Genomic DNA, 60,948 nt, shown 5'->3' with positions numbered 1-60,948 from the left:
AAAAAGTCCACTCAGGGGTACTAAATGAAAATTTATGAGCCAAGGTCTTTGAGGAGGAAGGTAGAGAGAGGCAGTGCTTTTGTTTAGAAGTGAAATCGGTGGCTTCAGGCCTGACCTTTGGCTCCTCCTGACCCCAGTACTAATGAAGGGGAAAGGGCTTGGTCGTATAAACATGTCACAGCATGAGGTTCACTGGGGTGAGATCTGATTACAGCCCAGCAGAGCCATACCACAAGTAGCTGTTCCCATTATGTGATGTTGCACTGATGCAGGATTCCCCAGTCCCTGCCCTGAGCATTACCTTGTGTGGGTCAGAAACTCCTCCACTGCAAGCTGGAGGGTAAGGCTGGGATGTATCTGCTAAGGATTTCAGTCCTGGGGATCTCAGGTGTGAGGAGTGAGAGCTCTGCAGCTCTGGAGGTACACTACTTAGGGGCTTCTTGCTTAGCCCATGAATGGCAGCAAAGAACAAAAAAAGATTGAATTCGATTTTAATGTGAGGTTTAAAAGCACAGTTTTGCAATGGCATTGCTGAAGTCCCGGTGTAGAGGAGCAATGAGCTTAGTGTGAATGAAACTATAAAATGGAAGTGGAACTCAATATATGGAAAACAGATCTGAGGCAAATGCCTAACCCTCTACTCAATGATGTGCTTGGGTGCTGTCCTTAGGAACAGGCATGTCTTTGCTTACCTTCCTCTCTGCACTGCATACTAACGCTGTTCTTCCTCTGTGCCTCCTTCACGACTCAGGCTTGTGCCTGGCTGTGGCAGATGTGTGGCCAGCTCTATGAATGGGCTCTCCAGCTCTAGTGAGAAGGCTCTTACCTGTGGTGCTCTCTGCTCAGTGTTTTGGGTCCATCACCCTACCAGGACTTGCTGGGAGAGCCCCATGCAACCTCTGCTGAGAGCAGGGAAGCATAGAAAGGAACTCAGCCAGCTCCTCATGCCAACTGAGAAAGCAAAGGCTGTCAGAAGATGAGCATCCAAGGTCCAAAATGGGCCATGCAGATGCTAAATCTGTGTCCTGGTGTGAGATCCAGGCGGGCTGGGGGGACCGTGACTTGTGTGTCCCCATCTCCCATGGCGTGCTGCAAGCCACTGCCTCGCACATCTTCAAAGCTGAGCCAGTTGGGTTGTCGCCCAGTTCCTGCTGAGTTTCCACCAGATCACTAATTTGGGAAAGAAAGCTGCAGTCTGGCAGGCTGCTATTGAAAGAGGTTTCTGAAATAGGGGATGTTAGGAAATATCCTCATGTATCTTGCGGCCATGTGCTAAGAGAGAATGGTTTTTAAAATAACTACCCGGACAACTGAAAAGACGTGATGAACTGCAAATGACCCGCAGAGCCCATTGTTTGTACTAGCTGGTGAAAAAGCCAGGCTGAATGAGGCAGGGCTGTCAGGCCATGGCTGAAAACAATGCTGCTTGAAGAGGTGGTGAGCAAAGAGGGGGGGAGGAGGCCTTTTCACCCCATGACCTGCAGCCAAGCTGGGCGACAAGTTGAAAAGCAAAGCAAAGCCACCAAGTCCCCAGCCTCAAACTGCCCTCGTGTGAGAGCAAGTTTGCACCGGCTCACCACGCCTTCGAACTCTGAGTGGGCACACCAGCATCGCAGAGACTCAACTGGGAGCACATGCTTTGGCCCCATTCATCATCCAGGCTGAAGTCTGGGTGAGGGAGGCGAACCCTTTGGTAAGTGTCGGCCGTAGGAAATATGACTTATCTGAAAGAAATGAATCATGTTTCAGCAAATGCTTCCTGCAGAAATATTTTTTTTCTCACAAGCTTCGTTTTGGGTTTTGGCAGATCTGGAGCTGCTGGCGTTAGCAAAAGCTGTCCCTCCCCCACGCCATTCCCTGGGCTTGAATAGGAATTACGGACTAAAGGCAGAGGGTACGTGGAGGGCTAAATCCATCACCACTTTTTCTCTGTGCCAGCAGCAGGATATGCAGCTTAAAGGCAAATAAACCAAAGATCCCCAGGTAAAGCCAAGGGGAGTTCTTTGCTTGGCTGTGCTGGGCACTCAGCTTGCAAATCAGCCTTTATGGCCTTGTAAAAATTCCTATCAGGTGCCGATGTTTGTAGGAAATCAGCCTCCAGTTCCCCTACTATCCCCAAAGCATTTTGGTAGGGGTGGCAAGGCGAATCTCCCGGTCTCATTACATAAAGGTGTGGTTTGCTTAAAAACAACAACAAAAAAGGAAGCTATTAAAGACAAAGCTCTAGATTTACTTGCAAAGAAATTGTTAGCGCTTCCTTTCCCTCTGCAAAAAGCTTTGACGGTGTTCTCGTCTGCCTGCAGGGAGAGAGCACGATGCACGAATGTCCTTTGGGACCGCAGTTTAGGAGGGGAGGGAGGAAAAAGTTCATCTTGGTTCTGGAGAACCTCAGACGTTTTCTTCCCTATGTCAGAGGATTTTTCATGGGAAGGCAATTTCATTGCCCTGCCCATAGACCCACAGGGGAATAAGGACTTTAAAAGATCCATTTGCTCCCGGTCATTTAAGGCAGTAACCCAAGCTGAAGTGAAAGATCTTTATTTAAATGTGAATTAAGCTCCAACCTTACCCTTTACTGCATTATTTTCCTTTGAGGTTTACTTTGATATTATTTCAAAGTTTTGAAGCTAACAAAATGCTGGCCAATATTTAAAGTGACAGGAGGGCTCTGGAAAAAGATTTAGGAGGGAACTAAAGTCTCTCAGTGCAAGACTCTGTAACAAGGCAGGAAATCATAAAAGGGCTGAGTGCACTTCACCATGCTCAGAACAAATTTGGAGACTACAAAGGCAAGTGGGAAGGCATCGAAACCCCAAAAAGCATCAAGATACAGCTGAAAACTCTATATCGGCTTGAATTATTGCATTAAAGCATGGGTTCAATGCTGACAGTGGGTGGTGCTTGCTTCTCATTGGGGCTTAGGAGAGCAGCTGCGGTTACTGATTTGGTGCTAGAAGTGTGAGGAAGTGCTAAAAGATGAGGCAGAAACTCATGATATTTAGCGCATTGTGAAGACAGCATGTCTAAGTGAAGAACTGTGTTGTATGAGAGGGTTCTCTGCTGTGCTTGACCTCTCTTTTTGCCTTCCGTGGTTTCTAGTCATCTGAAGCAGAAGCAGCTTCTGGAAGGGTTTTTATTTTGCCTGAAGAAGGGGGGTGGTCTGCTCCTCCCAATCATGTCTGTAGTGCAATATGAGGTATACTGAACAGGGATCATGGAATCATAGAATCATGAAACTCTAGAATGGCTTGAGTTGGAAGGGACCTCAAAGACCACCCAGTTCCAGTCCCCATCCTGGATTGCCCCCCACCAGATCAATCTGCCCAGGGCCCCGTGTAACCTGGCCTTGAAGATGGGATGACCAGTTGTGATGCACTGCTCCCCATACCTGGCTGGTCTACTTTAGTGATGATCCCACGGGGACACACCACTAGCAGCATCATGGTGGCCTTTTGCATTCCCATGTGGCTGATGAACTGCCAAAGGGACAGCAGCCTGCCTGTGTCACCTGGGGGATGAAGAGTATCTTCTGAAGGTCAGATGTTTGGATGATGGAGATGAGCTGGGCAGGTCTCACTGGGGTAAATATTTGATGGCAGTCTGTGCGCACAGGCAGAGGGTCTTGAGGATGACTTCAGTTTTTCTCTTAATCAGGGATGCAGTATGGCTTCTCAGAGGTAAGAAAGTGAGTTTCAATGCCTGTAGAAGGCATTGCTGAGTCCCAGTGGGAAGACAGAGTTTTTCCTTGGTGACATGCAATATTAGTTCTGGCAGAGTTCTCAGCACTTGGTTTAACCCCCAGAAAGGCCCTGTCACTGTGCTTCAAAGCAGCCCTTCCTTTCTCTTGCAGAAGTGAACAGGAGCATATTTTTATCCTGACCTTATAGCTGGCTTTGTATGGATGCCTCTGAAGCCTCATGGGCTCTCTCTTCTCCCATTTCTGGTGTGTGTGGCTCTAGCTGAAGTCTCTACCAAGATGGTGCTAACCATCACAGACTGACTACCTCTTGTAACCTTAATCTTTTAACGGGAGCTGAATTCTCACCCCATAGATGGTGCCTGGGTGGTCCCAGCCAAGTGAAGACTCCCAAGTTTGCAAACTATCCCTGGGAAGAATTAGCAATGCTTTTCCCTCCCTGGCTCCTCCTTGCTGTCAGCGGCTGTATGTGAAAATGGGTGGCCTGGGGTGAGGCCATGGACAGGAGGGATCCCAAAGGGGGACTTTGAGCTTGGATTTGTTTGGGGTTGTTTGTTCTTGTTTTTGGGGTTTTTGTTGCTGTTGTTGTTGATTTGGCCTGGAGCTCTAGCTGTAAAGCGGCTGTGAATGGCAGATGAAAACTCTTTTTCCCCTCTTGCAAATGGGAGCTTTGGCAACTGATAAGGGACTGAGTTAAAAACTGATGCTCTTTGCAACAGGACTTCCTATGTGCCAAGATCAGGCAGGACCAGCCAGGCCCCGCATGTTTGGAGGGGTCTCTGTTTTGAGAATCTGTTATTTGTGGTGGAACTTGGTGCATTAGGGGTTGTGGTTTCGTTCTCTTTTGCACAAGACAGTCTGTTCCTGCCCTCAGGGGTTTCATTGATGGATGGGATTGTGAAGGACAAATTCAGTCACAGTGTGAGGAGTGGTGTGCACTATTGAGAAAGCTGCTACATGCTTTGGTCTGCCATTGCATGTCCTTGCATGCATGATGTTGGAGGACAAAGTTCAGCAGCGCTGATCCTTGGTAAGCATTAAGGAAGGCACATGGCAACCACAGAAGCACTGCTGTGGTTGTGTACATCTCATCTGTGGCTTGGCAGGGACACAGTTAGTGGGCATGGTGGTGATGGGTTGGCAGTTGGATTTGGAGATCTCAGAGATCTTTTCTAACCTTAATGATTCTATGGTTCTGTGACTAGCAGGTTTGACTTGCCTGTTCTCTCCTGGTTCTGGTCATGTCTTGGGAAAGCAAAGCAACACAACAGACTCTTCTGACAAACTGAATGGGGCTGAAGCGAGATTTAGGTGTCTATATTTCAATGGTGCCTCACCTTGTGGCAAAATCAGTTTGGCACAGTTTGCAGCAAGCTCCCAATGGATTTGATGTATTTTACTTTGTGCAACTCCGCTTGTTTAAGAATCAACATTTGACCTCTCACTTCTGAAACCTATCAGACAATTAATGCATCTGACCATATGCACATGTACGTTCCTGATTTGGCAATGCTAGAGTGTTTTCCTCTGAAGATGGAATGACTCAATTCATTTTTCAATGGCCCCGTGTTTCCAGATCTGCTGCAATTGTTCCTTTAAGGGTTTTGTTTTTGTTTTTCCCAGAACTAATCCTTGTTAAATGTGTTATTTATGACCTGGAAATTGAAACCTGGCTTCAGCATGTGTATGGCCAAGAATCTCACAGGGAGTTGTGAGGCAGAAGAGGAAGGCTGGTGAGCACCAACAGAACCTGTTGGTCTTTGGTCCCAGGGTGGAAGGTAAGGGGGAAGGAGGAGCAGAGCAGCAGCCCTGGTTGACAATTGCTGTGCTGCAGCTATGATTTTTGCCCAGCTTCTGTGAATTATGAATGTCTTCTGGACGCAGCATGCAGCTCATAAATGAATAGGAATTCAAAGGCTGAGCAGCTCGACTGCATCCCATCTACATGAAATTCAAAGAATCATAGAATAGCTTGGGTTGGAAAGGACCTCAGAGATCATCTAGTTCCAATCCCTGCCACGGGCAAGGCTGCCAATCAGCAAATCATGCATTAGATCAGGTTGGCCAGGGCTCCATCCAGTTTGGCCTTGAACCTCAGGGGTTACAGGTTGCATGCTGTGCCCATTGCCTCCTACCTGGGAAATGGACATTAGCTGAACTGGTGAATGCTGAAACACCGGTGGGGTGCAAGGAAGTGGTTCAGCTCCTCAGCTTCTGCTTGGAGCTGTGCATTCAGAACATAAATCAAATAGCCTCAGTAGCTGCATGACATCTTTATTTTTAATGGCAAGAGAAGCAGTATACACAGCGACATTGCAGTCTCTTAGCTCGTTAAAAATATCTCAATAAATAAAACAAATAAGCAACATATACACTGGAACAGAAAATGAAAAACAAAAAAGTGAGGGGGAGGAGGAAAGGGGAGGGGGGTCAGGAGTGGTAGCAAATCATGGAGCAATAAGGAAAAGGCAGTAGAGTGTGGAGGGCAGTCTGTAATCCAGGCTGTACTTGAAACAAATCATGCAGGGAGCTGGGGGACATTGTGGCCTTTTTAATTCCTTTTGTTTGTTTGTTTGATTGATTTTTTCCTTTTTCTTCTTTTTTCTGAGAGCCTTGGTCCAGTTTTGACATCACTGCACAAGAAATCAGGTTTTGAGCATTTAACAAACTAGACGTGCACACAACAAAGAATACAGCTAAGGGGAAGTAAAATCCGAACCCAAAGATTTCTCATGCATGTGTTCCTGAATTAAGATTATTATTTTTTCCAGCAAAGGAGAAAGGAAAAAAAAATAAAGAACTAAAAGGAAACACCCAGACAGACACACACACAAAACCCAACAACGATGAACAATCAGGAATGTTGCTTCTCGCTTCTCTGTGATCAGTCACTTGGAGAGATGGTGCGAAGGTTCAGGCCCATAGCTTTGGTGCTGGCTCCTGCTCAGTCTAAGTGCTCTGCAAGAGTTCAGAGTGAGGGAGGTCAAGAGGGGTCTTTTGGACCAGTTTACTTGAGGTCGTTAAGGTTTCAGAAGCTACAAACTTGGATACGTCCCAATTCCACTTCAGTCTCAGACACTGGACAGTCTAGAGAGAGAGGATCGGGGGGGCAGGGAGGGGGGAAAGAAGGGAAAATAAATACACTGAATGCAGGATGTGAGATGCACATTGTTGCATAAGTTCTTTCCTTTGCAAATGAAAGAAGTGCTTTTGAAGAACCCTAACCCAGCCCTGGTGCAGGCAGAGTAGGGCGCACGGTTAATCTGGCAGCAGATCCAGTGCACCAGGAATAGCCCTCATGGCCTCTCAGACAAGCAAAACAGTGGGACTGAATGCTCAGCATGAGTGCTGCTTCCAGTTGTTGCTGCATTTAGTGCTGTGCTCCCACCCACATCTGAGGCATGCTTCAACAATCCCACCCACAGTGACTCTCAGCTCCTCCTGCAAAACCAGGCAGGCCGTGCTGTGTTTTCTTTCCATCCTGGGGTAGCACACTTATGTGAGAGTCAGGAACATCCAAAGAAAGAAAGAATGCAACATAAACCCAACAGTTCCTTTGGCTTTGGGTTATAATGCATGAGTGTACAGTCTACTAAACCCGTAGGCAGGAGTAATGCTTGTATGGAAAACCCCCTCTGCTTACAGCAGCTCCTCCAGCCCCAAGGGCTGTGATGCTCAGCCCCTTACCCGCATTGCTCCTAGTGACCTTACACATGGTCTCTTCTCTGCTCTGCCCTCAGAGCTGTGGCAAGGTGCAGCTGCATGTCACAGAACCCCATTACCTGCAGGCCTGGCTGTGGTCTGCAGCAACCTGCTGCTCATTTGCAGGTTGGTGGGACAAAGCCTGTGCCCATGGGACGTCCCATCTAGCCTGGGGGAGGGATGGTTTCTCATTGCTGGCGGTGCCTCCAGAAAGCTATCTCAGCTCATATATCAAAAAGCAGATGTAATTATTTCCTCACTAAGGAAAGCTTCCATTTAGCTTATTTCCTTTCCTTCTCAAAATTATTAATTATCTAATTACAACCACATTCTGCAGCCAAGCTCAGGACTTGACAGGCTTCCCAGGACCTCTTAGGAAAGCTGAACTGCTTGGGGAAGGCGAGCAGCAGTGGTTTGCATGTGTGCATGTCCTGCGGATGGCAGACCAGCCCCTTCCTAATGCTCACACTGCTGCAGCCCCAGCTAGAGGGCATGTAGGGGCTCTGAATGAGATATAAAACAAAGGGAGGAGGAGGACACCTTGTTCCTTTGGCTCTGATTCACAGACTGGATATGATCACATATTCCTGGACAGCCAATGCCGAAAGAATTCACAGCCCACATATTTCTAGGGAGCAACCCTCCTGTGCTGTGCATCCCTTGTTGGAGATCCCTGTGTACCTGAGACCTTTTCCTTCATTTCTGCATCTGTGGCTGCTGTATTTGGGCTCATTCTAATTTGCTGTAGCCAGAGACTTTGCCACCCTGCTATCATCATCCCACTATAGCATTTACACAAGCCAAGTGCCATCTGGCATTGCAATGGATCCAGCTGAAGGACCCCTTCTGAGGTCTTACAACTCACGAATGCTGCAGGGACCCCTTGATGGGAAAGACAAGACCAGGTGGTCAAGCAAGTTTGAAAGCATAGGAATGGTAACAGGAGTAGGTGGTCATCCACTTGCAGTGTGAGAGACTTGCTTTGGTGGTGGGATGAGTGGAAACATTTGTGGCAGGCAGAGAAGCAGTGAGTCGTGTCTGTACCCATTTCCTCCCAGGTAGTGCCTTGTGCCTGTGTACCCACCAACTGGCTCTGGCCTCCCATAGCAGATTTTATGGGGATGAGACAGATTTTCTTCCCATTAGGGTTGGGTTTGGTTACAAGAGATTGAAATGATTTCCACAACGCAGCCAAGAATGTGAAAGCAATAGGAATCACTGGGAAAACCTTTTAAGTATTTGTGTACACACACATATATATAGAAAAGGTTGATTTTTGAGCTGGTTTTAAAGTTGTGAATGCCAAAAATGGCTCTGCACCCAGGACCTGCTTTCTCTCCTTCCATGTGACTTTCAGCCAGCAGGCACGCATCTAACTAGCCCTGCATGCAGCTGCACAAGTCTTCTCCTTCGAAGTCTCCCTGCCCAGAGTGTGCCTGCTCTTTAAGCATCCTCAGAACATTCATTTTTAATGGGATATTAACTCGAACGTTTGTTTTCTGACAGATTCTGGTGGTTTAGAGCAGGAAGTGTTTTTTTTTCTGCTAGGTGACTGGTGAGCAAGAGGGCTCCCTGCAGTCATGAGGTAGGGCATAAGCAAAGAATGCAGTGATGCTGGACACAAGTGACAAAAGAACACTGCAGTCTTCCTCCATAGAACACATGTGCCAAGGAAGCAAATGTTGAACCAGCCCACAAGAGCACCAAACAACTCCATAATCTCAAAACTCATCCTCCCAACAGGAGAGTTAACAGAAGAGATAAATATAAGGAAGCCTACAACAAGAACCTATTCACTTGCCCAAGGAAAGGCTGCAGGGCCCACATCCCTATGTGTGACGCGTTCCTTCCTTTCTCCACTTTCTGTTGGCAGTAAGATATTATGGGGTGAATGGGGAAGAAGAAATCCTGGATTGCCTGTGCCTGGAGATAACACCTAAGCAAGACTTCGTAACCATTTTAGACAGTGACCTCTCCAGTCATTGTTACCTAGGTATGTATTTTCAGGGTTGGAGGCTGTCTGTATATTCATAAAGAGAAGGGACAATGTGATGTAGGCAAATTATTCTGGAGAAGTTCTACCACTGGGTTCAAACACTGCTTGGTTACAACACAAAAGGAGATGTTCTTGCTCTAGAAGATCAGCACTGATGGAAACGTTTTGCTAAGTAGCAGCTGCCCTTAATAATTTTTCCAAACAAATAAATGTGGCTGGATGGGTTATTGCATTATTTCATAGCCCCACTATGCCCACCCGCCACAGAAGCACTGCATGCACGCTGCCCCCATAGGCTCATTGGAGATGGGGAGCACAACAGCAAACAATACGAAACGTGACATGGGATGCATGTGTCCATGCCCGTGCCTTTGGAGAGAAAAGGTCAGCATGAGCTGATGTGAATATTTGAAATGCCAGAGAAAAAGCTGCTCCAGAAACCAGGCTGGAGGGGAAGACAGATCTCAGTGCCTTGACTTTCAGGCTGGAACGCCTAAATTTGGACTGCTCCTGGCCATAAAAACAGGTATTAAAGCCTACATGGCAGTTTGAAGTGCAGAGGTCTGGGATACCCAGGAGGGTCCTGCTGGGGACACAGCAGTCACCTAACCTAGCAGGGATTGCCATCACCAAGAGTCGGGTCCCCAGATGCAGTGAGTGAGGCTGATCTCAAACACCCTAACCCTTAACATCGCTCATTCCTGAGCTTTGTGAACTATGGGCCACCGCTTCTAGCTGTCTCGGGAATAACAGCTTCAAAAAAGCATATTGCAAACATCAGTGACATATGCATGGTCAGGTCTGTAAGCTTTGCCTTCCAGCCTCCTGTTTTTTATCTGTTCATATCTTTCTGAAGCTTGTGCTGCTTGAACTGAAACTTTTCCATGCCTGAAGGTGATTCTTCTTGTTGTTGTTTTTGTTGTCTGGAGGCTAGGCAAAAAATAGTCCAGCTGTTTCAGAGCAAATGGAGAGTGGAAAACAGCCACGCTCCAAAATGCTAAGAGCTTCCTCATGACTGCTGTGCTGGTGATGGGTGGGAGGCTGGCAGGCAGCATGCAAATGGCTCAGTTTGCAAAGTAGTGTCCCACCTGGACCTGGAGGAAACACACAGTGTGAGTGTCTTTGTGTGCCATATGAAGCAGACCTGAGGCAGGAGGAATGGGCATTTTGTTTTGGCTTAGGTTTTATCATATATTTGTTAAACTAGATGGAGAGAGGTGTTAGAGGAAAGGGAGCCTCGTGGCCAGCACACTGGGGCACACGTAGGCAAGCCAGGTATCTGATGCTCTTAGGGTGAGGCAAAAACATAGCTGTCTCCTTGTTGCTATTGCTCCTGCAGATTAGGAAAGCCAGAAAGGGTGGGTTGCACGCAGTGGTTTGCAGATGAAAGCTGCTTTGACTTCCTGTTGTGTAGGGTGTAACCATCTCAAACTCTCAACACAGGACTCATTTGCAAAGCAGGGGTTCTCTTCTGGCTTCCCTGATGCTAGATCTACAGCCTGCAGATGGTGCCAGGCCTTTCTCAGTGTCCCTCACCACAGGCTGATCCTTCCCCTGGGTTATGAGTGCTTCCCTTGGTGTGAGGGGCTGCATAAATGCCCATGGTGGAACCTGTTAACCTAATGCTGTTAACCTGATGCTGTCCTCCTTCGTTCCAGCTTTGTCCTCCAGAGCTAGTAGTTTATGGCCATTGTCCAGAGCAGCCTAGTCCTCCCAACCCCTGCTACTCAGGGCCCATGCACTACTGAAGTGGACCTTTCCCTGTGCACCTTGTTCATCACGGCCACTCCTAGGTGAAATAGGGGATTCCTTAGAACAGTTTCAACCACTGTTGATTGCTGAAGACCATATAGAGGGGCCTGCAACAGACTTATGTCCTCTGGACTGGAAAGAGAGTGCTGGGGTTTTGGTTTGTTCCTTACCTGGGTAAAGGACAACAACCCATACCATGAGATGCTGTTCTGATGGTGCTGACAGCTGGCTTAAAGGACATCAGAATAATTTTCAAAGGCAATTTTGAACAAGAAATTTCATCTGAGCAATTTCCATGCTGCCATTTCTACATGTAACTTGGATCAAATAGGCTGTCAGCAGCCCCCAGAGATAAAGCAGGCAGTCTATATTTAAAACATTTTATGTCATTTAGACAGTTCAAAAATGCAAACTAACACAGGAAAATCACAGCAGCATCAAGACCTTTGTGAGCAGGCAATTGTGTGCTGCCCTTTGTGGGAAAAGCCAGCATGTGGCAATCCCAGAGAAGGATCGAGAGTCTTATTTAGGGAAGCCAATTTGCCCATAGAATAATGTTAGGAAGGGTCCCTCCTGCTCGATCACAGGGCTGCTGGGTATGGAGAATGGGACAACTATTTGAGGTGGAAAAGCAATGTTTAGGCTGTGTCCTCGAGCGTATCTACTTTACTGCCCACATGGTTGTTCAGGAATCCATCCCAAAATGGCAGAATAGTCCTTGAGATGCCCCATCTGCAGTACAAGGATTTGGGGCCTTCCTTCTGAACACAACTGGAGGCAAACAACAGAACACAGGAACAAAGGATAAACTAAAGCACAAAGGAATGGCACTTTTGAGCAGTTAGGTCATTAGACAGGCTGTTTCCCATCAGAAAAAGACTAAAAGATGGGGATGGAGTATAAGTTCCCATTGCCTCTGGTGGCTCTTTGCCCTCCAGGGAGCATGAGTCCTTGTAGCTGCAGCACTATGCTGGTAAAAGTTGACCCTGAACAGAGAGAGACCAATTGCACGGCTGTCTCTAATGCAGTATGCAAGTACAGCCCTCGCAGTAAAGGCACAAGGGCCGGCCTGCAAGACTTCAGAGGAGAGGAAGCAGTGGAGAAAGGAATTCAGATAATTGTGTGCATGCAGTGAGGGGAGAAGGACAAAATCAGATCTAATGCTGCGGGTACGGACAGACTGAAACCAGATACCTTGGCTTGTGTTTTTCTGCCTTTGCTGGTATGAACTCTTATCAACCATCCGCTCTTGAAGTCTCCCAGATGAAGGAAAGCCACAATTATGTGCATCTTACAGCTGGGAAACCATTTAAAAACATATCCTTCGCAGTTGTTCATTCCCAAGCCACAGGGCCCCCCTCGCTCTCTCCAAACGTACCCCTACCTCAAGAGCCTATCAATGTCTAGAGGAAAGCCTCTAATCTAATTTACCCCAGACTTTCCAGACCTGGCAGGATTTGTCTGCCCATGGCTGGTCCAAGAGAAAATATCTTCCCTGTATCCCGCAGCTCCCCGGTTTGGTATCAGGAGTGTGACTAACTGTTTGACAGGGAGGTGGAAAAAGCAAATGTACAGCCTGTCTGGAAGGAGATTTAATCCTTTCCATCCTCTTCTCCCCCAAGCCTGCTTCTGTCTCAACAGCCCAGCCTGCCCACTGCAAAGAAAAGCCAAAGGCTTGCTCATACCTTGCTGTTCATAGTGAAAGATCCTGAAGATGCAATACCAAAAAGCAAGCCCACAACCCTGGGCCTCCCAGCCCCTCTAAATAACCATCATTAATTCTTTTTTATCCCCACTCTCCTGCAGAATGGCTCTTTTGTACCTGTGGTTACCTACCTCAATAGGCATTATCTACACCAGGGGTTTGTGGTCCCTGTAGAGCTGCCAACACCTTAAGTCCGGTTTTACAGTGCTGCAGAGTATTTGTCTCTGCTTGTCTTTCTAGTTTGTGGAATAGTTTCAATTCAACAACAGAAAATACTTCAATATCTAACAAGATACCATTGCTTTGCATGGATCTGGTGAAGTTCACACTGTCGTTTTTACTAGAACAAGCTGCATTTAATACTTGTATATTAATGCATAAGCTATAGGCTTATCTAATAATGTGTTACATCAGCAGTCATTTAGCTGTCTTTTGAATGCCCTGTGATTTACAGTTGTGGCATCCATCATGCAGTTGTCCTTCTTGCACCCAGTTCTTAAAGGCATAAAGTGAGGTTTCCTGTTTTAACACGTTCAGGTGCACTGCTGTTAGGCTGAGCTCTTTGGGGTAAAAGAAACATCTCCATCTCTCGCAAACGAGCATAGCACCTCTGCATGCTCTGATCTCAAAGTTTCCTTAGCTCCTGTTCAGCTTCCCTTCCGTCTCCAGCCATTTATCACTTACCGTACGCTCTATCTTTACCCCTTAATATCATGCTCTCAACCACTTCCAGCAGAAAAATCTTTCCCTTTGGGGTCTCAGAGCACTTAGAGAAAGGCACTTCTTCAGCATTTTGGCCAGTGGCTGATTTAATGTAGCCCAGATAAAACCGGTTGCCTGGAGCTGGCCCCTGAACAGGGAGGACAAGTGAGGGCTCTGCAATGAAGTGTTTTGCTGCTGGGGCTCTCAGGGTTTCTGCGTTATGTCCTGCCTCTCTACAGCAACCTCCTGGCAGTCAGTGTGTTTGCTCCAAGGTGCTGCAGCCCTCCCTTGCCAGAAAAGAGAAGGAAAAATAAAAGCTTTAAACAGGAAAGAGTCCCCCAAAGGAACAGTTCCCCCAGCCCTGCACTCCTCCACAGTCCAAGCCTTGGCCTCTCCGGGGCAATGGGGTTCGTCGCAGCTGGAGGAGGAGGTAGGTTTGTGGGAGCCCCTTGTTAAAATCTTGGCAGTACATCACTGAAAGCGCTGCTAGAAATTGCCAAAAGCCGGAAGCTGTTAATGAGCAGTTGGAGCAGGAAAAAGCAGAGCTGTTTCGAAATCTGAAAGGACCGTGTAAGCTCTGTCCTCAGCTCTGCCCAGCTGCCTCGTGGGTGGCTCTGAAGAGTGAGCGCCTGGGGACACCACCAGCATCTCCTGGCTCACACAAGGGCCCATGGTGCAAGGGGCAAGGGATAGCCAGGGGCCACCTCCAGCCCTCCTGGATGGTGCTGCAGCAAAGCCCGTGTCCACACTGCTTCCTTGGCCCTCCTGGGCACTCAGTCGCAAGCCTGGCTTTGCATCAGAAAGGTGTGGAATAGGGAGAGGAACAGGGAGGGGGAGACGGCAGGAAATGAGATTTTCTTCTTGGGCAGCTCTGCTGAAACAAGTAGGGATGGGGAGGGAGGTAGCATGGACTCACACATGTCCTTAAACAATGGCTTTGAAGCTGATGATGCTTGTGCAGTTCAGTGCAGGTTTTTTTTTTGTTCCCTCTGCTTTTTGAGCCTCTCTGATTCTCCAGCCTCAAGGCCTCCCATATCAATATGGGTTTGAGCTGCCAGCCCATAAGCAGTTCTGGGCAGGCGTTTGGTTCTCCCTGCCTGAAACACACACCTACTGCATGCTTGGGCCAGCCAGGTCAGTGCTGAAGCAATGGAAATACACTGCACATAAGTCAGATAAGGAAGGTGAAGTGGTCAGGCATGAGCCGTAAGTTTCTATTGAGATGCTCACAGCAATAGACTCGTGCAATCCCTATCCTATCCAGCTTGCAAACTAGGGCTTATGCTTTTGGACACAGCTGCATGACCTGTTGTTATGGTTTATTGACTCAGCTATGATGACTGACCACATATATGCACTAAGCTGTATGCAAAGTAAAATATATCATCTTCTGGTGGGCTGGTTGAGAATATCCAGGTGGGAAATATCAGTAGATGCAGGGTTCTCCTTGCTTTTGGACATATGTGGAGCTGTGGCTATGGGTGGCTTGGGCTGCATGCAGCATGGTATGTGGCGTGCTCTGACAGTGCTGGTGGTCAGAGTGAATGTCTCTGGTCCCTTTCTACACAACATGGGCTGTAAAAACACCTCTTGCCTCCATCCCATTTTGGAAAAGCAAAGAATATTGGACAAAGGGAAGCATTTTCTCCTCCCCTCTCCACTCCTGCCAAAATAACAGAAATTCTAGGAAAAACACCTACTCCAAAAATAAATATATACATCTGCAGCTTTATTCTTCTTCCAAGGGAACTCTTTTGGGGCTCAGCCAGCACCTTCCCTGCTCCCTTTCTCTTTCCTGTGTGCAGCGTATATCCCTCTACAGTCTGCAAACTTCCTGAGTGGCAGCATCTCCATGGGGAGGAGGAAACGTCATTTTGTGGTTCAGGGACATTGGAGCAAGCCTTGCAGCATCCAGAGGTAGCCAAACACAAAGGGGACTGCTCTCTGCTTTTTGTTCATCAGTGCAGCACAATGACCATGTACGAGTACTTAACAGCACTGCCTCCTAAGAGTAAATCAGCAAGTGGGTGACGGCAGCCATCCGTTACAACGATCTCAGCTAATTCCACTGGTGGCTTAATGCCAGTGCTATTAACAACGGTGAAAACCCCACTTCAGGAACATCTCTGGTTCAAACTCCTTATAAAAAATAAAAACTGGGGCCACCCACTAAAAAACAGAAAGAGTTTGCATAAAATCAATGGCATTCTGCACGCTCCTGTGAACAATCTGCAGGACAGGTAAGATTTCCTTATGAACTCGAGATGCTTTTTAATATTTGATACAGTTCCTGACAGATAGCAACCGAAACACCTGTATGCCAGATGTGCACAGCTGTTCGTGTGCTGTTGCTGATCAATCTTCAGATTACATCACGTTCCAGATGCCTGACTTCAGAAACGCTTGGAAGGCAGAGCTGGAGCGAGCAAAATGCAAGCTTAGGCATTTCTTCTTCCTGACTGTGATGCCGGGCCTTCTCTGCACGCCATGCAGAGCCCTTTTTTGTCACCTTGACCTATGTGACATTGAATGAGGGGCACTCCAGCCATCCAGCTGGGAAGTATTGTCATCCTTTGGCCATGGGCTATATCTGTGCATGGGTAATGTGCTGGGGAGGTGGGCTACATATTGCTCACCCTGTGTTTCTACCACCTGAGACAAAAAAAACACCCAACACCATCAGTCTTTGAAGAGGTAAAGTTTGGTGTTTCTTCACACTGTAACACAAGGCACAGCTTCAGTACAACCCTACAGCCACACGTGGGTCTGTATGGGCATGTGTGTATGTGGCTATGAAAGTAAAGCCCTTTTGGGTCCATTGGGACCAATGGATCCGTTGCCCAATAGGACAGCACTTGTTCCTGGAACACCAGGAAGCAAAACTGTGTCTGCCCTGAGGGAAACTTGGCCCTTCAATCTGATGTCAGAGCATAGCAGAAAACCCGCAGTGAGAAGGAGCGGGATTTCCCCATCTCCTTGCCCAGCAACCTCCCTGCCACCATACCTGGGTTTTATAAGAGCCAAGACTTGCATCCCAGACCACGTTCCCAAATATTTGCACAGGAAAGCGTGCTGCTTTGGCATCTCCTCCCTTGCATGAGGCAGTGTTTGAAGAATGTGCCCTCGCACACCACACCCTGGTCCCTGAAGTCGGCAGTCGCAGTTGCAGTGTTTCCCACTGCAGCAGGTGCAGGTTCTTGATAACCACCCAGACTCTGAGTAACGGTGGTGATTCAGTGTGTGTGTGTTACTAATCTCCCAGGATTTTTGGACGGGATTGTACCAGGCCAGGTCTCCATCTGGGATTAATCAGTGCAGCTTCATTGAAGTCAAGGGGCCAAATTCTCACTTGGAATAAACCAGTTTAACTCCGCTGCAGTCAATAAAGCCACTCTGATCTTTTTTATAGCAAGAATAGCCCGACTCTTTAAAATATGTGGGGTCACTGGGTGTTGCCCTCATGCAGAGGGAGTTGCACTTTATATACCAAACACTCCTGCCATGGTAAAAAGTTCTTGACATCAAATAAGGCACTCTAGCAGTGATGCTAACCGTGACATGCTTCAGACAGCCATCAGGTCACATGCAGGGTAGGGGTGAGCAGAGCTCACTGAATGCCACCATCAGCCTCAGGGCTGGAGCCCCACTACAGAGCAGATCAGCTGCACTCACTTATGGACACCCCATAAATGGCTGTCCCCATGCTTGGGGAGTGACTGTCATGACTTGAAATGCATATCCTGGTATCCTGGTAGAGCACAGCTTGTTTTGCACTCCTGGTTTGCTAGTGCCAGAGGCTATTTCTTGCTGCCTTCAGGGATCCAACAGCTACATTATCACACTTGTAAGCCTGGCAAGAGCCCTCACCTGTTGTTCATCAATACTACATCAGTTCTTACAGCATTTGCTGCATGTAGAACCCTTTCCATCACCTCCGCAGTTTTTGTCTTCCTGACAGATGTCACTGTCAAAGCTTAAAACCTGCCCTCTAGACCTCATTCTACAACCTCGTCCCCAGGTGCCGCTCTTCTTTCTCTATCGTGTTTATAAGCAAGCCTGACATCTCCTTCCTTCTGTCCTATCTCCTTGCCAGCCTCTTCTCAAGGCTCATGTATCAGTGAGCTGGTGGCATATTCTGATTGCCATCTACCAGCTTTCTATGCTGCTGTTTCTAGTTTCCATAGATAAGCTATTCTGTAGACACTTTAAAACTCTCTTTAGAGTTTTCCAGCACGCATCTGAAGTTTCTGTCTTGGAGAGGAGAAATAAGAAGCTAATCATTCACTTACTGCTTTTTAAGAAGGTGAACAAACATTCTCACTCCAACAAGTTCAAACTTCTGGAAGAAGAAGCATGCAGAGAGGAAACCTCTCTGCTTAAGAAGCAATTTGACTGTTAAAACAAGAAGAAGAAGAAAAAAGAAAGCCAGCTTGTCCTTAGCTTGCCTTCATTGAGTAAAGCATTCAATCACATGCTTGATTTCTAACCGAGTGCCTCTAGTCCCTATGGCTTCAGTGGGATTTAGCACATGCACTGAGGATGTGTCATGTGCTTTGCTGAATCAGAACAGCCTAACAAATGGCTACCCAGAATCTGAATTGTACGTAACACGAACACAGAAGTCTATAAAAAGCCCTGGAAAATTGGTTTACACGATCTTTTCCAGTCTGTCATTGTGCAGAAAGCAGATGTACATTTCCTTGACTCTACTTGCCAGGGTTTTTGGATTTGGGAAATTATATGAATGGGTTAAGACAGCATTTTCAACCAAATTGCTGCGTGGATGACTCAGCTCAACGCCAGCTGGCTGGTCTTGTTTAGGTTTGCCAGCTGCAAGCTGGACTTGTCTGAGCCTTTGAATCTGAACGCTGCTAGTTCCCTACTGAGCTAATAGCCCATGTGGTACTGATGCAGCCTCCTTTCTGGGGGAGGCAGAGGAGCTCTCTGCATCTGTTTAGAACAAAGGCTTTGTGCCTTGCCTTTGGCAGCGTTGTTCCTCTCTGTATTTCACAAGCTGCCCTAGGATGTGCAGACTGTGAGTCCTAGGGCATGCAGACCTGAGCTAAGCCCACTCTCCCCTAAATTGGGGTCTTTCCCTGAATATACTGCTTACAGGCTTCTCATCTGACTTGCCTGCATTTGCAACTGGGGCTGAACAGCTTTTCCTCTCCATACAATCAAGTTTTACACACAGCTTGTGTTTTCAGCACGGTAAAATGTTTCCTTCAGTTTCTTATGTACAGAATGGTTTGTGAAGGGTGGGGGAGGCTGGACATTCAGTCCAGCAGCAGAAGTGAGAAATCAGGCTGAATGTAGGGATGGTACGAGGAAATAATGGTTAATCTCTGTGTAGAGAAAAGTGTAGGCATGCTCCTACACACATAGGATACCCTATTTAAACTTACATATACTATAGGTACGGAGGAGCACAAGGTGTTTGTAGTAACTCCTCTGCACTTCTCCTGAGTTAAAGATGCTTTTTGCAGCTACGGGGGAGTGCAGCCATAGGGATACCACAGAGGTCTGTGCATTCAGCAGGACCCTTGGTATTACCATAGTTAGAATGGGAAGGAGTTTGAAAGTTTCCCCTACCCACACTGAGTGCTTCAGCCAGGAAGGATAAAGACATTTATCCAGAGAAGCATGGCTGAGAAATAGCGTCTGAAGCCACAGCCTGCTTGAACTGCAGCTGGAAATCTTGCATCAATGTGATGTGCTCCGTTTCCTGCAGGACTAGCAAGATGTACTTGGAAACCAGCACTTGAGAAATGAAAATGGTCACTCATTACTTGTGTCATATCTACTGACTGGGGAAGTGTCTTCAGACCAGGGGAGCTGTCGGGCCACACTCGTGTCCAGGAAGTGCATGCATGCACCCTACAGGAAGCCTAACCTGACATCCCACACAAATTGGCTGAGCAAAGTGATCTCTGCCCTCTTTTTACTTATTTATATTTTGAGTTGACTGCATAATCTGGCCCTCTAGAAAGTCCCTTCAGGAGGTCACGCAGCTGAAATAATAGCTAATGATTTTTTAAAAATGATTTGGGAGTTATTAAATGCCGCCTTCTTCCTTTCCTTCCCTCCCCTCGATCCCTCTTTAGCAAACACTCCTGATTCCATTGGAAAAGCATCCTGGTGGATGTGAAGGAAGATACTCCCCTTCACATGTTTGCATGTTGCCCCCAAAATGGGTACTGCTGAGATAAGAAAGCTAGCTGAAATGAGCACTATCACAGCAAATCCCAGGCACTATAAAGAAATGCTGCCTTTGCTTTTCCTTCCAACAGTATATCTCCCTGCTCCAATCACTTCACTTGCCTGCTCTGTTTCTGGCCATGGGATGCGTTTAAGTCCAAGGGATGGGGCTGTCAGGCTTCTCCTGTACAAACCTCTTGTACTACTTCCATTTATGCTCCATTAACCAAAGGAGGAGTTGGCTGTATTGCTTTCACTGGGAGCTGTGCCTGTTTACACAAGCTGGACTGTGACTGTAGCAATTGATGGTCTGTATCTGTCTGGGGAGAATACATGCATGTGCTCAGCTTTGGGGGCTCCCTGAGTGACCACGGGATCACCTCTGATACAATCAGCATGATCCCACTTCTAGGACACCAGAGTGGGGTTGAGACCCAGGTAAGCTGTTGTGTTGGCTGACAATTGCTCCTAGGCATGAGAGAGCTTGTGGGCTGCCTTTCCAGGAAAGGGAGCTATGATCTGGTCCAGGCACCAGAGAATTGCTTGCTCACTGCAGTAAAGGTAGTAGATGAAGCAGCTTTGATCTCAGGTGATCAGGAAAAAGGCTAAAAGTGCTTGGGTGCTGCTTCTGGGCTATAGCATCTCCATGTACTAGGTTCCTCTCTCCAGGGCAGGAATAATAATGCTGCTCTGCCCATGTGGAGCAAAGGCTTATGTTCAGACAAGGAAGCATTCCAGTATTACAGGAAGCTGTTCTGGTTGGAAAACTTCTTTGGTGCAGGGAAGTGGTGGCTGATGTCAGTGGAGATGGCTTGGAGATGCTGCAGTAACAAGACATACGTAGGGTCTGCTCTGTACCAGCTTGTGACTTCCTGAACTTCCAGTTGCACACTTAAAAACATGCATATGTTGCTTAATCCCTCTTCGTCTTGGTCTTGCACATTAACAGCTTAAAGAAGCTTTCCAAAGGGATTAAAACAGCTATTAAATATCAAGAATCTCAGGCGTGAACATAGGGTGGTATTTTCTAAAGGGCTGAGAAAATTCAGTGCTCTTCAAACAAAAAACATCAACTCCAGAGGGGTCCTACACTTCTTAACCTCACCTTCCAACTCCAGCCTGTCCACCAGAACATGTAAGTTCCCTAATAACAGGCCAGAGGAGAGTGATAGTGGCAATCTGAAGGCCAAGTTCTATCGGGTGCTTTGGTGTGGAGACACCACAGCCTATGTAGAGAGGCAGCAATCTGCTGTAGGAGCAGGCTCCTCATGTTAGCCTGGTGCATGCTCAGTCTCAGCCTCCCTCTGTGACACAGCCCAGTCCAAGCTGTTCTTTTTTCCTCTCGGCTCATCCCTGGTCCCCAGGGCCCCCCATTTCCTCTGCTCATGGCCTCCCTCCTGCCCTGCTGCTCCCTCAGCTCTCCTCGCTCCATGACTTGCTGTGGCCAATATGAGAGCAGAGGAGCTGAGCCCTACACTCAGTTCACATCCCCCCAGCTTTGTTTCATGTTGTCCCTTCACCCAGTTTCGGGCTCTTTGCTGGTGCTTAGGTTCAATATCTGCAACAGATATGGGAGCACATAGGCTCCAGCAGCTCTCTGTAACCTCACTGATAGCACTTCCTAAGGATCCTCCCTCCAAAAAACAGCATGAAATCCTCCTCCTGTGTGATGGGTCCCTCCTCAGAGGAAGCTGACAACAGTTCCCTGGTCCTGGGAATGGCTCCCATCCCACTGCTACTGTCACCTGCTCTGGTTATACTGCAATAGAGTGGAATGCAAAACAATCTCGGTCTTTCCTGCTTTCCTTACTGCATCAGAAACCTCTCTTGCTGTTACCACATCAAACCTTAGCTCTGCTTTATTGAAATTTTCTTGAAGTCCCTTGCTGACCAAAAGGGTCCTTTTTAAATGCACCTCCATTTCCACACAATCTTAGGTGATTTGCAAGCCGCAGCACAGCATCCTCTGACTTCCAAGTATTCAGTGCAAGTCTGATTCATGCTACAAATGCTTGCTCATCAGTTTTCATTTAGATCATTGCAATTTTTGGGACCAAAAAGCCTTATTAGTTCCCCTGGTGACTCTGCATGGCTTTGCAGCAATTCTGCTTTAACTGAGTCCTCGGGATGGCTCTGGCCCAAATGAACTCCTCGATATCCTTGTGTAGAATTCTCCTGATGGTGCCCTGAGATCAGCCAATGCTGGCCTTTCTCTAAACTCCCACTCAGTGCCTCAAATCCCAGGGAATTCTCTCCTTCCGCTGATACACCCCATGCTTTGAAGGCAGAAATAGAGACATCCAGCAAGACTGCAGGGGTTTGCATGGTTCGGTTGCCTTCAGCTAAAGCTTTCCATAGCTGAGGTGAGGGCACCTCAATGCACACACATCCTACGTGCACAGTAAGACCTCTGTGCTGCCTGTTATGCAGCTAATTCTCTGGTAGGTCGGTGAGCCTGTGTGATATGCCTGTTTGCAATTATGCAGCAAGCTTTTTTCCTGAATTACACACCTCAGACATGTTTGACGCTCAACCTAGGCTTCCAGACCCCCAGAAAGAAACAACTAAACTTCCAGTGGGCAGATAATTTGGGACTGTACTGGATGTTCCTCATTGAGTCCATGCAGCTGCAGGTGCAAACTGCTCTCCCCTACAGAGTGGGTGCCCTTGCCTCTTGGACCGAAATTTTACGACTGACTTCAGCAGAAGCACAGTTTGGATTGTATATTTCCTTTTCTTTTGTTCCCCGTTGTGCCCTAAGCTCCAAGCCCAGCAGCCTCCTTAGGCTCATTTGGGACATGGCTGCTTGTGTGCACTACTCTCTGTGGCCTGGAACCAACAGCTTTCATGCACTGTGTTCTTTGTTATCAGCTCAGCTAATGCATGTGCCTGTCTCTCTGCCTTCTGTGTCTGCTGCTCTTTCTTCCCCCCCCCCCTTCCCCCCTCCATCTGTAGGTCACTCATTGTGGGTCACTTTCTTTTTGCTCCTTAACCCCACCACAGACTGTTGTTTTTCTGACTCTGGAGAGGGTATTTTTGTTCTCTTTTATTTCTTTGGCTGTCCAGAATGCAAAAGGTTAAACATTTTGGAGAAACTTTGTTCTGTATTTACTGCTGAGGTAGGTTTCTAAATCAACAGTAGGTCGTGTATTGGAGTGACTCACAGCGCAGCTTAACCTCTTTACTTCCGTTTTGTCCCTCTCTAAAGCTGAAGAGCACATCTGCAATTTAGATCTCTGAGCGAGGAGCTGTGAAATGCATACAAATTGCTGTAGATAGGCCTCTCAGAATGGCCCCAGTGCACAGCCATTTTCCATTTGGCAGCAGTTGGGTCCCCCTGGGATGCAAAAAATCACCTAAAAATACAAGGGAGTGGATGGATAATCCATGCAGAGAGGAGGACGGGCTGCTGGGGAAATGGGGCGGGCAGCAGTGCCCAACCCAGGGCTTGGCTCCAATGGAACCAGAGTCCTGTGGGTCCCTTCCCTGCCTACACACTGCATGCAGAGCACCTGCCTCGTAGGGGAGGCAAGCAGACAACAGAGGCAACAGAAAGCATTAGCATTGCTTTGCAGAGGGGGAAACTCAGGCAACCAAGCATTAACAAAAATTACACAGGCAAATTGTGCCTGAACCAAGAGTAAGTTCGGCTTTTACCCTCGATTCCCAGAGCCTAAGTGGCCTTGGGCACAGATGTGCACAGCTCACACCAAAAGCAGCATCACAAAATGAGCTGGAGCCAGAGCAGATGGGTGAGGGGGCTCCTTCACCCACTTCCATCTCTGCAATGCACTGTCTTGTGGGACACCCCCTCTACCTGTAGCTGAGCATAGGTTTACAGGCACAACTGTCCGCTGCAAGGCTCCGGAGGAGTTTTCCTAATGTTCAGATCACAAATTGCAACCTGCTACAGATTTTCACTAAAGGAAGCATTGAACAGCAGGGCCAGACCAGAGTCATCTTTCAAAATACTGGTTATTTATTGACACGGATGTCTATAATGAAGAACTGGAGTTCCATATAGAAAGTTTACATTAAAGAGCCTGAGCAATAGCTGGTTGGTACACAACAGAAGTGTTACTTCCACAAGTGCGAGCTACAGCATTTGCAGCACAGCTTGTCTATGCCTGCTGCACTGATCCACCAAATGCCTCTGAACAGAAGCTTCTATGCAGTATCAGCAAACACTACTCAGAGAATCCCCTTGCAAGGCAAAACATTTCACCCCGAGTTTCACGGCTGGGAAAGTAGCAAAAAGCATCTGGTGCCATTTGGAACCCTGACCCTGAGCTAAACAGCCTATAGGACTGCACTGATGCCTGCTGCAGAGTGTCGTCATTGCTTTGCATGTGAGGATGCTCCTGGTTTGCTCTGTGTTAGGTGTGCCCTTAGGATGCAATTTGTGGTCCACCCTGCTCTTTCATGCAGTGCATCCTGCCCTCTAGTGCCAGCAGATGCTGAACCAGCAAGGGACCAGAGGCTGTGCTGTTCACCTGTGCTATCACACGCCTCTCTGAACCTGGGAAGCTGCTGCTTATTTTTGCAGGGAGCTGGCTGGTCTCTTTGTGCATCACCAAATTTGTGTAACCAATTGGGCACCCCGTGTCCTTCTGCCCATTCCTGACACAGCAGGGAGGATGTTTAGCATGGCCTGGTGTGGGTAGGGCTGTGGGCACGGATTCTGGAGATGTTTTCAAGGAAAATTGGCTTTTAATGGCAGCAAAAGCACATGTGGCAGACTGCTGTGAAAGGCAGCCTTGGAAGCCAGGATGTTGTTTGACCATGACCTAAAAATCTTAAATGCCACATTGTGAATGGATAGAACAGGGACACCTCGAAATAGGTCTCTTGCTTTTGCCCTGAAGAAAGAAAACAACTTTCTGTTTCTGTTTGAAAAGAAATCTGAGAGCGCTCCTTTACATTACAGTGCGGCGGTTTCACCCACAGCGATGCTCTCTGTCCTTTCCCAAGTCCCCTTCCACCACAATAACTTCAACACCCCATCCAGGGAACGCTTCAAGCTTTGAAATGCATCAAAGCCACCAGCTGAGAACCTGTGCTGGGACGCCTGCTCCCATACACAGAGCCATGCATACCCCCAACAGCACAAGGTGGGACCCTCTGGGTTTTTGCTCCATTTCCTGAGTTATTTGGAGCCATCAAGACAGCCCTGGTGAGGGAGCACTGCTGCAGCCACGCGGAGCTTTTGTGCACAAGCAGAAAGTGGAAAAAGTATTGGATAAATGTCTCTCCTCCTCCTCCCCTGTCCCCATCTTGGAACAGATTCTCGCCTTCGGATGTTGGGTTTTGGGGGAAGGAAAAAACAGGGAAAAAGAAAGCAAAGCAGCACGCCTGAGAGGTCACCCATAGTTTTCCTCTGATGCACGGCGAGGCGCGAGAGCTCGCGTAGCTGTTAGGGTGGGTTTGTTTCTTTAAGGTGTCTCCCAAAGGGAGGATCAGCGCAATGCAATGTGGCAGCTATGGTAACTCCTCTTGGCTTTCAGCGCAGCCTTCGCTGATCGCGCAACTTGCTAGGGAAGAAGGTACAGCTGTCCAGGCCTTGGCAGCAATCCTTACCCTCTGCTCGCTGCCAAATATCGTTTTTCTTTCTTTATTCTTTTTTTCTTTTCTTTTGGATAATTTTTTGTTTCCTAAGAAAATGGAAATAGGAGGGGCAGCCTCTCAGCTTCCTCTGATGCCTTCTAAACCCAGATGACCGCAGGCAGGGTGGTGTGGAGGTGCTCCTGGGAAGGAGGGGGTTTGCTCCTCAGGCTGAACCTGTGGTGTGGAGTGGCAGAAACAGACAAAAAAAACCCCATTCTGAAACATTTAGCTATGTGTATAGTTTTCTGAGTGTGCCTGAAATACATAAGAGCTGATGGACAAAGCGGTCGGTGCAACCTGAGAGTAATTCACGGGGGGATGCTCTCTAGAAAAAGGTCTTTTATTAAAATATAATAATAATAAGACACAACAGCCAAGTGTTGTTAAAGCTGTGTGTGCGAAATCATATGGCAGCATCTAAATGACTGATTAAGGTCAAACTGTGCCGGGGAGCAAATGCACCGCAGCCAACTCACACGACGGGTAAAGTTATGGTGCTGGGAAACAGCACAGTGCGCACACGTATTAAATTATCACAAGGAATGTTGGTCTAGGTTGTGTTTATCACTTCCAAGGGGAACATTGGATAGGATCATCCTGAGCATCTTTTCTCTTGAGGCTCCAAACAAGCTGCTGTGAGCCACTTCTATGCTTCAGAACTTAGGGATGGTCCTGTGTCTTCTCTATGGGGAAGGTGGTTAGAAAGCAAATGCTCAGCTATGCTCCAGCAATGAATGTTTCATAAATAATATAAAAGAGGTTATTTAGTGCTGGTAGTATCAGGAACTTTATAGACAGCCCTTCTAGTGGCGAAGGTTGAAAATCCTCTTGCAAAATATCTGCTTGTTCAGCACAGAAAACCCCACCAAGTGGGATGAGTGCAGAGACTGCAGGCTCATGCCTGAAGCATCACGCTCCCAATGACAGACAGCAAAATGGACTCAGCAGAATACTCCTGTTATCTCGTGTGTCAAAATATACATGAATGTATTGTATGAATATATTGGTTTTTGTTATGATGGTTGTGTTCAGCCGCAGAGCTGAATATCTGCTCTTCCCACCGTATCTCCAAGCACTGTGGAAAGAAGTGGCAATACAGGGAAATACAGAGGAGCAGTAAGGAAACGTTGTTCCATCTCTTGAGTCCTGATTGCCCTCTGGATGGGGTTCTGGTGGCACGGGATAGTCAGGCACCCACACAGCCCTGTTCCTCCTGGATCCCCCGGGTGCCATCATGCTCCCCAGGTGAATTTAAAGAGCTGTTCTGGTTTTAGCTAAAGATAAACCAGCCTCCCGTGACAAGTGTGCTGACAAGCCTCTCCCTCTCTCTTGAGTTGGCCCTTTGCTTTTCAATAGCATTCCTACTGTTTTCTGATCGTCAGACTCCTATGCGTGTGCTTGTGGTTGATGCAGATCCTGCTGCCAAATTAATTTCATTAAGGAGCTAATCAGCATGGGAGAAGACAAGCCAGGTGTAGAAAATAGCCACGCTGGGCAGCAGGGATACCAGGGAGCCCTGACCCACACCAAGTCCTGCTTCTTGTATGACAACTTCCCCCCGTTCCCTCCCACCCCCCAAATTCGGAGCTTTATTTAAGCCTGAGCACCAAAGTGTGATTTTTAAGGCGGCCCACACAGCTTAAACCAAAGGTATAATCACATAAATTACTTCCTGTGGGTTTTTTGATGGCTGAATTCATCCCAGAACTAATTTGTACATTCTAAAGCCCGCATTTGGCCTGTCTGGTATCTCCTAAGGAAATGGCAAAGCTGCTTCTTGCGGGTGACAGTTAACAAAGCAAAACTATCTTATTAGGAATTCAATTAAAGCTAGCACAGGCTTACTGGATCTCTTCCAGCAAGTATATATCATGCTGAACCAGCCAACATCTGTCTCTTTTTTCACCTCTTTTTCTGTTTTTCAAGCTGTGGTTAAAAGATGGAAAGGAGAAGAAGATGGGAGGAGAAGGAAAGGGGAGGGAGAGGAGGGACGGCTGCTCATTTCCAGCTCACCCTATGGCACTCTGCAAAGGGGCTGTTTTCTTTGCAGTGTCTGATGGCTTTGCAAGCCGTGCAGGACGGGGCTTCACTGCTACCTTCCTGAACAAAATGTGAGCTCATTCCAAGATGCCAAAGTGCAGAAGCCAAAAAGTAATTCGAAATTATGCGATGCGATGGCTGTAAATGTCCTTGAAATCCAGATTTAACAGTGGGACTTCAAGAGTTGTCGCTTGTTAATATTTGTATTAGGAGATTGTATAGGAGATACTGCCTTCCTGCAGGGAAGGAGTCCCATTCACACCCTCCTAAGTGCTCCCATTCACCTGGTGCTGCTTCTCGTGATGTGACATCTCAGGGTGACATATTGTGGAAAAGAAGCATTGAGAGTTCCCTGTTTTAACCAGTCTCCATGCAATGAAAGCCCCGCTTTAGCACAAGAAGAAAGCACATTTCAGAGAGCCAGCACAGCACTGCAGTGAAAATGTGACCCAGCAGTGACTGGGTGACTAGGCAGAGACCAGTAAAGCCAGGGCTGTGTGAGAGAAGCACTGGAATTAGAGTTTATCCAGGTTGGGCTAGCATGGAAACGGTTACGGAGACAAGGATGGGGTGAGGGCTGCTGCACCGTGATTTATTGGCTGGCTGAGTTAATTTGTTGTTTGTGTATGATTAGTTGTCACTGCTGAGTGGTCATCTTCTACAGCTACAAATCTAATTAAATGCCAGGGTGCCTAGGGTAATTTTTTTTTCCCCCAGCAAGTTTTTCTACTGTTTTAATTCTTGAGAACTAATCATTAATTAGAATGATGGTGCTGGCATCCAACTGGAGGACTTGCTGGTTTTCCTCACTTCCAGATCTGCTGAAGAAGTAAACCATGAGTGCTGGTACGTAGGGCCTCTTGGAGTGACACTGAGATGTCTGATGGCATCGCCCGCTGTGCACAGCAGCAAGGTCGCTTGGAGCCCACTCAGGACGTGGCTCAGTATGGTTTTCATGGCACAAAAGGTTTTGGATCAGCTTTTTCCCCCCTAATCTCCTACAAAGACTGGAAAAGCAGTGCCCAAATTGCGCGCTCCCCCCGAGCGGCGGCTGTAATTTCCCGGCTGTGTGTAGAGCTCTCTCCATGCTCTGCTTCATGGCGGTGCTCCCCAACATGCTCCCCAACCAGACTATTCCTACTGCTTCACAGCACGACATAAATGTGGGAGATTTCAGGCTTGGAGATGTACCGAATCACATGGAAATATTTCCTTGGCTGAAGCTATAAAAATAATTACATTGCTAGCAGGAAAGAGTGACGAGACATGTCCCCAAAAGAGATTTAATCTGGGGCCACAGGATCTGTCTCATCGCTGCTGCGATCTGCAAGTCTCATTTATTACCACTACCTCTAACTATCAAACAAGCCCAGCAAACACCGAAAGGGCAATGCAAAGTGAGGCATTTGGAAAGCATTGCAGTCCCTTCCCTTTTGTTTTAAGGATGAAGCTCTGTCCGCTCTTAATGGAGAGATACTCTGCACAGACTGAGGACAACTGATCTGGGGACAAATGGGGACCACTGAGCAGCAATGCGTGCCTTTACTGCTTCCTCAATGACCCTTCAAGACACATCTCCTGATAAGACAGGCAGCACCACACTGGCTCCATTGGGTTACATTAAAATACACCTTTACAGCTCCTCGTAGCAACCCTTCAGTTTTAATACAACGCATCTCTGCTGCGCCTGTCTCTACCTCCTTATGATCAATAATTAATTTATGTGGCTGGTTTGCCTTCGTGTGTCTGCTCAATGGAGGATTTTCCTCTCATCCTCTCTTTCCTGGGGCTCTGAATTTGAGCGCTTTCTGGCTGACTGCTGTGTGTTTGCTGTTCGCTGCCCAACAGATTTATTCTTTCCCAAGAAATGACACGAACGTAAACAGAGGACCCAAAATGCATTTTTTTTCTGAGCTTTTAAATGCACTGAGATAAAAAAAAAAAAAAAGAAAGAAGACCCAGACCACTTTAAACCTATCAATGTAAATACCAAACTTTACAGTCCTTCCCGTCAAGGAAATATATTTACATTTTCTAAGGATGCTTATAAAAAAAAAAAAAAAATAGGGCTTTTGGGACAAAAAGGGCTTAGTTCCAGTGTCACAGCACCCCCAGATCACTGTCCTGCTCTCATAAACCATACAATGAGCTTGTTCCCAAGGCCAGCAGAGATAACATCTGTTTGCTTCTTTAAGGACGAAACGAAATAGGATGCTCGTGTTTTATACATTTTATAAACAGCAATGGAAATCTGCGCAAGCACCATACCAGGCATGTGCTGTGCGTGGATTCCCCCAAAGCAGACTGATGGCAAAGGTGCTGTGGCTGCAAGTGGGAGCTCAGGGATGGCAAAGAAGTGTTAAAGGGCTCTGAGGGGAAGCGACGGCTGCTGGCAGGGTCCCCTTACCCCCAAGTGTGTGTGCTCTGCACTTTGCTGATACTCCCCGACATCTGACTGGACATGATTTTTCCCACCAAGTGGGAAATAATGGGAAACCTATTTTCTTTTCTCCCGTTGTTTGCTTTTTTTATAGCATCATGGGCTTTCCAAGGGGAAGAAGAAAAGCAGGCTGCAAGGAAAGGGGCACAGGTGCTGGCAGTGAGGAGGGGATGTGGGAAGGAAAGGCTCAGTGAGCCCCAGGCTTTGGACATCTGCTGAAACATCCCACTGCCTGTGCAGTGATTGAAGCGCAGAGCTGCGCCTGCTTCTCTTGAAACTACCAGAGTGAGCTGCCCATAATTAGGGCCAACAAGCAAGAAAACCTCTCCTAGCCCAGCAGCAAGCGGCACGGACCTGCTGGCACCGGCAGTGGCCAGGTGGCATTATACCAGTTCCCAAAGCTCTGATTTTCTAATCAGAAATCTCCTCTGATCTTTGCAGCTGGACGACCGCCGCTTCCAAGAGAGCCTTTCCTCTCCTATGTCTTTCGAACCCACCGAGATGGAGGGCGGCAGAATGGGGCTCACTAATGGGGGCCACACTCTTTGGTCCCCAGGAGCGAGTCCCAAACTCGGACAGCCATTTCCTCCACTTTCTGCCATCTCTTTTTGTCCCTAAATATACCTCTGCTCAGGATAGGCACAGGCAACAGACTATGCCACACCAGCCGTCTTTCTGAGGCATTTCTTGAGGATCTCACCAGGGCTTTTTTTTTGCTGGCGGACATAATTTTTGTCGCCATAGAGGACAGAATTTGACACCACACCGTGCTACACCAGGCCATTTGTCAACAGTGTTTTCAACAGTTCAACCGCACGCGTGTGCATGCACACACACAGACACAGGGAGGAAGGCTCACGGGGAGCTGGGGGGCTCAGGGCGGCCATCACAACCCCCCCAGCATCCAAGTGCTGAGCAAAATCCACTGCTCACCACCAAGATGGGAGTGGGGAAAGGCATCGAGTGTGAATTGATCTCAAAGAAACCAAAAACACGGTGGGATTTGAGTTGACACTGTAGGTTTTCAAGCAGCCCAGAAATATCTCTCCCCATTTCTTTTATGCAGGGACAGTCTCTGAGCATCTGCATACAAAGCCTGCCTTGTCGGAGCGATGTTAACAACATTTCCACTGACAAGGAGTCTGAAGTGGGGGTAGAAAAACAAAGGGTTTGCCACTAATGCATTGAACGATGGAGAGGAATGGATATATATTAGATAATAGGTTTTAAAAAAGCCATTGGCTAATGGCAGCACATCGTTTAGGAAACAACAGAATTAATGCATTGTTCCATCCCAGCACTTTAGTATTCAGCCAATCTAAACTGCTGAAGAAATATGTGTTTGGGACATTTTACATCTGTTTTTGACAAGGAGCCTGGGTTTCGCGTATGTTTTGTTAATCTATTTGCTGAAGCCCTTTTAGCCAGATTAGCATGGGAAAAGACACTCAGTTTTACAAACAGAGAGCTTGCACTTCTTAAAAGTGACTCGGTTTAGGCTTCTCGCAGCTGAAATCAAGGCACAGCAATGCAAAAATAGCAACACTTGTAATAAAACCACGACAGCGGCGTTACCTGCTTAAGCAAAGCCAAACAACAGGCAGCCTTTATGTGCCACCGCAACTCATTTTCAGCCTGACATTTTGGAGGTCTCTTTGAGAGCGTGGAGGAACTTTAATTACAGCCCCAAAACACACGCTGCATGGGGACGCGAGGGAAGCGCCTGCTTGAAGTGGTTTTTAAAATGGTTTCAACCCTTTTGCACCACCCGTAAGCCCTACTTGAGCCCTTTTTCAGATAACATTCCATGGCTGCATCAGGATTTTAAATCAGCCATTGATTACCGCTAAAACAAAAACGGGTTTGCCTTGAAAACCTTCCCCAGTGGCCTGGTAAACTTTCCTCCCGTACATCTCCAAAGGGTGAAATTATTGTATTTCACATCACTACGTTGCAGGGGGTAAATTTCCCTTTGGAATTGCTTGTATCCTGCAGCAGCAAGCAGAGTGTGTTGGGCAGAGCAGGATAGCAGCTCTGCTTTATGTACCGAGCCCCGGGCAGCTTCGGCCCCGAGCAGAGCGGCTGACACAACACAGAGCTGCTCGCCTTAATTAGCTTGGGATGGGGGCGTAATTAAGAACTGTTTGGTTTTGCTTTCCTTTCTGTTCATTCCTCCCCAAATATCACAAAGGCGACATAAAGAGGAAGAGGTTTTCTCATCATGGAAAACGATGAGGAAGAGTTTAGTTCCGAGAGTAAATCAGAAACTACGCCCCAGCCAACAAAAGCCCAACACCAACCTCTGTTTGACCGGCACTTTGAGGAAGGGAAACTGAACCAGATGAAAATTTCCCCAGGACTCCTCTATCTTTGTTTGCATTTATTGAGGGAGGGGGATGGGGCCCGGGGGGCAGCCGACATCTGCAGCTTGTTTCTCTTAAGAAAAACCCTACCTGGGGTGCAGCGGGACAAGCTCGTCGCCTGGCCCCAGCAGGGTCCTGCAGAACACCTCATGCCCCCAACGCGGGGAGGATGCGACCAAGCCAGGGTGCCTGGGACGCAGCCGCCCTCGGTGTGCTGTGGCAGCTGGTTCAGATCCCCTTGTCAGCCTGTCTTCCAGCCCTTCCCCAAAGCAGCCACATTCCAGCAAACCTCACGCGGCGATGCTTTCCCCCCTTCCTTGCCCCCGATCCTCATGGAGCAGCGCGACAATGATTTTCCCAACAATGTGCCATGTATTTGATACTTTGCCCACACAGGACTTTCTCTTCTTAAATTCCCACAAGGGTTGGCCCCTCTGTCCTCACGTTCCCATCCCGGTGCCCCCTCGCCTGCCGACCCCGCAGTTCCTTACCCTTTGGTGGCTGCGCTGGTCTCTCTCCGGCGGTGGCTAATGTGAGGCCGACATGGACCACGCACCCTCCATCCTCCAGACTGAGAAGGCATAACTCAGCCTCTCGTGAGCCACGTAACTGCAGCTCGTCATCTTACTGTCCATCTCGTCGCTCTGTAGCACCTGGTAGAGGAAGTCTATATACCGCGCCGCAAGCTTGAGGGTCTGGATTTTACTCAGTTTGTCAGAGGGCAACGTGGGGATGATTTTCCTCAGGGCGGCAAAAGCTTCGTTGAGCGACTGAGTCCTCTGCCTCTCTCTGACATTGGCCAAGATCCTCTGGCTCTGCAGTTCTTCATAAGACTGGGAGCTGGGACTGGACTTTTTTCCCCTCTTCCCTGGGTTGGGGCTGCCATCTTCGCTGGACTTCTTACTGTATCTTCTCTTCCTGCCAAATCTCTTTGGCTGCCTTTCCAGCTCCTCTTCACTGGTCCCCAAGCTATCCACAGGGGAAACAGGAGAACTGGAGCTTTCTTCCATGCTTTCTGCAAGAAGGGGAGGGGAAGAGCCTTTCCCCCCCTCCTTATGTTATGTGAGTGTGTGTGTGTGTGTGTCTTAAATGTGCTTTAAATTCCTGAGACAGATCCTTTGGAAAAAAAAAAAAAAAAAAAAAAAAAAAAACAGAAAGAAAAAAAAAAAAAAAAAGAAAAAAAAAAAAAGAGGATTTACTTTTTTTTTCTTTTTTTTTTTTTCTTTTTCTTTTTTTTTTTTTTTCTTTTTTTTTGCTGACCAAACGTTTTCCAGGTTGCTCGAAGGGCTCTTATTTCAAGGACGGAGTTGTGTAAAGAAAAAAATTGAGGTCTTGGAGAGAGGAAGTTATTCTAACTTTTTGGAAACTTTAGCTGAGCTCAGTTGCTAAATAGTTGTCAGAAGTGAGGGAGGTGCGGGGCTCCCTTCTGATTGGCCGGCCAGGTCAGTGGGAGGAAAGCTTTTTCCCCTGCTAAACTTTCACAGTTTTATGTTACACTTCACTAAAATCTTGGGAAAGCACCTCGAATAATAGATAACTCGCCACCACCCCTCACCCCTGGCGCTGCACTGTGATGCAGGTTTGGGGAGCACACCTGAAATGTGGGGATCTAGGGGGGATCCCCAGTCCTACTGCACTGTGCTTTGCCCAAGCGCCTCTGCCCCCCTTCCCTGTGTGCTCCCCATGTTCCCACACAGAGCAGGGACCCCCAGTTTTGCTCCCTGTGCTCTGGGGACAACCTGTGTGCCCCAACATCGTGAGGGGATCTGTCCGCACACCCCACAGGTGACACCAGGGGGACACTGGAAGGGTTGGGTGCAATGTCTATGTTTTGGGGGATATGGGAAGACCATTCCGCACCATCCATGGGTCAGCACGAAGCAGGCATTGGCTTGTGGAACACCCTGCATCGCATGCCGTGGACAGGCAGCTACCCTCCTGCCATGGCTCTCCCCACGCTGCTCCCCATTCCTTTACTCACGGTCCTTTTTGGGAAGCGAGTGCTGCGGAAGCTCGGAGGACATCTTTTCCTACAGCCTTCCCCACAGCTGAAATCGTGACATCCAGGGTATACACATCATGGCAGAGGGGGGTCTGTCTTTCTGAACAGAAGATGACAGATCTATTTTTTTCTTTCCAGCACACCGGGAGAAATGTGGGAAAACTCCACTTTGCTTCCGTGGAGGCACATTCAGATTTGGACCTCTAATTTCAGCTAAAGCCCAGATTGCAGGAACAGATGCATTCCTGAGCAGCAAAGATCGTGTGTTCGATAAGGCACGGGAAAATAAAACAAATTCCAACCCCCCCCCCCCCCCCCAGCTTCCCCCCCCCCCCCAAAAAAAAAGAAAGAAAAAGCAAAGAAAAAAGAGAGAAAAACAAAAGAAACTCGTAAAATGTAGATGTTGTATCAGAAGAATTAGTTTGGAGTAGATTTCTTTTCAGAGTTTTCCAGTAGGTATCAACACTCATTAATGGAAAAAATAATGTCTGGTTTGATTGGAAAGTGTTCTTTGGTCAGAGAAGGAATTTTGGCTTGCCTGGGGCTGACTCCACTACTGGTAGGTAATGTTTATAGTGGAAAGACTTCCCCAGGCAGCCCCTGGGGAGAGCCTGTGTTTGCTTTCAAAAGGAAAGGTTTTCAGGTGCAGCACAGAAGTCGGAAAGCGAGGCAGTTCAGCAAATAGATTTTTAATCCAATTTAAGACTCTGCTGGGTCAGGCAGGATGGTGCCTTCACTCACACCCCAAAGCCAGGCTTCCAGAAGGGCTTGGCGCTTGTGGATGCGTCCGAGGTTGGTCACCTCCTTGCAGCCGTGATTTGGGTTTCTGTGGGCAGACACAGCCCTTGGCTGAGTCAGGACAAATGGTATTTGTGCTGGGAAAGCTGAGCAGCAGTCCCGTGTATGAAATAAACTACAGTCAATACCGTGGTCCCAATAAGAACATCCCGATGATAAGTGTGCCTTGGAGGGCAAAGTGCCACTAGAAAGTGGTGCTCAGTTTGGGGAAGTATTGTGAATGCTTGGGATCATTTCCAAATATTAAGAGTATACATCACACAATGAGCCAGGGAGATGTAGGAAGTATGGAGGGGCATCTCTGCCTTCCAACCACAAAAAGCAGGGTTTTCTGAGCAACTAGATTCCCTACCAGTGACTCTTAGTTCCAATGAGGATGGGGGACAGAAGGGTTTTGGGGCAGACTGTGGGGTTGTACCCCAAAATGCACACCTTGCAGCTTGCAGAACCATTTCACTCTGGTAACAGCCAGCTCCTCCTGGGCAACACGCTTTGGGCTTTGGGCTGTAGTACTGCTCCTTTTGCTCTCATCCATGCCCCTCCAGGCTGCTTCCAGTGCAGAGTGAGTGAAAGAGGCCCCATGCTCCTCCGCATCCTGCACGCCAGGGCTGCATTAAATAAATACACAGCAGCCCCAGCCCCCTGCCTGGCTCCTGCGAACAACCCAACGGACTGCTTGCATGAGAAAGCAAGGCAGGATTTCTCCCTAAGGGGGCAAAGCCTCTAAATGTGCAAAGCTTTTTAGTATCCAGAGGGCTTCACTAGGACAAATTTATGGTGAAATGGGGTTGTGTCGTAATTATAGGTCTACAAGCCCGGCTCCAACTAGCATTGCTCCAGAGCTGCTGTGGATGCATGTTCTCTTTACGGCTGTCCTGCAGCAGCACTTAGTGCTAGAGCTAAGAGTGGTGTTGACAACACTGGAAAGATGTTTCCTTGGAGCAGAACAAAGCCATGGTCTGCATGTGCACAGAACCAGGGGAAATGTGAGGAAGGAGGAATCTAAAGGCAGAGCCCAGTGGTATGAGGGTACCTCTGGCAGAAGAGGATGGTGGATGCTTCAGCAGGGAAGAAAAGAGTTACAGAATTAAAGCTACAATATAAAAAGTAGACAGCTTTGGTGAAAGTTTAACACTTTGTTTAAACAGAGTGACATCCACTGTGATGCTACTACTGCTCCCCTTGCTGGCTCCTAAAGGAGAACTGTGAATACAGACTGGGCTTTAGGGAAAGTGCTCATTCTCCATATAAAGGCTGTTGTCCAGTTATCCCACCAGCAGGGCTTGGGCAGCAAATCACCCTTCATCCCCTTTGCACAGCAGAGTACCTGGATTTAGTCTGCAAATTGCAAGCAGCATTGCACGGCCACTACTGCAGCCAGACTTAGTTAAGCTGTTTTAGTCTCTCTTCTTGGATGTGACTTAGAAAGGGTGTAGTTTCTTGATGCATGTGCATCAGCCAGTAAATGTGACCTGGGGCAGGCACCTTTCCCATGCTGCTGTAGCACAAGGGCAGCCGTGTTTCATCTTGCAATTCTGCTTTTTGACTTTGTTCCCTTACTGTTGTGCTGCAGCAGTGGCTAGGTACAGTGGGTGGATGCTTCCCAAAGCACAAACCCTGCGGTGACAAGTTTATAATCAAAAGCAAAGAAGCGAGAGAACAGCAGAGATAAGAGGCAAGAGTGTGAGGCTTTAGGGACAAGGCGGTGGAGCAGAGCACAGTTTCAAAGTAATTGGATCCGCTAATGTTGGAGTTTTGTGCAGGAATGTACATCTGTTTCTGAACTGTTACCAGCTGATGTGCCCATTCTCCCTTTCTGCTTTCTCGGATATAAAACCCCTGAGCAGCAGATCGCCATACAGGAGTGAGGGAGAGGCTGACCTGGGTCCAGGAAATAGAAGGAAGAAGGACATGCACATGTACCAAGGGGTTGTACATCTGGTTTCTGTCCCCTTATGAAGCCGGTAGCTCTGCCCAAGCTTTGATCAAGCAACATGGATCATAAGGGCCGTTTCGCCTCATCATGCTTCCTTAAGAACGATGCTTCCACAAGCATAACTTAGCTCTCACATCCTTCCTGCAACACTCCAAAGAACAACCAACCCCAAACGTTGGGACAGACGTGCATTATCCATGGTCACCCAGACCTGCATCTCCCAAATAGTCGCTTTTTGTCTTTCTTTCTCTCAGAATATAAAGGGCTTGCTTTAGTGGCTGTTTACAGTTGCAGGACAGACAGTCTGCAGGGTCATAATGGTGGCTGCAAATCATAAACAACTTTCAGAAAATGTAATGGCACTGTAATTGGTAGGTTTTCTGTTTGGGGCCTGCTTTCTGCAAAGCACTACGGTGAGCTTTGGAAAAGAGGGTTGCATCTGTAATCAGCTCCTGTGGAACACCAGCAGTTGTGTACAGTTATGTATATGCTGAATTTCTGATCTGAATACCCTCTGAAATAAGAAAAGAGATCTTCAATGGATTCAACAGACTTTGGGTGAGGGACTGACACACCGCACCGGCAGACAGAGGGCAATTTCACAGCTCCTGGTAGTCCATTGTCAGTGGGACAGGGATAATTCAGACCAGACCCAGTTCTGCCTTGAACACTCAGTTCGCTGTTTCAAGTCTGATTGCTGTTTGCTGGCAAGATCAGAAATCTGCATGATTTCTCATGTCAGTAGTGTTGCAAAGATAGTGTGCGTCCTGCTGTAGGAAGAAACCGAAACGCAGTGTGGCAATGCAACCGTGGATTCTATTTTTAATGACAGTGCAGAGCAAAAAAGAACCAGCATTTGGGGGAGTAAAAAAGTAGTAGCTATCACGATTCCAAAAATAACATTTCTATTTTAGATCATTTACCCGAGGCCACCACTAATTGCAGATCAGAGCGGAACGTCTCTCTGGGAATCCACAGGGAAGACAGTTTTTTTCCCCCTTCTTTTTGGAAGGTGAAATATTAATTGTGGCTGCTGCAGCAATAACTGTAGCTTAAAAGCTGGGCTAGGAAAAATGAAAATATTTTTTCATGAAGTGGAAAAAATCAAAGCATGTGAAATATTTTGTTCTCCTGGCCTTTCCTTCCCACATCTCCAGGATCATTAGAACAGGGAGAAAGAACTTCCCACCAAGAGAGAATCCAAACCCAGCCTGGCTGTTCCAACAGTGTTTAAGCTCTGCTGAAGGGGTCAGGCTTTGTTCATTTTTTGGGGGGGGTTGCAACACCCACTTTGAGGCAGGTATATTCATAAAAACATCAAGGTTGGCTTCTGATATTATTGACAATGCTTGATAGCTTCTCCAGCTCTAGAAAATGGAGTCAGGGTTTGCTCCTGAGATGAAAATTTGGTTGATTTTTAAGCAGTTCAAAATGCAGGTTATTATCTGGGAAAAAGCTGGCCAGGCTGGTGCTACTGTAGGGAGACTGACCCCATCTCCCATTCCAGGCCATGGAGAGAGACTGTCCTCTGGATTACAAAAGACGTCTGCAGAAGCTGACTGCATCAGGCCAGTCCTTTGCTGTCTCCTTTGATCTGTGAAACCCCAGAAACAATGCAAGGAAGGTGCTGATCCCACAAAGAAGATGTAAGTCTTACTTTTTCAGTCACAGACCTCTATGAATAGGTCAGCAGGATCCCAGTGTGACAACCAAGAAAAAGTATTGTTTCTGGTACTTCTGAACTTCAGTATTTTTGAGGATTAACCACACTCTTACAAGGCTATGCCATGGGGATGTGTGACATGCCTCCTTTTTGCTGGCCAGAAGGGAACTGAGAAATGCCTTCTAACTGCACAGTTGTACCCCCCAAAATTACATGACATGCAGAAAGGCAGATCCAGAAGTAGCTTTGTTTGCCTGGATGTATCACTCTATAGATATGCACACAGAGAGGAAGGATTAATTGCCCTGAACTTTAGCCAAACAAATTTTAACCCTTGAGGCTACCTCTAGAATTTAACCGCCATCATCTGGCAGTTCACATTTTGGGTAGAAGGGGAGCCAAAACAATGGACTTGGATACAGATGGATATTAGAAATCTTTGCCTGGAAGAGGTGGACCCCTCCCAGGATGCTGGATGCGTCTGCTGGTGGTCTTAGCACAGCCCCAGAAACAGCTGGGCTGAAGCCCACCAGGACCTGGGGAATTTTCAGAATTCAGAAAATTCCAGTTTTGAGTGTAAGGGTGAAACAAGAGGAAACTTTTTAATATTTCTGAAGTGTAGAAAGCCAAATTCTTGAGGAGAAGAGAATGGGGTCAGTTAAGCCATTTGTAGTCTCTTGGCCAGCTCTGAACTCTACCTTGGCTTTGCTAATATGTGAGCTTGTAAACCCTCAAGCCTTCCTCTGCCCAGATAAAAACAGGCAACATCTGTCCTCACTCCTCATCCCCCTCTACACTATAATTCTCCAATAATTTCTTCCAGGGTTTAAGCCATAATCGAGTTTGTGTATCACATTGCATGTGTCTTCTGGCTAAGGGAGACTAGACAGCTCATTAGCAGTGATTGTTGATGGGTTGGATGGGTCACTGCTGAGTGGCAGGTCATTCATCATGGATCCCAATGGTGCGAAGTCCCACCTTCAAAGTGTTCCCACTCCCAATCAACATGGTAGTGGTATCCTAGAGATGGGATCTTGGTTTCCTGTACCAGAAAGGAAGATTTCTACCCATTGGGTCTCTGCTGTCACTGGACCGACTCAAGAAATTGGGCTGAACCTCCCCTAATATTCATCCACTTTAAAGAGAAACTCAGACCTTCTGCCTCAGTGGCTATAGAGATTGCTTTGAGCCAAAACACAGCTGTTCTTCCATGCTTTGATGGAAAAAACAAATGCCTCACCTCTTCCCTTTCCTGGAAACTCTGCTCAAAAATTGTATTCACGCTTCCTTTCTTATTCATCTCTTTCAACCACATTTTACCTTTTTATTTTGTTCTCTCCCAGCAGTATTTCTCCATGTTCTCTGTGCAGCTTCAGGTATTAGTGACATTCTCACAGCAGGAGGGCAAAATACATGTTTATTACTTTTGGTCTGAAGAGTTATGAGCCTAACTCATAACTTAAGAAGAGCTGCGGCTCACACTCTGAGGGTGTTGATGATGCTGCTGAACATCTTTTATGGTAAGGATACCTTCAATAACCGATTAAAAATTCAAGTAAGCTGGGAAGGGTCTCTTTTTTTTCCTTGCTTTTAAGTATTTAAATGGCCAAGAAGAGGGAAGGGGTGTTACCTTGGAAAACCCTGTGGATGACCGGTGAATTTCTCACCAACTAAATAAATAAAAAGCTGACAGAATTAGTCATAGAGGGGAAAAAAAACCCCACTTGTTTGACTTTTTAACAGAGCAACATTTCATGAAGCATTCCTTAGAAAGTATGATTTATTTTGGAAAACCAAGCATCCTAACTCTGACCCCCTTACCTCTATGTGCTTCAGTTTAGTGTCCTTGTGTCTCTGGGTACTAACAAACCACAGCAGCTGAGCAGGAAGAGGATTGCTGTGTCCATGGTTGTATGTCCACAAGTGGAATGGGCATAAAAAGCCAAAAAGTCTTACTTTTAATCCTACAAGCCTATTGGACTGCATTATCCCAATGAAACTGTTTAGCTATCAGTTGATTTGTCTTCCCTTCGGTAATTCATTTACTGCTGAAAACTTGAAATCTCCTACTGGGAAAAGAAAGAAAAAAAGAAGCATGTCTCACTGAGTAGCTATACTTGAAACACCAGACAAGACATTCAACCAAAATTGCTCAGCTGAGGGGAAACATTATTTTTCTTAGTCTGATTAAAACAACTTCTTTTTCTTTGTCTTTACTGACACCTGTTTGTCTCAAGCACCTGAATAAACTTTGAGGAGGAAAGATAGATTTTTTAAAGACTCATGTGGACCTCAAAAGATCAGGTTCCACTTCTGGAATCCTCCGCGTATCCATGGGAAACCAAGCTTGGCATTCCTATTGAGATCTGTCAAGAAAAAGCAGGAAAGCCCAATCGTTTCTTTCCAAAACACTTAGATGACAAACTCTCAACCTAAACAAACGCAGTCTCAAGAAGGTTTGTGGAATTTTAAATAAGCAACCATAAAAATATATAAATTAGTGGCATTGGTTCGTTTTCTCAAGAGTGAGATAGAGGTGGTTACCTCTATCTGTGCAGACCATGTTGTATCCTGAATGACAGACCAAGCCTTCTTGATCTAGATCTGGTTGTAAATATGCTTGCTGTGTTGGGATCTGATGGTGGAATGTGGTGCTCCAACAGTACTGCAAGAAGCTGAGTTCTGATTTTTCCATCACAGCTGTGCGTAACCTACCTTGAGCATCTCAGATGAGAAATAACTCTGGGCAATGTTCCTTTTGGTGAAGCTGTATGATGCACTGCAGGGCTGGATGCACTAGTACGCTGTACAGGATCAGTCATATTTCAGCCTCTAAGCATGAGAACAACATCCTCTATGGTCAGCTTCAAGCATATAAGGCATTATGTTGAAGTCAAGAAGGTGATGCATGTGCTCAGATTCTCCCAAGAAGCAATACCTGTTTAGGAGACATGGGCAGCACTGCAGCCTTATGGATGTCATCTGACTACCATGGTATTTAATCACAGAGTCACAGAAGTGTAGGGGTTGGAAAGGACCTCCAGAGATCATTGAGTCTACCCACCCAAAATGCTTCAATTAAAACAATAGCACTGCAAGGTAGCTCTTTGCCACAGGGAAGGGTACAACAGCCTATTGTGGATTGCAAAGTATTACATTTTCCTGCATTTTTCCTCAAGACTTCATTTAACTTGCATTTAATCGTTGAAGGATGAGAGCTATAAAATATACCTGTCTTCAGCCCGCACCTCCCCCAGCTTTTTCATTATCAATTGAGCTTTGTGACTTTCTTTTTTTTCCTTTTCTCCTGGCATCAATACTCCTGTGATGTTTCATTTCCTTCTATTTTGCACTTTTGGCAAAGATAAAAGTTTACTGTCGGTTTCACTGTATTATCTATCAGGTGACCTGGAGTCTGATCCACAACTTGCAAAGTCAGCAGAAAATTTTATGTTGCTCTCAGCAGGCTTTACAGCGACCTTTAATAATTCTGGCCTCCCAAGGGAGCTGAAGTACGAATCCAGTAGGCATTTGTCGTATCTCAGTCTCCTAAACGGCCAATAATATCTTGCAATATTTTTGTAGGCCTTTGATCCATCTCTGTTGCCTGATTGTGCTTTGAAGGCTTAATAGTACCCCATATCCCGCACTTATTAAATTCAAATTCTCCAGTTGCACTTCCCTGGAAGATACATAAAAATAACACATGGAGGAAATATAACTGGAAGATCCTTTCTATAAGCTGGCTTACATTTCATTTGTGGGGAAGACATTGAAACCATTGCTTTTGCACTTGTGACAGAACACATATAGTGGAGTATATCTGAAAAAGCAATAATAGGCCAGGGAGTTGTGTGTTGACATCAAAGCTTCAATTTTCAGTGTGCCGCTAGGCAGCCTTTCATTTAGAAAGAATTAGCAGTAGAGGGACCTAGCTTAGCTGCAGACGTTACCACTGGCTCCAAGAATAGATGGGTGTAGTGGGAGGACAGCTGGTCTGTCAACTGCTGTGAAAGGATTGGGCAGTCCCTTGGAGAACCTCCAGTCTGCTAGGACCCTTTATCAGCAGGATGGTAAGGAGCTTCTTCAAGGGGTTTTGATCTGTGAGCCTGCTCTGGCAGACAAGCTCGCGTGGCTTCCTGTGGTCTGTCTCTCCATTTGCTCTGGTTTCATTTCTTGATGACTTGGCACATATGGGTTGTGGATGGCATTTCAGGGCTGCCCTCGGGGACTGCACCTGGGGACGTGGCTACCAGGAAGGGATGAAATCACTCATTTAGGCTGCTCAAGTGATTGTAAATTTGCTTAATGTTTCTGCAAGGACTTATTCTCCCCATCAGTCACGCCATGATGTCTCACTCTGTTTCTCCATACCTCCTTGGTTGTCTTCTGTCTTCCTTCTGCAGTAGGGACAGCACGGATCCACAGTAAGACTGGGGAAATACTATTAGTCACACTTTATTTTCTGGCACCACACCAGGAGGCAGGTCAGACATTTATAATAAATTCCAGTGAAGTCACCTCATTTCCATACAAAGTCCCTTGCAAGCACAACGCTACACACAGACGTGGACAGTCATCAGACCTCACCTCCATTAAACCATGTTCTCCTTCAGAAAGCTCTTATCTCAGCCTAAGGCTGAAGAGAACCAAGAGCTAGGCTGCTCCAGAAATGAGATGGAAGAAGAGCACTGATCCTGGTTCAGCATCACTTCAACAATGAGCCCTGGGGAGCTAATAAGGAGACAGGATCTCCATTTCAATACCACCAAAAGCACAAGCAGCACTTTCTCAGCGTGTGGTGGGGTGGTGGCACCCACACCATCCAGCTCATGAGGCAAAACTAGAGAAGTCAGTGCCTTGCTACATGTTTTACAGCCAGAGCTCAGTGATGTTTTTAGTGGAATCTGACTTTTTTTGATGATCGCATACGCTGCTGTTTTGATGAAAGAAATGATAAAAAGGACAAAAAAGGGGAAAAAATATGGTTGAAAATTAAATAACTTGCTTTCAAGGAAGCTAAGAACCACCCAAAGGAAGTTTTCACAAGCACGAGAAATTTGATGTGGGGGAAAGCAGGAGGCCACAGGCATCAGTGCTTACTGCTGCTCAGTCTGACCTCACAGATAGATAGGATAGTTCTTAAATCTTCCAAGTGTGACTGCTTATTGTAGCTTTATTTTATTTTATTATTATTTTTAATATAGCCATCTTTCTCTGTGCTTTTGTGGAGAAGGATGGAAGGAGATTTTGAGGTGAAATCTTTGTAGGGTGTTGATTGCTACAACAAAGTTGCATAGAAACATGACATGTAATGCCCACCTATTAGTTCTGAGGCCCTCCCCTAAATCTCCTAGTCACCAGATGAAGGCTCTTAATGCAGGAACTTTCTTGAGGGTGTTGATGCCATAGTGGTCAATCCAGCAGCAGGCAGCAGTAGGCAGACTGCATTTCTCCCAGCACACATGGGGTAAAACTCCCCATGAATGCAATGGGAGCAATGTGAGTCCAGAGCAGACTGATTTAGAAATTTGCAAGCCAACATCTGTCAGGCACTCAGCAGAGATGAATAACAAAGTCAGACTGGAGCAGACATATGACGAAATCCTTCCACGTGGAGGGAAGGGGAAGGGGGAGGGAGATGGCAATCCAACATGTACTAATATTTTCGTTATAATGTGAAGTGTATCAGTAACGCACACACGTGAAGCTATGGAAATGTGCAGAATACTGTTGTGCCATATGTTTTAAATATCATTAAGCAGGCCAGTTTTTGTCGTATATTTGATATTTTGGCTGTTGTCACTAGAAATGGACCCACTAATTCGTATGGAATATGACTTGGCCTTAAACGCTGCCTAATCGCTGACCCAAAGAGAGTTTGCAAAACGCATTTCTAACCTGAGAAACGATAGGCTGAATCTTGTGCTGTGGGTGGAGGCCAATCGGTCGGACACTTGACCCAGATACAAATCTCTTGGGTTAAAAATAAAGAGGCAGTTGGATAGCAGGGATGAAAACATGTCGCTGATAAGATTTGTTTAGCCTTATTTTGGTTTCTTGCTGGAAAAGACAGCTCAGGCAAAAATTTAGACAGTTTTTCACAAGTTCCAGTTTTCTGTGTTTTCCCATCGGTGTTTTAAAGCAAAGAGGAAGTAGTGAAATGTCAATACATTCTTTAGGTTGGTAATTGAAGTAAAATTTACACTTCCTTTCAGTTTTCCAACAAAGGCAATGATATGATTTGAAATGTGGAGATCTTCCTCCTTGTGTTTTTATTTCTTACATCTTGAAAGCGGGGAACCCCAACCGAATCTTCAGCCTTTTTCATAAGGAGCATCATCCCCACTTTTGAAATAGCTACTTTACATATAGCTATGGAATAACACATTCTCTCTTTCTTTACTTGATTTACTCCTGTATTGTTTTGTTTTCAGAAGGGTCTCCCTGTCAGCAGAAGAGGGACAGAGCAGAGCACTCATGCATGACAGATCCTTTCTCATCCCCACCTCTTGGAAATGAAATTGAATTCACAAAGAGTTTCAAATGAAAGCACCACACAGGGTTTTTTGAGGGGGTGGGGAGATCTTCTTGCTGGTCTGGCCAGCCCCAGTTTTTCTTTGCACAATGAGAGCTGAGACCTGAATATCTCACAGGACTCCTTCCTGTTCCCACATCTGTGCCAGCAATTGGATTCTGCAGGAAGATTTCGGTTAGCATGGGAAGGCGGGAGCCAGAGGGTAATGCAGCTCGCTGTCTCAAAGTGATCCCAAATCTGCAGCCCCTGCAGATGCATCCACATAGGAGTTGGCAGCTCCTATGACTCAGAAGGTGATGTTTTTACAGACGCTTTGCTGGCTACAGAGTCACTGTGAGACCTTGCAAAACAGATATGTGAGAAGAGCTGCCTTTTCTCAAAAGCAAGCTGCTCGCTGGGAATCAGTCTACTACCAGTTTACTTTCAGATTTGCTCTTCCTTAGTGCCATCGGTTGGATCATTTCTGCAGTCTAAGACTCAAAGAAGCGAAGAGAGGAAGTTGGTGTGGTTTGTCCCCAGCCTCTATCCCCCCAGACTCATGTCTAGATCCATGCTTCTTTTTGTCTCACCAGCTTCTGCTTAGAGACACCAGTATAAGGTAGAATCATAAAGGCTGGAAAAGTCCTCTATGATCCCCAAGTTCAACACCAACCCAACGCCACCGTGCCCACTAACCACTTCCCTCAGTGCCACATCCCCACAGTTCTTCAACACCTCCAGGGATGGTGATCCACCATCTCCATGGGCAGCCTGTTACAATACCTCTTTCTGAGAAGAATTTTTTTTCCAATATGCAACCTGTTATGCATACAATTGGACTGAGGTCTGCAAAACATGCATCACTCATGGTGAGTCTTCACTCATCCTGATCTTTAGACTCTGGATTGATCAATTGGGCTGATCAAGAATAAAATTCTCTGCTAGTCATTTGTTTTGCCTGCTTATGTTTCATTTTAGAGGGAAGGGTTAGGTGCAGGAACTACCAAGAGACTGAAATTGGGGATGAACAACAACCCTTCTGAGGGCAAAACTGAGGTTCAAAACCTGGGACTGGCCAAACCACTTTAACGTGATGAAAAGTCAGTCAGGCCTCATGGGAGCCATTAGTGCTCTTCACTGCTTTAAGTACAGGTTTAAAGGCTTAAAGCCAACCATCGTGGTCTGATCACTTTGACCTCCTGTTTATGGTAACCTCCTGCACTTCAGCTCTTATATGTGTTTAGGGCTCACTGATGCTTACCTAATATTTTTCAGTTCCCATCTGATTCTTTTACTTATTTCAAACTTTACACATTTCCCTGTGCCATTTTTCATTTAGTCCCTTAAACAATGCTCCTCTCATCCTCCAGAAAAAAGAAAGCAGAATAAAAAGCAAAATTGCCACCTCTGAATTAGGTCCTACACATCCTTTTTGCAGCAGGAAGAGAGGGAAAAGTGGTTGAGGAGTGTAGCATGTCTTGGTTCAGAGATTTTGAAAGATCCTGAGCCTGCAACTAATTCTCATAGTCTCATTACTCTTGACAAAAGCGTGTTTTATTCCCCTTTCACAGACATCAGGTCTATGGGGTACGTTTGCCCTGTGAAGCTGCTTGTACAGGACTCCTGGCTGTCTAAGAGTCATGAGTTGTCCCATTACCCCATGGTGCTATGGTGGAGGAATGGGGCCAGAACAGCCAGGTTGTTACTGTGGTGCTGCCTCAGTCTGTAAATCATCTGCCAACACTTCTTCACTCTCACAAGGTAGTTTCAAGTTGACAAATCTGTTGCTGGTGATGGTTCAGTTACATTTCAACGTCCTTGCAAGGTCCCTAACGGATGACAGCACTTCTGTTGTGATGGAGATGTTTCATCCAGCTCCATTTCGAGTCACTGTACAGTCCATGACTGCATTTCAGGCCACTTACCAAATGTGACAAAAGCAATTCTGGCTCCTTTGCTGCAGTGACTCATAAGGACAAGGTTTTTAAGATATTAAATCCCAGGAGAGGGGCCAAGAGAGTTCAGATGCCGCCTGCATCACAGTTGCTGTCTCTGTCCTTCTCCGTGATGTGTTTACATATCAGCTGGAAATTTCCTAAATCAGTTGACTTGAACCATCAACAAATACCGTTCAGATAATGCACATTTCATGGTATTTTCCAGTACTCTGCCTACAGGAGGATATAAAAACTTCTTTTGTTATAGTATAGCCTCCTTGGCAGCTTGTAACTCAGTGGGAAAGTCTCTGGATTCCTGGAGGAGCTTACTGTGTCAGCGATTTTGAGTATTTCAGGGAGCATGAGGCCTCACTGGAGAGAAAGAAAAGCCCGAGCAAAACACTGCTTTTCTTTAAGACAAACCGGTAATCAAATTAGATTAAAAGCAATCACGGTGTGCTACTAAAGGGTGTGAAAAGACAGTCTCTGTCCCCAGAACTGGTGGGGTTCTAGAGGAAATAGGAACTCTGCCAATTGTCTACCGAGTGTGTGTCCGTGTCCTATTTCATTTCAAAATGAAAGCTCAAGGAAGAGAAAGCTTCTCCCAGAGCTTTTGTTAGTTTAGCAAGGTGAATGCAGAGGTACTATCCGCTGCTGGCTGTGCACAGTGCAGAAGAGGATATCCTTGTGTAGGGTTTGACCCATGGGGTACATCCATATTATGGTCTGCCTCCTCTCTCTGACAGGCCTAAAGGTATCCTCATTCAGGATTTCTTCCATCCCAAGGGCCTAAAGGTGTCCTCATCCAGGATTTCTGGACTTGGTTTTCCTGATGAACCTTTATATTTTCAAGAGGGATTTTTCTTTGAAAGCAGGTGATCCAGGCAGAGGGTTTAAATGGGTTAAAATCTGCAAGGAAAATTAGATCCCCAGATTATTTTTTGCACTGACAAAAGCTGTTTGTTTGTTTGTTTCTTAAAATGACCTGCTTTCCTTAGAAATCAGACTTCATCTTCAGAAGCATCTGATTATTGGGCAAAATCATTGCAAACCTGTCACTGCAAATCTAATCCTTAAGTAACTATGGATTGTCCCCATGTTTTTAATAGCAATTCTATGCAGAACCTCGTTCCCTGCTTTATATGCTCTGACCGTCTCTGTACAAAACAGTACAGAGTTCATGTGCACAGTCATGAGATGCATCACAAGGTTTTTCTACTGATTATTCCAAAAAAATAATGGCTTAAATTTTGGTTCCTCATTGAAAAAAGAAAAAAAAAAATCAATGACATTTCCACTTTCTTTCTTCCCCCCCCTTCACTGCTTTGAACAGGAAGGCTGGTAGGCTGGAGGGTTAGAATATCCCGAGTTGGAAGGGATCCATAAGGATCACTGAGTTGTTGGGCAGGTGTTGTGCGTGTTCACCAAAGCAAACTTTGGCAGTGTAGAAAACCATTCATAAAAGTTGAAAGACATAAGGTTATTTTTTGGCTTTTTTGTGTGTTTTTTTTAAGCATTATTTTTTCTTGAGCAACTGGCTTGCAGGGTTGGGGCAGCTTGGATTCAGTGCTCTTTTGCTCTCAGATATGTAGCACTAAGCAGTAGCTGTAAGTAGGAAAGTGCCACATGGCTCCAGCTCTGAATGTGAAGGTCAAAAGCAAAGCAACATCCATGTGGCCAGGTGGATGGCTCTCTGCTGACGGAGCTGGCTTCAAGCATATATATGTCAGGGAGAGTTTGGGAAAACAGCCTGGAATGGCTTTAAAATGTTGAAGCAGAATCTGGGGGCTGAATTTAGGAAGGAACTCCCTATTGCCTTTCCAGCCCCCTAATCTCAGAAGTAATGTAAATCTAAACTTCTTGGGAAAATGCACTTAGGAGTTGCTGTTGTTGTTGTTGTTTTAGCTGACATATTAAAAACGAAGGGGGGAAAAAATGTCTGGAATATTTATTTTCAATAAGGGGCCTTCTTTCAACTACAAAAAGACAATTCAAAGGAGCGTTTCAAGCGGCTGTTTTTAATTAGCTCACGTGATCAGCTGGTGGAAGAATTAAATTAGGGTTGCCTGATTTTATTATGGCTCCATTTTATCCACAGACCAACAAAGGTAAGAGGCAAAACTTCTGCAAAGGGCCTGGTGCGGAGAATGGGAAAGCTCCATTTCAGTGGGGTTCATCAGTTATATCCAAAGCTGCCTCTAAATCTAACAGTTCAGTATCTTTAACCGAGTGTATTTTACTTGTATTTATTTTTAATCATGTGCTGTGGTGCAATGGGCTGGTTGGTGAAGAGGCTTTATAGACCCAACGTGTGCACTTTTTGGGGAAGATAATTACACGAGTTCAAAGTCTCGTCAGCCAATCGTATTTTGGTATTCATGCAAGCTGTTTCATAATGTCGTTTTGAACCCTGTTGGTGGCATAATTAAGATTTAATTAAATACAGGAATAGAAACATGTTGTTCATTTGACCATCTGTGAGTCAATGACTACAGTGGTTTTCTAAGTTTCTATGCTACATGCTGTTAGTGAGTGTTTCATATTATTTTCCATCTCCCCAAACATACTTGCACGTTTTCGGAGTCACTGAAGAGCCAGAGCAGATATTCTAATCTCGTGTTGATGATCATCTCTTTCTGCTGTTCTCGGCTATTGATAGTATCGGGTGAAGTTAAACCTTTCAAGCGTAGTATGAGCAGCTAAGACAGCGGGAAGCAGAAGTGCCAGAAAGAAATGATAGCTTAATCCAAACACAGAAAAGGAATGGAGGGGTGCATTTTGTATCCTTCATTTTTGATAGAGGAATGTACAAAGGAACGGCACCCAAGCGATAGTAACTGATAATAAAAATAATAAAAGCAATAATAATAATAATAATAATGCAGATTCAAGCATTTTAACCTGAGTCTTCCTAGAGCACCCAGCACGAAGACGCATCGTTCTCAGCTGCAGGATTGATATGCCAGAGATGTTCAAACTGCAGCAATAGTATGAGACCAGGAGAACATTGAGGCTCCACAGCACCACTTTCTACACCATCTCAAACTCAGAACATGTTCAGCTGCTGTGCAAAATAGTGCATTTCAGGGGTTGACAAAAGAAATCTGTGAGCTGGTGTTGAATGTAAGTTAGACTGAAAAGAACGGCTTTTCTTTCTTTTTCCCTAATTAAAATCGAATATTTCTGAAGAGTTTTTTGAGATGTTTTGATTTCAACAAGATATTATGAGACCAAATTTGGTTCAATGTTGTGTTTTTAAACAGTGCAACATTCACCCCAAGCCCAAACTAAAACATTTTGTTTCAGATACAATGAAATGTCATGTTTGAGCTGCACATATTTTCCCTACTGTTTGCTGCTTCAGAGGATAAAAGAAAAAAAAACAACAACAAAGTTTGAGTTAATTCAAACAACATTCATCCTTTCTGGAGTCTTTTTTGATAGGGGGAGAGAGATGGGAGGGTTGTCCACCAAAATGAGGGTTTTAGAAACCTTTCACTGAAGCATGTAGAAATGCACAGGAGAGGGATTTGCCTTTGCTCCTGTTGTTTTCCTATCTTGCAGTCTAGCAGAATAGGTTGTATATTTTCCTTTCTCACGGCATAGCTCTGACAATCGGAATTTTCACAAACACGTTTTATGAGCTATTTAAAAAAATTACATATTTAAACATTTTTCCTTCCTTGTTTTCACTTGCTTGTTTTCTGCTTCATCGTTTCCCTGAATTTTCATAGCTCAGAAATGATTATAAATTGCTACATTCTTCTGCCCGATTCCAGCTACTTACTAAATGGATTAGAGGTGGGAAATGATTCTGGTGCTTAACAGTGGCCACTCTGGCTCCCACTGGTGTGAATTGGGCACAGCAGCCCTGCGATCCCAATTTCCCAACCAACCGTGCACATACTGCTGTAATATGTCCCGGCCATCTCTAGCCCCGCTGCTGTTCCTCCCTTCTTTATTATCATGCATGTCTCTTCATGGATTACTGCTGGCTCCCACTTGGCAGCAAGGAGCAGCGATGCACAAATGGGTGCTGCGGGGCAGGCGTTACTGACACTTGTCTGCTTCTAAGATTCAAGGACATTGCTGAAAGAAGGATCTTGTGTCGCTTTCATTTTTATGCCCATCCCCTCTTTTAAAGATGTTTGGAAGTCCCCGCTAGTTTCGGTTCCTCTCTGGGTGAGACCATGGGATTTTGCAGGTGTTCAGACAGCAGGAATTATAGAATGCTTTGCACTGGGCTGTTTCTGCTCCTTTCGAGACCACTGGTTAAAATCTTGCTCACATTGCCGTGCTCAGCACTCTGAAAAATCCCACCTTCATTTCAACAAGTACCGGGTGTGCTAAAAAGGAGCAGGAAAAGGCCATTTTACAGCTGTGCTCTGCTGAGTAGTGCTGCATGCTTGCTTTGCAGCCGACGGGTGGATGGTGCACACTAGAGGTGCCAGCTCCTATTGGATGCACTGTTGTGTGTGCAACCAGAAATAAGCAGAACTATGTGAAATGAAGACCAAAACCCATGAACACCTGTGGTCATTTCCAAAGTCAGATGTATAAACAGATCTATTGCTGTTGCGCAGTGATATCTGTAATTTATCCCAAGTTACCAGCCTATAATACTCAAAAGACATTTCGTTTAAGAAAAAAAAAAACCAAAAACAAGGCAAAATAAAACAAAACATAAGAGAATATTTTTTCTCCAAGCAGATCAGCACTATTTCTCAATTGCTTAACATACGTTTCTCTCTGCAGTCCTCAATGCTGTGCATTCACAATGGAAGATCTACGCAGCGTGCATTGCCGTGACTGTGAAATAGAATTTCCTGCTGTAGGATTTGCTTTTGGACAGGGGTTGTTAAGCCACCTTTCTGTCTGTCAGAGCAGATGGGCTCCTGCAGCTCCTCGAGGCACGATAAGAAAGGCAGAACCAGAGCCCGCATTTGTGCATGGTTAAACTTTGCATTGCCTCTCAGTCACTGTTGGAAATGGTTTATCAGTTCTAAAGACTTTTCTTCCTCTTTAACAGGGTGAAGTATTCCATGGGAAAAGGTGGTTTGTTTTTTCTTTCTTTCTTTCTTTCTTTTTTTTTTTTTTTTTTTTCATCCGTTTTGGCTCTAAAATGAGGAATTTAGGAGCAGAAAGTATCTTTTGTTACAAACTAAAGTAGCCCCCGTTTTTATTCACATTACACACAGGTATAACAACAGAAATCTCTGCATTCATTTTGCTTTGTAACACAGATAGCAGAGACCTGGCCTCCTCTGGTGCTGCTATGCCCATGCCCAAGGATTTGGGCTCAGCATAGTAACTCGCAGTGACTAAAACAGAGCACACAAACCGCTTGCTGCAGAACCGGGATCTCTGTGCCTGAAGGACGGCTCTAATGCTTTCCAGGCTCACACACTCAGCGAGCTGCCGCTCTCCGCCGAGCATCTTTCTAACCTGTTTTGATTCTGGCAGCACTAGCAAGGTAGCTTCTAAAATGCATTCGCTCTGAGCAGAATATTTCCTTCTAATGTTTTTCCCCTTCTCACAGCTTTTAAGTGGGGAGGACGAATGTTTATTCGCAAAGTACTGAAGAGCACCGTGGTGTTTCCCTGTTTCCTCTTTTCTTTTTTGCCCTGCTTACATGTTTGTGGCACAGACATGAATTAAAATAATAACAGTGGCAAATGCTTCTAATACTGGTGGTGCTGTGTTTCCTGGAGGGACCTCTCCACGTTGCAGCCTCCATGTGCTGTTTGATACCGTGTCAGTCCCCCATTTTCCTTCACACTCCGGCATGCCTCATTCCGCTGAATATGCACAAAAAGTGTCTTTATTGTAAGCAAAATCTTGTCAGCCAGGTATGTAACATCCTGCATCGATAACCGAGGGCTGTTTTAAAATGGAAGCAGGAAAAGAATAAGAGTGTGTGTCAGACAAGAGGAGAGGGTGCATTAGTTATTTGTTGTCTCTGCAATGGGACAAAGAATATATACCCATCCAAACAGGCTTATATCCACATTCCTGCATTTATCTGCATTTCCTCTTGTGAGCACGAAGCTTCAACGTCTCCGCGGTCTGTGAGCTTTGCATTAACGTGATAAGAGCGTTTCCCCTATCTAGGCATTCTTTACATCGAGCTTTGTGCATGAAATAAGTGGTTATTTCAGAGGGGTACAATTCCTGTGTCACAATAAAACTCATTTGCAAAGTACCTCACTCCAAACAGAGCCAAAACTTTGTTATGGTTGCAGCGTATTTGCTCAGATGCCGAAAAAGCATAGCCACAGCAATCACTGCAGCACCTGGGAACTTAACCCCGATAAAGAAATGGGTATTTCTTCCTGACCTTCTGCTTTGGAGAAATTAGCAGAGCGGCAGCTGGATGACTCAAATATTATCTTTTATCTGATGTATAGCAAAATACTTTCAAAGCCTTGGATTATCTTCTAGTGAGAGATGCTGTGAAAGTGCAAACTGTTGGCCTTATACCCCTTTCTTAGAGGGGGCAGGGAGGAGTCTTCTCCGAAACAGGTATTTTTACACTAAAAATCACTGGTAATGCAGAAATAAAGCGGTGCTCTCTAGCAGCACAACAGAACAGAACTCCTTCCAGCTTTCCCAGTAGAACGCATATCTTTTTAACCCAATTGAGTTAATCCGCGTTTGTTTACCTTCTTGATTACATTAACCAGCAAGGTATGGATTAAACACAGGAGTGCAGTTCACGCTAATTATCCGTAACCCCCCCCGGAACCTGGTTCTTTTTAGTGAGGGAGGATTACAGTAAACACACCTGAGCTGCTTTACAAGCACCCGTGCTTGTATCCCCCAGACCCAAAGCTCAGTATCAGCTGGCCCAGGACTCACACTGGCATTATTCTTTAACCCAACAGGACCCATTGGCTCTGCTGGTTTGTACCCAGTCCGGACCTGCTGCCTTATCTCTGAGCGCACAAATCTTCCCGTAGAAACTGAGTTCTCCGACTGTGTGCCGAGTTTAGGCCGATAGGTGCAGGATTTCAAAACATACAAGCAAATGGTAATTGCGAGCAGCAGAATGGCTGGCGAGATAGCATCGTGTACTCCTGCTGTTTAATTAAAAGCAGGTTTTTATTTGTCATACCTTTTAATTAAAGAGGAACAAGATATTCGCTCTTTTAAAGTATGCGGTCGAGTTTATGGAATCTACTTTTTTTCTTCTTAGCTTGAGGTTCAAATGCACTGATTGTCTCTACCACAGCTTTTATCAAAGGAAGGCCGGACGCTTTTCTTCTCTGCCTTGGAGGCAGGAAAAGCCATGACCACAAAATCCCCTCCTGGACTCAAGCTGATCTGCTCACAAAGCAGGAAAAAAAGCCTTCCCTGCATTTGTGAGCTTCAGCAAGGAATAAGCAGCAAGGTAACAGAAATCCCAAATTAAAGGGGAGGAAAAAAGGAGTCTGAGTAAGCCAGGAATCACTTCCATCACTGTTTACTCGTGATCTTTGATTTATTTAAGCAGTGAGAGAGAGTAGTTTAAAAAACACATATTCTGCGTTCGTATGTTAGTGAAGAAGGAAAACAAATTCCCTAAATACTTTATTCAATGCGGTTCTTTAGCTACTTTTTATTGCCTTGAAAATATCAGTATTTCTATCAGTTAGGAGTCTGGTCTCACTCCTTAATAACTGTACTAAACTCTCCCCGATGAGAGAATACGGGATTCTTCCTGAGATAACGTTTGACTTTATGAGCTCTTTCAATAGACAAAAGCAACACATTTTAACCTCAAAATAGCCACAGTTAAGACTGCTATCCATTTCACCTGAACGTTCCAAGAGTAAATTTATGTTGATTGCGTGCAATTCTTCCTCTGCTGTACTTAAGATACCTTGAGACCCTCATTGCTATTTTCCTTTTTGTCAGCTCAACTTTGAAGTGCTCGCCAGCTCCTTCTGCCGATTTAACTTCACGGTTTAATGCAACTGTGAAGCTACTATTGCTTTTAACATTATGAATTCAACTGAGCAGGACACCAATCGCATATTACTTTCATTTTGTGAAGCAGTTCGGCTTCAGTGTTGGCTCAGGGTCGTGTATTTTGCTGATGGTTTACTCCAGAGAGATTAACTTGGCTGTTGAGCTGTGCTGGGATCAGTTTGTGGAGATGCTCTTTCTAAGGGCAGGCTCACCCTGCTGAAGCCATTTTAGCTCAAGCACACATCACGTTAATTTAGGCATGCAGTTCACCACTTCTCCTGGTCTGATAGAATGGAATTAAAGAGCAGGAGCCAGTCTGTGACATCTATGCAATGACTTCCATGGGCTGGGGAAGCCTACCTTGTTACACTTCATACTGCAAAGTCTTGCTGTGGCATCGCCCAAGAGCTGTAAATAAAGTAGTGATTTTGCTGGGTTGGTTTGTACCTTCACAGAAGAACAAAATAGGATAGGAAGAAATGAGTGCACTGTGAGTCTGTGATTTAGACAGCGCGAGGAGAGGGGATGCTCATAACAGGGAGTGAGCAGAGTGCTGTGTAAGGCAACAGCCTTGGGAACCACAAGGCTGAAATACAGGTATCCAAATAGCGAGAGAATTTGATGTTTGTTGAAAACCAGGTCTCAGATTAGCTCACTGGCTAGGTCTAGTGCTATAACATCCAATAATTGTGGCTACAGTTCATATAACTTTATTGCCCTCCGGAGAACTGTGTAAACGTTAGCTTGAGAAACCCCTCTTGCACGCTCAAGCAGGATGTGTGTGTGTGCATGCCTGCACACAGCTCAGTGCAGAGGCTATCAGGATCAGATTCCTCTCAGAGGAGCTTTGTGGCAATTTAGCAAATGTCCTTCTTTGAAAGTCCCAACTTCAGTCTCACTCTGTGACCTAGGAAATGGGTTTTTGATAAGCTTCATCTGTGAGTGTTGCTTGTTGCTGGAGGGGTGGGTGAGAGGAAAGCCTGCTGGGCACTGAACACTGGGAAAACACTTGTCAGGAGGACGAGCCCAGGCTTGTGGTCTCTTATGACCAATGCTAATTGCTGATCTCTGTACCTGAAGCTTTATGCTTCCCACTTCTCTGAGATAGGGACTCATACGCTTATGTGCACTCCAAATAGCTCAACCTGAGATTGCTGTTCTCATTCTTTTGCTCCCATTTTCACTTGTCTACACCACAATGTCTGGGCTAATATTTTCCATGTCTGCCCCAGGCTGATTAATTTTGGTGTGTGCTTCTGGGGATGTGCAAGATCAGCAGATGCTCTGCCTGTAGGTGTCACGTGCCTACTCATGTCACCTCAGCTCCCTGGGGAGCTGCACTACACCATGTTTCTGAATGCTTAGACACTGAAGTACGAAGCTGAAGGACATTTCAGGATCTTTCTGTGTGGAAGGTGTGCAAAAAAAAAAGGGGGCTTGGAAAGAGAACAGAAAGAGGCACAAAAATAACATTGGAAAGATAAACCACATGGGGTGTTGCTTGAGGTGGGCATGTAAAAATATAACCTAATAGCAGAAATAAATATCTGTGCACACACTTATCTATCTTCATTTTCCTGTTCACTGTGCTCTGCTGCTGAGCTGGAGAAACGGTGCTCACTGAAATTATCCTCGGCTTTTCCTGGAAACTCGAGATTTTAAACCTGTGCCACAAGAGGGCAGTATCTGCAGCTGATTTCCCTCTGCTCGAACGCCTCCCAGGATGCAGGATTTGATTGCTATTGCAAAATCAAATCTGATTTTAATTCCCCACGTGTGGCAAGAAGTTACCTTCGAGATTGGAATCATTTTGGCTCTGGTGTCACTCCATTCTAATGCGCTTGGACTTAAGCAAATAGACTGGGAGTCATCTAAAATTAGACATGGTGATTGTAACCGTAATTTATTCCCACAAATGAGCTGAGGAGGCCTAGACGACTCTTCCTGAAGTTTAAGGCATTCTTACAGCCCCTACAGCAATATTCTGGGTCCCTATGAATAGGCCTATAGAAGATGCCTTGTTATGAAGGGAGAGCAATGTGATGGTGACCAGCACCCCAAGTCCCTCTCTGTAGGAGTGACCTCAATCAGTTAATCCCCAAGTGACAGTTTGAATTGGAAGAGATCTTTAAAGAACATCTCTTCTAACCCTCTCATGCTATGGACTTCCTTCACTATGGCAGGTTGCTCAGAGCCCTATTAATTCTGATTTTGACAATTCCAATGAGGAGGCATCCGTGTCTCTGGGCAACACATTTCAGCATCTCACAACCCTCGTAGTGAAGAATTTCTTCCTTATATCCAATTGTACAGCTGGAATAATACAAGTGTATAGTTGTAGTTACAGAGTAAATGGATAGCCGGAGGGTATCTAAGAAAAGACTAACTGGTGCTGAGGCTTTCAGTTGAGATGGATGCTTGCCATTGTTGAGGCTCACCACAAAAACTACATGAAGAAACAGTCTCCAGAAAGAGATGCTACCTTAGTGGCAGTCAGCCCTTAGATGGGATCTAGGAGAGGTGGAGTCAAGCTCCATCCCTTCCAGGAGCACAACTGAATTACCTTCACCTGTGCTCCTGCAGCTGACTCCTCGCTTGCCTCAGGTGGTTAATCAGAGGTTCAGGTTGTGATCAACAGTTTCCCTTACTCCAACATAAATATATCTTTTGCTGTTTGGAACTGTTGACTCTTGCCTAATCGCTATAGACCCTGGAAAAAAAGTCTCTCTTGATCTTTCTTTCTACAGTATCCTTTGGGTACAGTAAGGTGGAAATGGGGTTTCCCCTAAGTCTTCCCCAAGCTAAACAAGGTCAGCTCCCTCAGCCTTTCTTCATAAGAGAGGTACACCAGTTCCCTGAGCAGCACTGTGGCCCTTCCCTGAACCTGCTCCAATGGCTCCATGCCTTTCCCATGCTTGGGACCCCACAGCACAGCACAGCACTACACTCTCACAAGAGTGTAGTAGATTGGGGTAATCATCTCCCTTGACCTGCTAGCCACTCTTCTTTTGATACAGACCAAGAGAGGATTGGCTGTCTGGCTGCAAGAACATATTACTAGCTAATGTCCAGTTTCTCTCCTCCAGTGCCCCAAGTCCGTCTCTGTAAGACTGCTCTCAATCAGTTCATCCCCCAGTCTGTATTGGTATCAGGTACTGCTCCAATGAAGGTAAAAGAACTTGAACTTGGCCTTGTTGAATATCATGTTTTATGGTAACAGTTGAGTCATGGCCACTGATTGAGCACCTGGGGAAAGGACCCTGTCTGCCCTGAGAGAACAGTTGAAGGCAATTCACCTGTGTGACTGGAAGGGATGGAGCCTGGCTCCACTCCTCTTAGACTTCATTTGAGAGCTGACTGCCATTAGGATAAGGACCTCTGGTTGGAGATTCCTCCCCCCCCCCCCCCCCCCCCCCCCTTGTGGAGTTTCGTTTTTGAGCCTCAATCTTCAAAGACAGGTGAACACTTTTCTTTTTTCTTTATAACACCTTTCTATCATTTTTGGAGCATCTGGTGTGCAGTGTTTCTTTACAGTCAGGAAGTCCCCTTGGGAAGAGATGGAGATGTTTTCCACCATCTAGGCTCCTTAGGAGTTAATTGACACCCTAACTGCAGTTTGGGGTAAGGATTAAGACTGACTTTCCTCAGAGTAATGATCTGCTCTGGGTCCCACCTCATTTACTTTCCTAGGAAATGAGCAACCTTGCTCCTGAAGTAGATGAAAAAACAAAGGAAGTCAAGAGCTTGAGAAGAAATTTCACTGTAAGTTTATTGAAATATGTTGTAGCATCTGTGTGGTGGTTTGACCCTGATGGGCAGCTAAACTATACTGCTCTCTCAGCCCCCACCATGAAGGAACTGGGGAGAAAATACAATGAAAAAGGGCTCGGGTGTTGAGAGAAGTGCAGGGAAATCACTCATCAATTACTACCATGGGCAAAACAGACACAGTGTTGAGAGATAAATGTAATTTATTGCATATTGCTACCAGGTGAGAGCAGTGAGAACTAAAAGCAAACTGAAACACCTTCACACTATTCACCTTCACTTACTGTTTTCTGAGTGGCACAGGAGAATGGGGCTGTGGGCAGCCCATAATACATCATCTCTACTGTTCCTCTGTGGTCACTCTCTCCCCCTGTTCCATGTGGGTCCCTTCCATGGAAGCCATCCTTCCCCAGCTGATCCTGTATGGGCTTCCCACAGGCTGCAGCTCTTCAAGTATGACTCCAACACAGCTCCATACCACAGGGCCATCCGTCAGGCATTGCTCCAGCACAGCTCCCAAGGGCAACAGTTCCTGCAGGCCTCCTGCTGTACTGCAGGCATGAGCTCCCAGGACTGCTCCTGCAGGGGCTCCGTGGGCTGCAGCCTCATTCAAGCCACATCCACTGCTGCACCACAGGCTCCACCACAGCTGTGTGGGGAGATGTGTTCTAGGTGATGTCCAAGGGCTGCAAGGGGACAGCCTCCTCCACCATGGGTCTCCCGTGGGCCACAGGGAACTGCTGCTGCATGCCTGAAACACCTCCTTCCCTTCTTCTGCACTGACCTTGATGGCTGCAGGGTTGTTTTAGAGTTGTTTTTATTTCTGCTAATATGAAAACCTCTATTGTACCCATGGGGTGCAGAATGAGATGGCTCTTCTGTGTAAACAACTCTTTGGTAATTGTTTGCCAAGTGTGAGCATATTATTTTGCCTCTCTGATCTGTTTCAGCAGGAAAGTGGGGGAAATTTGGTGTTGGATGTATTTAGCAAAGCCTTTCTAATTGTTCCTGGAGCAACATGAGCTAACTAGCACACCCTTAAAACAATTCACAAACCTGAAGAAAGGAGTATTGCTGTAGAAAACATCAAAAACCAGGTACTGTCTCTGTGTGAACCATCAGGGTGAAATGAAGGAGGTGCAAGCGCTAACAGCCATTTTTGTTGGTTTTATACATGGAATTGTTTGGATTTGGAACCCCAAAAGTTCTCATATAAGAAAGGCAAGGGAAACTTGGGAGAGATAAACAGAAATGTCTGGAAACTGGACCTTTCGTGTTCTCTGTGCACTGAATAACTGGCAACTGTTATAGTTATTGCCCTGGACATCTTAAGCCAAGCAATAGCTTACAGTGAGAATTGCTTAAGCTTGTTCTTGTGGGCAGGGATATGTTTTCCTGTGCACTGAAAATGTGATTTGGACATAATCCTGACTGAAAAGGACACCAATCTCTAAGTGCTTATATTGCAAATGTGATAGCACTGATTTTTAATGTTTTTTTTGTTGGTAGTGATAGCTTTTCTTTGTTTTTCATGCAAGAGCAGTCTATAAATGTGTGAGAAAGTAGAAGAAAGAAAACAGGAGGTCCTAAACAGCAGTGAATTGACAATAAAAGAGTCTGGATGTTGGATGTGCAGAAAGAAAGTGATCAACAACCCTTAGTAAAGTTGCAAGTGCCATGCTTTTGCTTGCGGTACTGAGAATTTAACAGCTGGTACCTAGCAGTCAGGTCATCAGGTTAGCATTATGTTGCCTTTAGAGATATTTCTTAATCCCACTTTATCCAAGACAGGCGGGCTGTCAGATCTGCACCAAACAGAAGGAAGAAAGGAAAATAAAGTAAGCACACACCACATTACTTTAAAAGCATTTACATTAGAGTTTAACACATTCAGCCTCTACAGAAAATTGACCTTGTTCGTTTAGTTGTTTTCAAATAGAGCTCTTCTCCTGACAAAGACTTGATACCTATGAGACATGTTTGCTTTGTTTTCAATCAACACACTTGCCTGTTAGAGGTGGAGCCAGCTGGAAAACAAAAGTTCTCAGCAATTAGAAGAGTTGCAATGAAGACTTAATTAACTTTTATCACTTTTCCCAAGCAGGCTCTGTCCCTTTGACACTTCCCTGTGAGTTTTTCTTTTGCAATGATTTTGTCTTATTATGTTGAGCTTTTTGA

General features: G+C 46.0%; 1 protein-coding gene across 2 annotated transcripts; it reads right to left on the bottom strand.

Annotated features, from left to right (window-relative positions):
* Positions 1 to 5,951: 5,951 nt before the first annotated feature.
* On the bottom strand, positions 5,952 to 33,284 carry TWIST2 (twist family bHLH transcription factor 2). 2 transcript variants are annotated; one of them, XM_072342197.1, is made up of 2 exons: positions 32,691 to 33,284; positions 5,952 to 6,784 (listed from the first exon to the last, which is right to left on the bottom strand). In XM_072342197.1, exon 1 carries the CDS (start codon positions 33,207 to 33,209, stop codon positions 32,727 to 32,729), a length of 483 nt encoding a protein of 160 aa, XP_072198298.1. In that variant the 5' UTR covers positions 33,210 to 33,284; the 3' UTR covers positions 5,952 to 6,784; positions 32,691 to 32,726. The 2 variants fall into 2 exon arrangements, with proteins under 2 accessions (XP_072198298.1, XP_072198297.1); XM_072342196.1 differs by having other exon boundaries at positions 5,952 to 6,655.
* Between the last annotated feature and the right edge of the window lie 27,664 nt (positions 33,285 to 60,948).

Source organism: Excalfactoria chinensis, chromosome 7 (genome assembly GCF_039878825.1).
Source record: "Excalfactoria chinensis isolate bCotChi1 chromosome 7, bCotChi1.hap2, whole genome shotgun sequence".
In the NCBI taxonomy this organism is placed as follows: domain Eukaryota; kingdom Metazoa; phylum Chordata; class Aves; order Galliformes; family Phasianidae; genus Excalfactoria; species Excalfactoria chinensis.
The sequence above is the reverse complement of the archived record's forward strand: the minus strand, read 5'-3'. Positions and strand labels throughout refer to the sequence as shown.

Bases quoted from the DNA above. Each gene is read 5' to 3' on its own strand.
- TWIST2 (XM_072342197.1), bottom strand. From the start codon at position 33,209: ATGGAAGAAAGCTCCAGTTCTCCTGTTTCCCCTGTGGATAGCTTGGGG.